We start from the raw sequence: 60630 nt of genomic DNA, 5'->3' as shown, positions 1-60630 counted from the left end.
TTGATACAAATTTTATTTTGTCTACGAATTATTGACTACTATACGAAAGAAAGCAGAGAGAGAAAGAAAGGGAGAAAGAACAATGTACAGAAAGAAAGAAATGGAGAAAGAATAACGTACAGAAACAAAGAAAGAATAACAAAAAGAAAGAAGGAAAGGGATAAAGAGCGAGAAAGAGAGACAAATTTGAAAAGGCTAGAGACAAAAAAAAAAAAAAAGAGGCGAGAAAGAAAAATAAATATAATAAAATACACAGTATTGTTAGATATTGCTATAAATGGTAATAATTGAAGAGTATATTTAAAATAAGTAATTATTTTTTAAAAGGGATCCACTCAAGTAATTAATCCTTGGGAAAATCACTTACGTGTACACTTTTTAAAAAATATTTACAATATTTGTCGACATTATTCTTTTAACCATATATAACAATTTCGCTGAATGGTAGTACTGCTAAAAGTTGCGAATGGCAGCACTTTTTGCTAAGTTTAAAGGAACAAAATTGTTTTAAGTAAGTATCGCTAAAGTTGACAAAAATGGTAATAAATTAAAAGTATACTTAAAAGTGGTAATTATTAAATAAAAGACCTTCACTTAAGACACTTTAACTATATGGGTGTCCTATTACCCCACGAAAATAGTGAATATCTTTGTAAATAGATCACTTTAACCCGTTTTCTCTCTATGTTTGTTTTCACGCAAATAATGCGCGTGAATTATATATTTTTCTTCCAAAGAACGAATTAATAAGTGACACGTGTCAAAAAATTTTAATCTATTATTTAATTACTTCCTCTCCCCAACTTTCCCCAGTTCTTTCAAAGGATCCATTTTTTACGATGGGTGCTTTTACTCGATTTGGTCTCCTTGTTGCCTCTTGTTATGTTTGAAGATTTAAACTAAAGAAAAAAATCTTCTTTTCTCTTTAGTGAAGGTAAGATTCTAACACTTTTTATCCTAAAATAATTCCTAACCTGTGTTTTCCTCCGGAAAATCACAAATCCATGAAGAAAAAATATGATCTTTATCAAATACTAAATAAACATGAAAACCCTAACATGAAAATTTCTTGTTTGCTCAGCTAATCCCCCAAGAAATTGACCAACAAACGTCGAAATTGAAATAGATAATCTTCAACAGAAATTTAATTGAAGTGTATTTGAGAAGAAAAATAAAATTGGAAGAAAGAAAGTGAGAAATTGAGAGAAAAGAAAAGAAAGTGTACCATTTACCTTTATGAAACGATTCGGGTCGGGTTAATTCCGTATTTTATTAATATTTAAATTTAATTAATTAATTAAAAGGAGAGTGTGCCTCACACGTGTGAAGTTGATGAAAAAACTAGTCAAAATGCTCAATTTACAAAGATATTTAATACTTTTGTGGGGTAATATGACATTCGCATAGTTAAGGTGTCTTTTTAAAAATTCGATACAACTTCAAGTGTCACTTTATGTCTTTTCTCTTTAAAAAATGACCTTTTCAAATTTAAAAATTACAATAATTACCAATTTAAAATATTTAAAAGCTATATAATAACATAGGTTGACTCTCAGAATTCTATCAGGCTCACATATATTGGGATAGAAAAAATAACACATATCATTTTAATATTACCAAAAAAGTATTATAAATAATAATAATTAACAACTTAAAATATCTAAAAGACATTTTAAAAGGGTTAATTTTATAATTTTATCCATATCACATAAATTAGGACAAAGTGACCAGTAATGTACATTATTTCAAAATTACATAAAAATATTATAAATCACAAAAATTAATGACTTCATACATTTTTTTTAAAAAAAATCTATCGTAAAAATACTATAAATCATGATAATTGACAACATAAAATATGTTTTGAAAAAAAATACAAAAAATTCCATTGATTCTTGAAGTGAATCTATCGTAAAAATACTATAAATCATGATAATTGACAACATAAAATATGTTTTGAAAAAAAATACAAAAAATTCCATTGATTCTTGAAGTGAATCTATCGTAAAAATACTATAAATCATGATAATTGACAACATAAAATATGTTTTGAAAAAAAATACAAAAAATTCCATTGATTCTTGAAGTGAATCTATCGTAAAAATACTATAAATCATGATAATTGACAACATAAAATATTTCAAAAATGTTGTATGTGGGTAGTCTTATTATGCCTTAAATAGCATCAAAGAAAGTACAAGTTTGTGATCAAAAAACTTATTCATTTATCCACGCAAACAATCGCTTCAAAAACTCGGTTATTAGCCCCAAAATATACCATTTATATTATTGGGCCCGTGCATAGCACGGGCAACATTATCTAGTAGTAACATAAGGCTATGTATGATAACATTTGAAATCATAAGTATTAAAAGTTTTATAACTATACATATAATATGACATGTTTGAAGCATAAATTTTAAAAATTCTATGAATTTTTTTAAAAAGTTGAATTTAAAGTCAATGAACTTGAATCACCTCTAATTTAATTATTTTTTAATCATTAAATTCTATTATTGAAACTATTGTATTTCATATTGATTGATGGTTCTTGCTTATTTGTTCATATGGACCCTTGTTAGCTAAAGTTATTTAAAAATTTTGTCATAATATTTTATACGCATTATTTTTATGAGTAAAAATGTATCACGAGTTTTCAAGAAAATATTTTCAGTTTCAAGTGCATTATTTCTAGTAAGAATTCAAGAAAATATATTTAGCTTCAAGTGTGTTATTTCTAAAAAGAGTTCAAGAAAGTATATTTAGCATCAACAGTCATATTTAAAGAAATCATAGCCAATTTTTTAAGAAAGCATGTTCAGCTTTATAGAAAACATATTTGAGCTATGAGAGAAAGTGTAGTCACATTTTCAGAAAAAGCAAAAAAGCATAATCGATTTGTTCTAAATAAATATTTGGAGTAAGGACTCAAAGAAAGAGATAGTTTTCTCCTAAAGTGGGACATCTTTAAAGTTATTGAGCACAATTGCATGTTTGAGAATGGTATTGAACATCAAGTTGGATAAAGATTAAAATAATGCAAATCTCATAACTACGTCACTAGCAAATGATAGAATCTTATGGTTGATTCGGCCAACTCCTCAGAAAGCCCTTGATAAGAGTTCACATATTGAATTCATTAGTTAAGTTCGTCCTCTATCCAGACAAGATATATTATGGCTTTGGCAACATGAGCAAGATGTTATATCATCATGAGATTAATGTGAGATTTTCAGCTAGAAAAACTTCCTAAGAAAAGTGAAGTTATATTATTTCAATATTTTTTATTGATGCATATTTTAAATTGTAAAGTTTTGCTATTAAAGTACACATGCACGTTTTACTATTCAATTGTCTTTATTTCAAATCATCCTTTAGAATTATTCATTACGTTTAGTATTTTCAATCTTTAGCTAGTTGTTTGATTCAACTATTTTACATATAACACATTTTATGCAGTAACACCATTTACCACTGCATCAAATATTCAAAATTGGCAGCATATGCATCACTGTGAACTAAATCTCATATTGCTTTCGTTAGATTTCTGTACTTTTGGAGGGCTCCAATCTATCTAGAGTATTAATAGTTATTAGATGTTATTAGTAGATTATTTAGGTAGCCCATAACCTCTTGTCCCGATAACTTATCTTCAGTACATTAAAAGGTCTCATAGACAAACCAATTGAATTACAACTTTCAACATTATTTATATATACATTTTTAATAAAGTTATTGTGTTTGCTTTCTAAATTTATTATATGCACATCTTTAAAAAACTTTCCCATAGTTTTTAACTTGTTATAGCCTTCAATATAGTATAAGACATATCAAGTTATCAAGCGTTTATTTGGGACCAACACGGATTTCAAATGTCGGCCACGTTTAAGACGTAAGTTCAAAACGTAATATTAAATCACGTAGCATGAAAAAATTATTATGTTATTTTTATTCATATAAAAAGTATTAAAATAATTAATTTCCTAACTAAACGAATCTTAAATATTTTGAGACAGAAAGAAGTGTAGTATAAGTTTTTGATTCCGGAAAATGGGCATGACTTGTGAGAAAGTGCTAATTTCTATAATCATGAACCCTAGGTCCCTAACACACACCGCGTTGGAGACGTTCACGGTCTCACGTTTGAAAAAAAATAGGGAAAGGGGCCACCAGCTAAGCCATTATGGCCATCATTGATTTATTTCAATCCCAAACCACCCCCCTTAAATTCAATTCTTCCTTATTTCCATAAAACAAATACAGGAAGTAGTACTATTTATTCTTACCTTCTTCTCGGGGCCTCCCGATCTACTGTTTCTTTGCTTCCGGAAGTTGCATAACGCCTCCTCCTTTCATCATTTCACCTCTTTTTTTGAATTCCAATATTACTACAAACCTCTCTCTCATCGCCACTCGATCTGCTTCGGAACATTCAGCAATCGATCGGCTTTAATCCAGGTATAAACTCCTACGTTGAATTTGGTTATTGATCGTTCGACTGATAATTTCTGTTGATTTTCGCTTGGAAATTATATATTTAATCTTTTGACTTGAATTATTGATATGTATTTTGTTTGCCTGATTCATTTATTGTTCATCAAATTTGTTTGATGATTTTGGAATACGGAACTGTTAGTTGATCTTTGGAGTAGTTACATAGTATTGTTGGAACTAAAGTGATAGTCTCCTTATTGCTTCTGAAGTTGTTGAATTGGGTATGGGATAGTGTTGTTTTGGAAATTTAGGCATTATGTTGAGTCTTGAACTGTACGAAGAAGCATAATTTTGACTGTATTCAATGTTGTACTCCCTCTATTCCATATTAACTGAGGTTTTTTTCATTATTCAAAATAATTGAATTGTTCAAGGTTCAAGATGTATGTTTGGATTTTTTTTTCATATTTGCCCTTTCATTTATTGCAGTTTTATATTTTCTAGGAGATAAATTACCCTGTTTACAAAGTTATGTTTATGATTTCATAAAGGGCAATAGTGGAAATTATGATTTAAATTATGTGCTTGTGCATTGCCTCACAAATTCAGTTAATATGAGATAAAGGGAGTACCAAATAATAGAAGTCATTTTATGGCAGCAGAAAAAGTTTCAAATGAAGGAGGAGAGAGCAAAGGTGTTATGGGATGATGCTTAAAAATGCATTCTTTTATATGTAAAGTCAAGTAGAAAGTGTATATTTAAAATAAATGCATAATTTGAATTTTACTGATGGTGTTTAACGTGAATAGTATGGCTGTTAAATGGGCATTGTATTTGTATCATTAACTTCGATGCTTCTACAGGGCTATTGTTTTTTTCTCTCATTTGTTGCCTTTCTCCTTCACTCATTTGAATATATATGCGCTTTAGCTTGTAGGAAATGGCTGCTGAGCCTACAAAAGAACATGTTGATGTTGCTGACACTGAACCTGTGGCATCATCTACTGATAATGAAGAAAAGACAAAAAAGAAGAAGAAGAAGGGAGTTTTTTCAATGATATGGAATAGTTTATTTAGGTCCAAAAAGGATGATTTTGAGAAGAGATTGCAGCATATTTCCAAGGAGGAGGCTGCTGTTATTGCCAGAATCAATAAGCGATCCCAAAAATTGGAAGAAGGATGACAAGGCATCTCATTGTACTTTCTGTACTTTTTGAGGTAATGTACTGATTTCTAGTGTATGTTGTGATGTAGAAAATTAGAGCACAAATCTTTTATCGTTAAAAAGATTTATCTTTTCTAAGCTTTTGAATTGGTTGTTTTTATCTGTATGTTCATGGTCATCTGGCTTTCGACATATTAAGTTTGTTTTGAATGCACTTCACCAAATAGTGAAGTGATTGAGTGGAGAGCCATGACAATTCTAAGTGGCAGTTTGTGTGTGTTGAAAACTACAACATTTTTCTTCTAGTATTATTGCCAGAACATGGTCACACTTCTTTTGTCTACTCCTTCTGCCTTATTACTTACCTTCTCAAATAGAAAAAATGTTTATTCCTACTAGCCTAGTATGTTATTAATCTCTTTATTTTTTTCTGCCTTCCGCCTAATGAAGTTGCTGGATACTTAATGGCAGTCGTGAAGAAATAGAATACATTCTAACTTCTAAATGCGCAAATCTAGTTGATGGTCTTTCCTGAATCTATTTAATTTTTTCCTAATTATATTGAGCATAGGTGAAAAACAATTTAGTTATCTGATGAGCTATTTGATTATCATGTATAACATGATTATACAGTAACTACATCTGATAAAACATGAGAAAGATGCCAATACAGTCCATTTGAATGTTTTTCAACTTTTTTTAACTATTTGATGTGTAACTGAAAGCTGTAAATGGTTACTGGATTTTACTATGCTTTTTTGAGCTAGAAATTTCTTTTATGTAGTTAAAGCACACTGTGAAGATAGGGCAGATCTAGTTGAAAGCACCCTTCTCCTCCAACCTTGAGGGAGATTTCAGTCAAAGGAGAAAAAAGTGGGGAAGGGTCATTTTTTACTTCGGGGGAAGGAAGGGTTGGGGGGATGGTGAAGAACTATAGATCTAGGTTTCTGTATAAATTGAAACGAGTATAAGCCAACATCTTTTTAGTTGAACGGGATAATTTCCTTTTGAATATCATTAGATGAATCTGACATGATATAATCTATAAATACATCTTTTCACTTTGTTAGGCTACTTCCTCTTTGAATTTCAACGGTGAATTGACAACAATGTAACACTGACTATATAATTTATTCCATTTCAATTGTGAACAATGACAATTGCGTTGGGAACTTATAAACTCATATTTTAACTAATTTGAGATGTTAACTTCATATCAATATTGAGAACACCAGATAATGTCATGAAAGATTCAAAAAATATACATATGAAATTGTAATCTAAACGGAACTGTTGCGAATACTATCTACAGATTTCATTTTTTTCGGGCATCCTGGTGGTTTAAATTATATTAAGCCTGCACTTGTTGCAGATGTTACTTATGCAGGTTATTATGTATCTATTTGATAATCAGTGTGTATCCTTTATGTTATATGGGTATCTGACTGCTTGAGGTGCTTATTATATCATCACATGTATATTATATGTTTACTTGTCTTATGGATGTCGTATTGCGGCTATTTCAATTTTCAGGTTATTGCAGTGGGTTATGCTATCATGACAACACGATCCCTTGACCTGAACTGGAAAATGAGGGCATTGAGAGTTTTACCAATGTTTTTGTTGCCTGGCTTATCCTTCATTACATATTCAGCGATTGGAAGTTTTACAAGGATGTGTAAGTAATTAATGGTTGTTAGCTAACCAAAGTTCTCATACTACTCATTTCATAGTCATAATGTCTTACATACTCATTTACCCCTTTTCCTTACTGTCTCTGCTTTTGATGCTGAATGTGAAATAGGACTTTGATTTTTATGGCAAAATGGTAATTGCCTGAGAGATGACCAGGTTATTTGTGGGTGCTTTAACTTGGTTAAATAAATGTGGTATACATGATAGAGCCAGTGTCGTTCAAGCAACAAAGTAAGCATGGATGATTAATTCCCTGTTGCTAACATGTCAATGCCTTGATTAAGTAACATAATTCGGGGGAGGGTGGGGTGTATGTAACATAAGTAGCGTGTGAGAACAAAAAAGTAAGTCCAAGTCAGTATATCTTTTCATTTACAACTACAACAACATACCAGTGTGGTCCAACAAGTGGGGTTTGGGGAGGGTGGGGTGTATGTAAACCTTACCATTACTTTTGTGGGGTTAGAGGTTGTTTCCAATAGACCTTCGGCTCAAGAAAAATCATTTTTCAGAATAGGTTTGAAAAAGATGCAAGACTAAATAAATTATGGTGGAATTATTGAAGAAAGAAAAGTACTACAACAACATACCCAGTATGATCCCACAGGTGGGGGTCTGGGGAAGAAAGAAAAATACTGATAACAAAAATAGTAAAAATTACCAAAGTAATAACAATAGTAATCAAATTGAAGAAATAAGATAATGCTATCATAATAATGAAAATAATACTGGGTAAGAGAGCTGATTGCTTCTTTTGCAATTACTAAATGGGACAAGGAGGTCAGCAGACATCAGTCTCTAGTGATGAACCAGGATATCTTTAAGAGTGGTAGTCACATCTTCCCACATCTGACAGGTAATTCCATTATACCTGTAAAAGTTCAGATTGCTCAACTCAACATAAAGCAAGACTATCACTTGATGAAAAGGGAGGAAGATCATGTATATAAACTGCAAACTAGCCAAGTCCTTTCAAGTTAAAGATTCCCGTACAGAGTTCTTCTGGATGTGTTCCCTCCCATAAGAAAGAAAAGATTACTAAGAATTTCCTTTTCTTACATTTTCTTTCTTTCATTCTCTCTCTTCTTTTTCTTCCTTTCCCATGCTACTACCTTCTCCACCAGCACCACCACCTTCCCTATTAATGCTAACCTTCTGTTAGTGCCACCAATTTCAAACCCTATTTATGATCAAAACTAAACCAATGAAGCAACCATTTTTAGTTTGGGAACGGAGGAGAGGAACTGACTGGCGACCTACATGGAATGGAGGAAAGAAATTGCTGGTTAATTGTCAGATTTCATTCAAGTATGTGGGGTTATTTTTCATTGGGAGTTCATGAAATTATTGTATTTGCTGGCTTGGAAGTTTTCTAGTAAAACAAGTTGGAAAAGTCTGTTGTTCATCCAATTTTATTCAAGTTTTTCATCCTTCTTATTGCTTGCGACTCTCTGTACAACTGAGCTTTGAGGTTATTTTTTCTTTTCTAGGTTAAGTATCAAAGATTTTGTTGGTTCTACTCCCAAGTTTGTTTATTTCGCTTAACCAATTATTTAAATGATTGTTTCTGTTATCTACACATGCTACTGATAGGTATTTCAGTGGTGAAGTGGTGGTTAGGGTGGTAGAGGGTTGGAGGAAGAAAATGTAGGAAAGAAAGAAAGAACTGAAAAAAAGGGAGAAGAAGACAGATAGAAGGGCATAAGGTGAATAACGAGCCACAGAGAGAGGCTGCTAACAACGGAAGAAAGAGAGAGGTTGCTGACAGCAGAAGTAAGAAAGGGAAAAAAAAGAAAAAGAGAGAAAGATATAAACTAATAAAAACATCAATAGAGGAAAAATGGAAATAGAAGGTTATGAAGTTGGCATGTGGAAAGCAAGGATTGGCATGGAAATCACTTGCTTTCTTAATACTGGGATTGACCCAAAAATAGGGTAATATACCAGTTCGAAGCTGTTCCGGGGGCCATAGCTCCCCACAAAGTCGTGTCTTTTTGGACATCAGGGATTAGCTTAGGAAAGCTCTGTGTATTTTTCCCAAAAAAAAAAAGGTGAGAGAGAAGGAGAACGAAGCAAACAATAGACAAGAAGGAAAAGAAAGGAAAAGGGGATGAAAATTGAAAACAACAAGGCAGAAGCTAGAGTACATTTTTCAAAGCTGCTGTCGGGTTTGACTTAATGGCTGATCTTTTTAAAGAAGTATAAAGTGGTCCAAGGTTAGTGCAAACCAAGAAAATACACTGATTGAATCAACTTTGTTAGAGCAAGTGTATTTTCTTATTTGGGCCACAAATCAATTTATTTTTGCAACAAACAAGGTTTATCTTTTAGTTATTAACAAAGCAAAGAAAAATTCAATAAATTGGACTAACCTTGACCACTTAACACAACTTAAAAGAAACAAGTTTATATTGAAAACACTTGGAAGTAATTAAATAGATAGATACTAGCCACATTGTTAACCAGCTAAAAATATTTAACTAATTCTAAGTAGGTATATGTATTTAACATTCATTTGCAGCACACTTTCCTTTTATCCATATTCTTTTTCTCCACAACATATTGATATCTCCAAATCAGAAAATTTAAAAGATACCGAATCCGACCTCTAGAACCATAGCCATATCAAATACTTGCACCTGTGTCCATGGCCCCATGCAATATAGGTTTCATGAATTCATTCGCTGTGATCCTTGTAGAATGCATGCTGTCATTTACTTTTTTGCTTAAGCTTTTGTGGTATTGGATATTGCAGTTGTGTGCTAACCCATCTTTCTAGCCTACAGAAAATTCTCTGATTGGACATTTATTTGGGGGGGGGGGGGTATGGACTACTATAGTTGAAGCAGACATTGTTGTGGGGGAAATTATGACGATGAAAAGGAACCATGAAGATGCTGAATTGATTGGTAACTGGACTGTAGCAGAAAGCTAGTGGCTGTAGAAGCAGAGGACACTGCTTTTTAAAGTTACTTCCAACCTAAAGAAAAGCTTATGTAAAATTCAAATGGAAACCTGATTATTTTGATGAAGCTATAATGACATATCAGAGCTCATAGTTTATCTTATGCTCTTTTGATCTCGAGTACTTTTTGATTTGCACATATTCAAATGGTTGAGAGTATATTTGATTTTGCTTTCTGATTAATGTCAGGCTCTCAAACAACATGAAATTGTCCATGACCTGTATTTTAAGGTCACCTTGTATGATGTTATTGAAAAATACAACAACTTACCCAATCCCACAAGTGGGAAAAGGGCAGCCTGGTGCACAAAGCATCCAGCGTTAGCTGAGATGTTATTGAAAATATTGTACAAAATTTAAATCTTATTTCATTCCATGGAAGTTTCCTTTTGGCTTTTAAAAATCTTCCTATTTGTCTATTCAGCCTTGTGGCTTTCACTGAATTTGGCAGGTTGTCCTTGGTCATGAAGGCCTTAGAAGAATAGTGTTTCTTGTCTCACTTATACCTTACCCTTATGTGTGTTTGTGCAGGTGAACGTAAGGACCAGAAAACTCTAGAAAAACTACGAGCTGAAAGGCAAGCCAAGATTGAGGAACTCAAAGAGAAGACAAATTACTATATAACGCAACAGCTCATTCAGGTGATCGCCCATATGCAAGGTTTTGGGCTTATACAAGTTTCACATGTTATTAACCATGAATACTGTGATCAGAAAAAGGAAAAAAAGAACCATGAAATTGCACTCTGAGAGACTTATTTAGTATTACATTTCTCACTCTTTTGTCCTTGCCTCTATTGTCGTGATTTTCCAAAAAACCTTTTTTTGACAAATTCCAAGCATCATTGTTGAATCTTTTGTGCAGAGATATGACCCCGACCCAGCAGCTAAGGCAGCTGCAGCCACTGTGCTTGCATCCAAGCTTGGTACAGATACTGGCTTGAAAGTGTATGTGGGAGAGGACACTAAGCATAATGTCCCTACTGGGAAGAGCAACGATGTTGAAGTTGTGCAATCTACTGGGCTGAGAAATAGGAAGCAGGCAAGGTCTAGTAGTCCAGAGAGTGCTGTAATAGATCATCCTGGTGCGGAAATGCGTCAACAGGCACAGCTTGAAGGTTCTGATATGATGCAGAATCAGCAAACGGTTGTTGAGCATTACAATCCGACAGGTTCCAGCACACAAGATGGAGGATGGATTGCACGAATTGCAGCGTTGCTTGTAGGAGAGGATCCAACCCAGTCTTATGCACTCATCTGTGGCAATTGCCATATGCACAATGGTAAGAACTAAAGAATTCAATGATAATAAAACCCAATTAGTGGAGCAGATTCACTTAAAGAATGGTGAATAAGTAATGGCATTACTATCATTTGCAGGGTTGGCCAGGAAAGAGGACTTCCCTTACATAACCTACTATTGCCCTCATTGCCATGCCCTGAATAGGCCTAAGCAACTTGATGATCGTGTCTCTGGTACCAGTACCCCTAACCTTGGTTCCACAACTTCTTTGGCTGATGTTGATTCGGTCAAACAAGTCGGTGGATCTACTCCGGATAAGATACCCGCATCAGCAAGTGGCAGTCCTGTAGCAGCTCCAGTGGAAACAGAAGGTGATAACATAGTGTCCAGTGTTTCTAACAGCTAGTAGATGGCGAGTTTTGAATAGAGTCGTGCAGGCGAGTGCTTTTTTTCCCTATATATGTGTAGCGGGTTTTTTTTTCTTTTCTGGGTAATGTGTAACTCTCTGTTGTATACATAGTAGAAACATATTCAACGATTCATACGGTAGCTTCCCTGGAAACTTTTCTACAGGCGCAATATACCTCAATTTCCTCCAATTTGTTTCTTTTGTTTTGAGAAATATTAGGCCATCAGCAGAGCTTTGTGAGATTTTCTGACTGCAGAGTTTGCAGTTCCTCTCACGTGTATTCTCTTCTTGAATCATTTGTCAAGTACATTCTCCTACATGATTGAGTTTGTATATTATCCAAGTGAGCTTTCCTACTTCCATTTTCACTTGCTTGGCTATTTGTTTTTGCCTCTTTTTTCTTATTGTTGTGAATAATCATTGCCCTTCCATCGGCCCGAAGACATCACACGAGCGAAACAAAATTGTCAAGAGCTACATTTCAGGTACGTGTATATGGCGCCATGATTGTTAAGGTGGTTTGACATTTGTGCAATGACACCAACATATCCAGTGTAGTCCCACAAAATCGTCAAAAATTAAAGAGTCAAGTCTTTTTGGAAACGCATCATGAAGTGTGCTGGTTGAAGTGAGATTGTCTCACCGGATTGTTTCGAACATAATGAATGAGTGTGTATTTGAATAAATTCAATTCATCAACACTCTCATCAGATCTCGTTGGCATGCCTCACCAAATGAAAAGAAGTCATAGGAGCAACCCGCTCAGTGGTTTGGGCGTTGGAGGTCTCAAGTTCGAAATCCCTTGCCAGTGAAAGCAAGGGGTTTGCCTTCTGGGTCGAGCTCGTCGCATCAGACTTGCCTAGTGCAGGTTACCTATGTTTTACCCTGTGCGCACCTAAAGGATAGCGGCTGCGGGGTTTCCTTGTCATAAAAAAAAAGTCGTAGGAGCAAGTTAAGAGTTAGTATTCTCTGACTTCATTCTTACGCTATATATTAAAATGACTTAATATTTTCAGCTTTATTTAAAATTTGAGTTCTTTTTTTTTCATGAATATACATGTTCATGGAATTACATCAACTATTTAGAATAGTCCTTTTGCAACTCTATGAATTCAAGTCTTCTTAAGAAGTGATTGAGTTAATTTGCATTATACTAGAGTTTTATTAGATCAAAAGGAGTTAACCTTTCTTAAACAGTGATTTTTATGTGAAAAACAAGTCTTTTTCTATTTTGTTTCGAGTGAAAAATTGGAAACTGTTAAAAAATTTAAAGAAAAAGTGAATAAAATGCTCAGTTGGATTAAAGAAAGAAAGAAAAAAAAACTATTATAGTGCAAAATGGAATATTGTTTCCAATATCATAAAAGTTGTCTATCAAGTTAATTCTTTTTTTATTTCCCATCCGGTGTCTGGTATCCATATTAAAGCTTGATTAGCCCACATTGGAGGATAAAGTGCTCCCTAACAAAGACGACTCCGTACCCATGGGAACTCAAATCCGATACCTTTATTAAGGATGAAGGAGTATTTACCACTCCACTACAACTCTTGTTGGTTTCTATCAAGTTAATTCACCAAACGAGTTTGTTAAATGAAAGAATATTTACCATTCTATCATAACTTTTGTCGGTTATTCTTATAAAATATCAGTCTCATATTATTTGAAATGATACCATATTTAATCGCTTCTTGACTAACCTTTCACGATTTCAAATACACCATCAAATTCATGTTCATATGTATAGACTAGATTCATTAAATCAACGTTTCTAACAAAAACTTTTTCTTAAAATAAAATAAATAATGAAAGGAGTATATTATAACAATAACAAAGATTGAAAATTATAATGAATCATGTAAGATTTTTTTCTCATAACTGCATGATTTTTTTACTCACAATTGCATAATTAATATGGGTCACCAATATTCAATCACCTATTAATTATCCAATCCGCTTATTTGTCACTCATATATATAAAATATTACTTAGTTTTTTTTTATATATATAAAACTCCACATAATTAACACACATAACTTATATAAATATATGCATTGTTTTATACATGATAAATTATGTAGAAGAATTATACATGTATTAACAATACTAAATTAAGCTAATTTTTTATGTAGGTATTATAATTTCCATTTCATTCCCCATATAATCAATGTGACCACATATAAATATAACCTCTCCATAACTTGTCAATAAAATCAAACTATATCTTATTTCCTCTATCAATTTATATAGTAACATTTTATTATTTGAGAAGTAATCATCCTTATTTTGAGCAAGTTCTTCTGAAATATTTTCTAGTTAATCTCATTTTTTAGTTTTTTTTTTTCCGTCATTTTTTAATGGACAAATTATACTTCATGAAAAAGTTAATACCAACATAAAAAAATCATTTGTCCCTTCAATTAATTGAAGTTCTCACCAGAATGTGGTGCGGATGCTGAATGGATCTGCCTTTCCCTTTACTCAAAAATCTCGATGTTGAATTTAAATATAAAAATATTATTTTTTAGATAGAAAATACTTTCATTGAATTAATTCGATTCAAATGAGGATATGATATCTAATGAAATTGGAATTTTTTCAATAGAAAACTTAACTGGGTCAGTTTACGACCAATCTTTCTTTTTTTTCTTCCTCAAAACTCCCCAACGTTCTTTAATTCCCTACAAAGATTAGCTGAGATCTGAAACAATTTTTTCCACTGAATTCACCAGATCAAATCCTCTGCATATTTTTGTATTGTGATTGCTGAAATCATACAAGGATTTTTAAAAAAATGGTACTTGTAGCAGCGGTGAGGGACTATATCAATCGCATGTTGCAAGACATTTCTGGGATGAAAGTCCTCATTCTTGATTCCTCTACGGTTTGTTCTTTTCTTTCCACAATTTAAAGAAACCCTTTTGTCTGCTTCTTTGTTTGTGCATATGTCTTTTGTAAATTATTGATTTTTGTGAAGATAGTTGAGGTTGATGAGGGTTGTTGTCTGATCTGACAATGGGTAAGTGTGGGTGATAATTCAAGTTCAGTGCAATTACTTCTTTAGTGGCGCATTTTTGAGTAGTAAATCCGGTGATCTGATGCTTTTCTTGTTTGAGTTAATATGTAATTACCAAACAACAACAACAACAACAACAACATACCTAGGAAAATTCCACTAAGTGGGTTTGGGGGTAGAGTGTACGTAGACCTTACCACTAGCTTGAGGAGGCAGAAAGACGGTTTTTGAAAGACCCTCGGCTCAAGTGCATCAAACCCAATATGTAGTTACCAAAGAAAGAAAAAAAAGACTCTTGAGCTTCAATCAGTATATCAACCAGTCAACTACTTTTATATTAGTTGGGTTAGCTATGTGAATCATTTGTACCCATTCTGTATCTGTTGAGGTTTATTTCATTTTAATACTAAATATTTTGCTTTAATCCAACTTAGGAGTTCCTTAAAAACCAGAATTCTCTGAATAGTATCCCTACAAAGATATACAGGTCTAACCAAGAATTGTTAGCAGTGCGGTCAATGAAACACTAAAGGAATATGGAAGTGCTCATTGCTGAGGCTACATTAAGAATTTGATCATTGAGGATATGGGGGTAGATTTTGAGATGCAGACATGGTATTAATAATTCCTAACTTATCAGATGTTTGCTTAATACATCTGAAAAAGGAGAAGAAAGCATGAAAGGTGTTATCATTAGTTGTGGTAGTGATGGAGTTGTCATGGAAGTGATTGTAGTAAAGCAAAGATGCGAAACCCTTTCTTGTTGGTGAAGTTATGTGGTTGGATGAGGTGACTAGACTCTAGGCAATGCTTGCACACTTTACTGTGCTAGTTTGTGTTTGATAAGCTGTTATTTATAAATTTGATATTAGAGCAGCCATTATACTTTCAAAGAGATGTAAGCTGCTGTTTATGAATTCTGAAGATAGAGGATCAAAATTTTGTTTCTTGCTGGAGTGGATTCAGGCATGATTTGGAACTTGGAAGATCTGAATGATGCCTAAGGCAGCATGAGACTCTATATAGCTAGAAGACGAATCAGGAGCTTATCAAAACAGTCACAATTTTGCATTTTGGGAAGGGTGGATGGAGAAATGATAGATGTTTTATATGAAGAATGAATGAAGAAGAGAAACCTTTCAGTGTTTGAAGTCCGAATGCTTATCGTTTTTGGTGGTTTTAGGTGTAATCTAGTTGTAAAATGATTTACATATTGTAATGATTTTGTTATTTCTCTACATAGGTTGGGGTGAGTAGATGTTTGTACTTTCTACAGATTTAGCTCCCATTTGGTGCTACTTACTTATGCGTTTGAGTGTGTATTCGATGAGCATTGTTTCAAGTGACATGACCATGATTGAAATATCACTGCACAACTAGTACAATTTAGAAGTTTTATGATTCACTAGTTGTGAATGCTCTCTACAACAACAAGCAAAGTATGAGGCAGCAAGGGACGTGTCACACCCTAGGCAAATCCTGCATCAGGCAAACACATGCTGCGTATGTAAGGAAATAAGCATTAGACCCTACTGACGCGCTTTGAAGCCGTGTGGTTTAGATCCAAAATGGACAATATCACCAGTGGGCTGGGCTGCCTAATAGATGAAAACCCTATAAATTCCTTTCCAATAGGGTTTCTTCTCAGTTCAATAGCTTTGTCTCATATGTGTTGCCTACCATGTTGGCTTCTTGTCTAGCAAAAGCTGCCTGTTCCAGAAGATTTTATGCAACCAACTTATTAATGGCCTTAGTCTGTAAGAAGAGGAATAGAATATGCTTTATTAGATAGGTTATGGAGACTAAACGAAGAAAAAAAGGAGACTTAAAAGGATATGATAAACGCTAAATATGGACAAGTGAACTTCTGGAAGCCTAGCCCTCTGGCAGCCGCTTACAAGAATACAATTTGGAAAAAGTATTTGTCAGCTTTGGGAAGAATTTCAACTGTATATGTAGTTGAAAATTGGAAATGGTAAGAGAACAGAAAAACTGGTCTGATCATCTTCGGAGATGCCAAATCAAAACTCATTTCCTGTTTTTATGTATTGCATGGTGGTGGATTGTTATATTCAGTTTACTCTTCTAGAAGAATTTTTAATGATTGGGAGGTGGATGAAGCTTGTGAATCATTGAATTTATTGAGGCCAATTAAACAGGATGAGAACAGCAGAGATAGGTGATTTTTGGTTGGCGGGTAATTATGGTGTATTTTTACCTTACCTTCTTAGGAAAAGAGTAATAGTAGTGCATTCTCCGTGCAAGTTGCTACAAAAGCAAGCTGAAAATTGGAAAGCTGAGTGGCCATGGGAAGTGATTTGGAAAACAAAAGCTCTTCCAAAGAGGCTTGTTTTTGGTTGGGTGGCTACAAAGAATGCTTGCCTAACGTTGGACACTTTACAAAGGAGTGGAATTTCATCGTGTAGCAAATGCTTTGTTTGTGAAATAGCATGGGAAACCACTGATTCTTCTACTGCATTTTGACTCAACCCGACAAGTTTGGACATTATTTCTGTATATTTTTTGGGTGTAGTACGTGATGCCAAAGGATGTCAAGAATCTAATGTCAAGCTGGCAGGAACAGAGCATCGGGAACAATCTCAAACGAATTTGTTGGACTTACCCATTATGTATCACGTGGAATATTTGGCTGGAAAGAGATAAGAGATGTTTCGAAGAGAAGAAGCTACATTTATCTCTAGTTGAATCTGTATGTATTCATAGTTTGTTCCTCTGGTGCATCGACACAGGATGGAGAACCTGGAGCCAGAGGTGGACCCACATGGAAGGGTGATGGATCATGGGACCCTGTTAACTTCGGAAAAGATCTTGTATATGTGTGTTATACCTTGATAAAGGATCATTTATCTTGTTAGGCACCCTGAGACACAAATGTTGATCAGGTGCACTGGTCCAACTTGTTGCTTAGTCCCTCTGCGCAAGTGTGATCGCCAGTATTCAAATCTTCGTCGTTGCATTCTTCTTGCGAAGAGGACCTTAATATGTAAAGTGGGTTCACATCCATCAAACTGCACAATGAGCCACTGTTTTATTTTTTCTCGTTTAATATTTATCAATCTAAGTACATCAGATTTTGTGTGTGTAAAATAAAATTTTCGACGAAGGGGTGTCGCATGACACTGCTTCGACTAATATGCATCCGCCTCTGGTGGTGCCCCCGCCATGTTCAAATCCTGGGTCTGCCTGATCATCTTTTTGGTTTTTGAACTCCACGATGGCAAAGATATAATGAAGTCATTGTGATTGTCTTTTTTGAACACTTTTGCAATATTTTCTTGGTACTAGCTTAAATAAAATCATCTTTACATTATTAATAAAAAAGAGTATATGTGTTGCATGTGCAACAACTTTGTTGGTGGAAGTTAGAGATCTACTGTAAGGGTGTATTAGGTGTGGATTCTGGATTCTGCAGGATGGTTTGCTTTAAAATTTGAGCTCTTTCCTCTTCTAATTAGATTTTGTCTATTGGATACATCAGTTGGTGTGGGATGGTTTTATGGAGGATAGTCTTCTTTGACATTTAAGCCTTTTTTTTTTTTGAAAACTCATTTCAGCCTTTTCTTTTTCTACCTGTATGTACACTCTTTTTAGATAGGTTAAGTGTTAACCTTATTGAAATACCTGCATAAAGTGAATGCCAGGAGAGATTACAACCACAAGGATGAGCCATTACAAGTTATTTAATGCACTTAGAAGTCAACAATGGCCAAGGTATCATTTACATCTGAAAGGGCCATGTTGCACCAAAGCCTAAGCAAAATATACAATTGCGCTAAGAATATAATCTTCATTTCTTCAAAAAAAATTGTGGTTGTTGAAGAATTGTGCACCAGAAAGGATAGGAGCACCACCTTATACCTAGAATGTTGAAGACCATATCCCAAAACTGAGAATTATACTTGCGGTGAAGAAAGAAGTGGTTAATGTTCTCTTCCCTTTTCTTGCAAAGACAACATCTGTTGCTCAACTGAAAATTGTTAGGAGTAAGATAAGCCTCTTTAATATCATCGAAATGATATTTCACTTTGTATGAAGCTTTACTCCACCAAATGGTTTTCCAGGGCCACAGAGGAGTAGGTGCTGGTTTTTCCAACAGAGTGTAGCAGCTTCTAACGGTGAAGGCATCTTTGGGGGGTTCCTTTCCATTTGAGATTGTCCATGGTTGCATTAAGCTAAGGAGAGATGTCATGTTGTTACAATAGGCCAAGATAGCTATCAAGTTCCCAGTCATTGAGGTTCCTTCTAAAAAGGATATTCCAACCATGACCATCTCGAAAATTTGCAACAGTTGCCATTTGATTTGAGGAGAGACTAAACAGTATTGGCAAGGGTTCCTTGAGTCGAGAATGGCTGAGCCAAGTCCAGCCAAAATCTTATAGTTGCCCATTTCTTTCTTTGTGTTTGCCCCAAAAATTCCCACACATTCCGAATTTATTTCCAGACACCCAGCGTCATGGGGAAAGTGACGCCCAAGGATGCAGCATACCATATTATAGAAACAATAACATTCCTCCAGAGATCATTATGTTCATAATTAAACCTCTAAAGCCATTTACATAACTAACTTCTATTGTGGCTTTTTAAATCTCGAACACCTCACCCCTAGCTTCTTATCCATTGTTGCAGATCCACTTAACCAAGTTGGAAGAACTTTTTTCCTTGTTGCGTTGTCATAAGAAAGCGCTCCGGTTTTCTTCAACCCTTTGGGCACCGCTACCTGCATTAAATAGTGACATAGTGTATGTAGACAATGGGTCTAGTACACTGTTAGAACCAGTCTTCCGTCCAAGAGAAAGATTTTACCTTTTCCAATCCGATGGTTTCTCTTCACGCCCTTTTTTTTTTGTAGTATTTCATCCCAAATAGAAATAAAATTAGCTTTAGCCCCAAGAGGAAGTCCAAAATATATGGTCGTCAAATAATCAATATTACATCCCAAAGTTTCTTCTAGAAGGTTAATATTCTGAATCAATTCTCAGGAAAACAACTACTTTTGGAGTAGTCAATTGCTTATTGGTACATTCTTTTGGTAGTTAAGTTGGTAAAATATGGCCACAAATGATGTAATTCTGGTAACTAGGAGAGCTTGCCTGACCCTGACAGGCTGACACATGATAAACTTAAAAAGAGGGGAAGAATTATTGCCTCAAGATGTTATCTTTGTAAAGAGGCTCTAGAAACCAACAATCATCTATTCCTCCACTGCAAAGTAACAACACAAGTATGGGCTCTATTCACCAATTTAGCTAGCCTAAATTGGATTATGCCAGAACATATAGCAGACCTAACTAAGTTGTTGGGTCAGTAAGGGGAGGTAGTAAGAGCCAGGAGGAGGGTGGTGGAGAACAGTACCTGCTTGTATCTGGTGGATCATTTGGAAGGAGAGAAATCAGAGAATTTTTGTAGGGAAAGAATGCACTATAGAGAAGATTAATTGGAAAGTAATTACACTTTAGGTTTTGGTGTAAGAAATGAACATAGAAGAAGAAAATTCAACTAGTGGATTTCATAGGAGCTTTGTAAGTAGTTCTGTTTTCTTTTTTTTGTTGTTATTTCTATGTAACTAACACTTTTGCAGGTGGCCAGCATAGCCCTTAATGCTGAGGAATTCAAAATTACCAGTTTCAAAAAAAAAAAAAAAAAAAGCTTTACCAGAATAATAATTAATTTTGTTGGATTCTTAAGATGTTAAGTGCTAGTTAAGTTTTAGTTGATTATATCTGCAAAATGTCTTACTGTGTTAATGCTATCCATTCATAAATCGTTGTTGCCAAATCAGGTGTAAAACTTAATAAACCTGAGGTCAATTATGGTATTGTTGAGTCTCACATCTCATAAATTCTGAGAAGTGCAATACAGAGTGATGTTTACTTTTCACTCTTGATGAGCAGGTTAGTTCTGTTAGTGTTGTGTACTCTCAGTCAGAGCTTCTGAAGAAGGAGGTGTTCCTGGTGGAGCTGGTAGATTCTATTGCCATGTCCAAGGAATCCATGTCACATCTTAAAGCAGTTTATTTTTTGAGGCCAACATCAGAGAATATCCAGCATATGCGTCGTCAACTAGCTAAGCCACGATTTGGAGAATATCACCTTTGTAAGTATGTCCTCTTTAATTGGATGACATGAAAAATTTGCTAATATACGTCTGTGAACTGGTACTTTTCAGAAGAACTTAGTTTTGATGCTGTTGTCAGTGTTTCTCAAGAATGACACATTTCATATATCCTTTTTATTGCACAGTTTTCTCCAATATTTTGAAAGATACTCAACTTCATATGCTAGCCGATTCAGATGAGCATGAAGTTGTCCAGCAGTTGCAGGTATGGTTAGGTTGTTAAGGTATTGTGAATTCAAACATAGAAGTTTTAAATTTTTTGAAATAAAATCAAGTATATATTTGGAAACAATGTACTCTAAATCACACTAATTAACCACGAAAGTTATATGGCAATCTTACAAGATATTTTTCCAAATAAAGGTGATTGTTTAACTTTTTGCAAAAAAAATAGTTTTTCATACTCCAAAAAAATACTCCCTCCGTCACATTTTATGTGGCACCATTTTCTTTTTAGTCAGTCCCAAAAAGAATGTCACATTTCCTTATATGGTAAGTTTATAAAGGTACAATTCCTCTTTTATCCTTGTTGGTCCCACTTAATCTTAAAATAATACTCCAATACATTTATGAGGAGAGAGAAAAAAGAGTCTACTTTTTAAAGGGCAATTTGGTAAACATTTCAAAGTCTTCATTTATTTCTTAAACTTCGTGCCCGGTCAAATGTTGCCACATAAAATGGGACGGAGGGAGTATCATTTTCTGCTATTTTACTGGTTTTAGTTTTCTTGTAAGAAGAGCAAGGATTGTAGTTTGTTTTTTGTGTAAACATCTTTTGGTTTCCAGCACAATCTTTGTGCTGAAGATTCAAATAGTATACCAATATGTTACCTTCTAAAAAAGGGGAAATCATTCGCAATCAAAAAGAATATTGTATAGTATTGAAAAATTTAAGAAATTATAGCTCTATCCACTATCCAGAAACTGAAGATGAAGTGCCTTGCCCTTTTCTATTGTTGGCGTATAAACATGAATATATAGAAGACATAGAATCTTCTATTGATGTTCTAAGATCTCTGTAAGATGGTGATAGCTTAGTACATCTTCCTATATTCCCCTGTAAGTATGGACACGTGCAGTTTTTATGCAGTAAATAGTCATACAAAAAATGTTACCCTCTCAAAAAAATAATGATTAAGAAATTGTTGCTGATACATATTTCTATTAGAGCTCTAAAAATTTGTTGTAGCCTGTAACTTGTTTAAATTTGTAGTTGAAACTAGAAATTCGCTATGTTACATGATTATTGACGTGATTTGCAGGAATTTTATGCAGATTTTGTTGCATTGGACGCTTACCATTTCACGTTAAATATTGCCGCAAACCACATGTATATGCTCCCAGCAGTTGTAGATCCATCAGGTTTGCAGCAGTTCTGTGATCGAATTGTTGATGGAATTTCTGCAGTTTTCCTGGCGTTAAAGCGAAGGCCTATTATTCGATATTCAAGGACATCTGATATTGCGAAAAGAATAGCACATGAAGCTTCTGTAAGCATGCCAGCTGTTTCTTTCTTTCCCCTCAACTTTAATTGTTCGTGCTTTGTAGCCTAACAAGTTCTATTATTAGGTTTATTTCATTTACCCTGCTTAGGGTCGAAGGTATAGTTGGTTTTGGATATTTGAGATAGGAAAAGGAAAAAGTTGAACATGTGTTTCATTCATATTGCAGAAGCTGATGTACCAGCAGGAGAGTGGCCTTTTTGATTTCAGAAGAACAGAAGTGTCTCCATTGTTGCTAATAATTGATAGGAGGGATGACCCCGTGACTGCACTGCTTAATCAGTGGACTTATCAGGTATGGGTAGTCAGTAAGTTCTCCAGGTTTGTTATTTCTAACAAATTATGTCTCCCCCTCTTTTTCTTCTTCAAGTCACCTCGGAGTGTCACATAATGCTTCTCGTTTGTTTATGTACTTCTACAGGCAATGGTTCATGAGTTGATAGGTATTCAAGATAATAAGGTCAACCTGAAAAACGTTGGCAAGTTGCCAAAAGATCAACAGGTCAAAAAGCTCTTTCCTCTTGTATCTAAATACTACCTTGTTGTCTTTTCCACAGTGATTCATTTGCTGTTGATTTTTTATGCTTTCAGGAGGTTGTACTGTCATCTGAGCAAGATGCATTTTTCAAAGCAAATATGTATGAGAACTTCGGAGATATTGGAATGAATATTAAGAAAATGGTGGACGACTTCCAACAAGTGGCAAAAAGTAACCAGAATATCCAGACGATAGGTTTGTATTGTAGCTTGGGTTGTACAACAAGTGTTTCTGTTGCAACTCACTCAAACATGGTATTTTTCTACTATAAAAGAAGCTTCTGTTTATAATACTTGCATCTTTGCAGAGGACATGGCTAAATTTGTAGACAACTACCCAGAATACCGAAAAATGCAAGGGAATGTTTCTAAGCATGTGACACTGGTTACGGAAATGAGCAAAATAGTTGAAGAGCGAAAACTCATGTTGGTTTCACAGACAGAACAAGAATTGGCTTGCAATGGTGGACAAGGGGCAGCATTCGAGGTAGTTTGTTCCTCCAGGATTGAAGCATAATATTCTTATTATTTATGGAATATGTGGAGAACTTGAGTAGAGAAATAAGGAAAATTTTGGTTTAGTCTTTTCTCTGTTTTCTACTTGTGGTGGTTATTTGGACCAAGTTTGATATGCTTAATTCCTTTTCTTTCTGATAAACTAGTTCACATTCTAAGTTTCCTTTGATCACATTGAAGATGTAACTAAACCAAGGTAACTCTGCTCTTAAGCAACACTGATTTTCTTTAACTTCTACTTTGGAACTGTATTTGAAATTATTGTTTTAACGAACAATTACTTCTAATGTAAACTGAAAGTAAATGAGTTGTTTATGAGAGGGGAGGAGGGATGAGGGGATGAAAGACTTAGGGCCTGTTTGGATGGGCTTATAGAATGTAACATATGAAATTATTAATATGTCAATGAGTTTACCCCAAGGCCTAGCTCGAGTGGCAAAAGGTGGAGGATTTGTGGTTAGGTCACAGGTTCAAGCCCCACACCATGCAAAGCAAAGCCCGGCATTTAAGTGGAGAAGGGTAGAGAGGGGGGGGGGGCATTATCCACTGAGTTTAGAAGGCTGTGATTGGTCCATAGGGCGGGTCGCAGACGGATTTCTTGGTTATCAAAATAAAATAAAATATGTCAATGAGTTCGCAGGCTCTGAGCAATATTGTTGATTCTATAAATAATACAAGTGTTTGCATCTCCTAAAACAAAAGAAGAGCTGACAAATTTAGTTCAATCAAATACTAAGTTTTTTTTGATAAAAAAAATATTCTGCCTTTCTGTACTAAAATAATTCACCTTACATCATTGATATGTTTGATGCTATTGTTTTCTGATAATTTCATTGCAGTGGTAAATTAACTCTTTTTTTCCGGTGAGTTCTTAGCTTAAATCATGACTGGAGATTTATTGCAAAGTAGTCTGTTGCCATTACTATATATATGTTATTGATACCCTGGTTGTAGAAACTCTTTAAACGCAAATTTCAAATCTTTGAAACATGTTACTCGTGTTCAGAATTCAGATATCTGCCAAGTGAACCTATACAGTGGAATGGCGACTCTGAAACTGAACCAATTCTCAAGTCAGATGCTCACAATGTTAAACTGAACCAACATGTATTGAGCGAATTTTTTTAATTAATATGCCATTGTTCCATTTGAGTTGTCTTTTACTTAAAACTAGTGACTTTAATTAATATGCTATTGTGCAGATCTTTTTGGGTATAATTTCTTTTCTATTCTGCTATGTCTACAGGCTGTGACAAATCTATTGAATAATGATAATATCTCTGATGTTGACCGCCTGCGCCTTGTCATGCTGTACGCCTTGCGCTATGAGAAGGAGAGTCCTGTTCAACTCATGCAGCTATTCAACAAATTAGCATCTCGGTCGCCCAAGTATAAGCCTGGGGTAAGGAGGAGTACTATGATTGTTGCCCCTTTTCAGTTTTTTTTTTGTGTTAGTCCTGCTATCTTGGTTCTGTTTGCTTTTATTACCTGTATCTTACAAGTTATTCTGCCTCTGCCCAATGTCTCTCCTTGTGAAAGAGTAAAAGAAGATAATTAGGACCTCACTCAGTGCCTTCTGTAAAGGCCATTTTTCTTTTAGCTAACAGTTAATGTGCTTTATTCGTTTTGTTGATTGATCTGATCTGTTTGTGGGTGATAAAAAGTGATTGCTTCTGATGGTCTTCAAAGATATTTTGATGGCCTGGCCTTAAAGATTCTACTTTTCTGTTTATGCTATGAAGTTTGTACAAAAAGGGATAAAAAGAGGAATAAATATTCCATTCTCTGAAAGCTTGGTTATTATGTTTAATTTAAGTAGGTACAAAGTCAGTGGTCTTAAAAAAAAAAAAAAAAAAAGAGTGGTCTTGTTTAGTCCATGCTGGTTGTTGGTTATAGTTTATATGTAGGTATTGGTATCAAAGTAGGTTTTCTTCTATTGTTAATCTGCACTTGATGTTACATTGGCAATTTTATCTGACAAATGAAATCATTTTTATTGGTTATGGTTTGAAGCTAGTGCAATTCCTTCTAAAGCAAGCAGGAGTTGATAAGAGAACTGGGGATCTGTACGGGAACAGAGATCTTCTGAACATTGCACGTAACATGGCTCGTGGGCTCAAGGTGTGTCTAGAACTAGAATACTTTCTTTCTGTCTCTGTAATATTAACAGAAACCAGAAGTTTAATGTAATATAGGATGGTAGAAACATCTCCTCAAGCACTTGTACTTGAGAAAAGAAAATGTCACATTATAGACAATTTATTGATCCCTTCGGCCATGGCTGTATTTTTTAGTTTAGTGCATGTACGATGCTTGCAGAGAACTTAAAAAGGTCAGTGATAGACCTATTTTTGTGTAACCAGAAGTATTTTTTAAGGTTACACCACGTAGGTTTTGGTACATTACATCCATATGTATTACAAGCACACGTTAAGCGTTCGAGCAATATACACAATCTTTTATACAAACAGGAATTTCCTGGTTATACAACGATATAACATAGACATAAGGCTTTTTTTTTATAAAGGTGACAAAATGCTGCTAATTTCCATAATATGCTTCTGTTTGTTTCTAATTCTTGTTTTGTCCACCAGCTTATTGACATGTCTGCCACACTTTTTGGGATAACCCATTGTATTTTCAAAACAGAAAACAACAATTTAACTCTTAAGGCAAGCGACAATGTAACAGCAGGTGATCAGTAACCTCTTCCCATTGTTTGCTGATACAGCAACTACTAATGATAATAAATCTTCTATTCCTTAAACCATTTCCCGTCAGAACAGCATCACACACTGCACACCATGTAATAGAATCCAGCTTTCTCGAAATGCTAGAACTCCAAATGGTTTGAGCAGAAGCATCTCACAGATGACTCTATTAAGTTAAAATATCCTCCTCCCTGCTGTGCAACTTCTGGAAGATTATCGTCGTCCCTGAAATGATTCTTACTTTACTTTCCAACACCTTCTAGATGTAGATATTAGTAGTTTACAGTTGTCTTTTGTCACAGGGGGTTGAAAATGTGTATACCCAGCATCAACCGCTTCTATTCCAAACTATGGAGAACATCACCAGGGGTCGATTGAGAGATGTGGACTACCCTTATGTAGGAAATCACTTTCAGCAAGCAAGGTCAGTCAGTTGAGCTGCAATGATATTTCAAATTTTACTATTTCCATACAGTTTTCAGCCTTTTCTCTAGTTTTAGTGCTCCAAGAGAATGAGTAAGTAGAACTCTAGCCAGTTGACTTGTTTTTATTTACAAGACTTTAGCAGTTTGACGCAGAAGTGCAACTACTTTCATAAATAATTCTGGCATTCATGAAATCTTTCTCATAGTATGTATCTCTGATACTAAAGCCACAATCTTTGTTGTGATTGAAATTTATAACCTAGCTATTGGAGCAATCAACAGCTTCTCAGGTTCTACTATCTTGATTTTATATGTCTTAAATAGGGGTCAATAGATTTCTTTTGTGGTTATGCTAATGCGTTGAATAATGTTAACTTTGTAAACCAACATCTAGTACCATTCTCTTTCTTATCACAAGTCAATCAATAGATTTCTTTTGTGGTTATGCTAATGCATTGAATAATGTTAATTTTGTAAACCAACATCTAGTACCATTCTCTTTCTTATCACAAGTCAATTTCCCTTGTTAACACGGGTTGGGTAGAAGCTGTGAAAAGAAAACAGAGGCATCATTTGTTAACAGGGACTTCCTTTAGGATTTCTATGAAGCCAAACACAAAACACATGGCTCTTGATCTCTCTCTGATAGAGTTCCAGTGTATCATGTTAGGCTTGCCTTCTATTATCTGGCAACTATTTATGCATTCTTGGTTGATTTAAAGTCAAGCAATCATCAAGTTAAGCAGATGTATGATTATCCTATTATATAAGTGTATTAAGGAAAGGCAGTCCACGAATGGTGCCATTTATTATGGAAATTGGACAGAGATAGAGGATATTTTATAGTTATTCTTTTTCTTTTTCCTTTTGATAAGCAAGATTTTATCAATTAATGTTACGACCCAACCCACTGGGCCATGTGGGCACCTACTCTAACACTTGGATAGGAGAATCCTTCCACCCAGTTTAAATTAGGCCATGCAGAAATAATCAAAATTAAACTAAACAACCTATTTATATATTGAAATACTCACAATTTGTCAAATCAAAATACCTTTGTAAAGAAAATACACCGATCCCTCCCCTCAAGGAACTAGTCTAAACAGGTACAAGAGCTTCTAAAGAGTACAATTTATAAAAGAAATAAGACACAACTCCCACCATAAGGAAAGAAGAGAAGAATCTGTCGGAGATCACTTCGTCTTCGCTTATGAAACGTCACTGAATTCTACAACCAGACTATGCCAAGTGGCATAGCAGGAGTAGTATTAGTAGAAACAACATGTACCTGTAGACATCATCGGCCGACCCAAATTCACCACATAACATCATGTAATTTATCAGAAGAGACATGCAACTGGAAGCCAAATTAGGACCCCAACCCTTCAATCACCACTCTGACCACAAGCAGTATTCCTTGGAACCCATACGCTCTATCTCAAGTCACTCCAACTCCATCTGCTGCCAACTCCACCATCTAGGTCATTCCACACTTATATAAGATCATAACCTAACCCTTCTATTACATACAGGTCCCTCAAAAACCAGACTATTACTACTCTGTAACCAACCTACTAATCTCCCTGAAGTTCTCATGCCAACACCTTGGCCTTTGACCCCTTTTAGTAAACCATATGCAAGACTCTTACTAAACCACCTTGACTCAAATCCCCCTTATCAAATATGTTCTAAACACAACCATAACCAGTCCCAACATTTAAACTATGCAACAAACCCCTGATCATCAATCTGACCTAGTAACCACAACTTAGCAAAACAGATAACATACAAGTATAATCACAAGTATGACATAGCCCGAATTCTTAGTCCTCACCCTAAGTTGATATGCACAATAAACATGAACAACCTCAACATAACAAGCCATACCTGATTCATTGCAACTTTCAATTAACTCGAACCATCAAAGATCCCTAAACATCATCCACAGTGCTTAACATGCAAACCTGCACTACCCAAGAACCATTTCAACATTTAAACACAAGCCCGACCACTCATGGACCAACATGTAACCATCCAATTACAAGGAAGTAAACCCGTTCTCTCATGGAACCCACATACAAACTGTTAGTGTACCGGTGTGGTACCCGAGCCAACCATTGTTAGTGTACTGACATGGTACCCGAGCCAACCATATAATATCCCGTATCAGGCGTGGTACTCAAGCCAACCGTTAGTAATCCTGTACCGGCATGATACCTGAGCCAACTAGCAACCACAAACAACATGCACAGTCAGAATCACAATGAACAACCACACGTGAAACCACATGTAAATTAAACAAGTTCATTGCATGAGATTATAAAATTGAAGTCATTTCACATTCACCTTTTATATCCTGAACATGCATTACACAAGCATTTCACATGGAAACGTCAACATGAACACACACACACACACATATATATATCTATAGCCCAATACTGAACCCCTTTTTGAGTACACGTTCGTTCTCGGGAATTACCTCCATAATCCCATGAATTAATACTCGTCCCGCTCATTATGTTCCCCTTGATAACCATAAGTCCCAGAACTGGCTATAATTCAACTGTTTAAGTGTGATCGTCTCATCTAAAAGCTTAAGCTATTAGAGAGAACACACTTTTATTATTTAATTATATTCTCAACATACCCCTCACGTACGGGCATGATTTTTTTTCATGAGCCAAGCACGTGAAAATTCTTTTTGATTTGCGTGGCAGTGAGATTTGATCTCAGAACCTTTGTCTTCTCTGATACCATGTGCGAAATATTGGAGAAGAATATTATTGAATTGTGTTGTGTCTACATTATTACACAAAGACCCTATTTATAGACACTATAATACAATCCTTTACCAAGTAGGATACTAATCATATTCCTATTGCTATTCCTAAAATTATTCCTATCTTGAGTAGGATTAAATATACCTATTCCTATTCTAACAACCATATGAGAACTATTGAAGAAGAATATTATTGAATTGTGTTGTGTCTACATTATTACACAAAGACCCTATTTATATACACTATAATACAATTCTTTACCAAGTAAGATATTATTCCTATTCCTATTCCTATTCGAAGTAGGATTGTATATATCTATTTCTATTCTAACACTCCCCTCAAGCTAGTGCATACAAATCATATGTACCTAGCTTGTTACAATGTAATTAATACGAAGACCGATGAGGGGCTTGGTGAGATATCTGTAAGTTGATCACTCTACTTCACAAAATTGACAGTCAATCTCAATGTGCTTAGTCTTCTCACGAAGTATTGGATTTGAGGCATAATGTCAGTCAATCTCAATGTACTTGATCTTCTCATGAAATACTAAATTTGATGCATAATGCCGATAAAACAGAGAGTGATAAAATTACAGTGTTGAATTTCCCAAACCAAGCTTGAAAAGACTGTTTCATACCATAAAATGACATATGTAATCAACATACAAGGCTACTAAACTCCCCTTGAGCAACAAAATTAGGTGGTTGCTCCATATAGACTTCTTCACAATGTGGTGATAGGCGGAAATTGCTCAAAATCTAGTATAAAGTATATGGATCATCTTTGGAATCAATAGATAAGTTGATATTAAACAAGAAAGTCACTGAAAAACTGGACGGAACATGCTTATGCGTTAGACTATTAGATTTGATGGTTGAAAATGGTCATAATCTAAGAAAGGTAGGGTAAGAATGACGGCATGACCCTATTGTAAAAGAGAAATTATATAAGTAGGGTCGGAATGATGGCATGACCCTACACAAATAAGAAAGTAGTCACCAAAAAGAAAGGGGCTATGTAAATTAGATATGAAGAAGTAGTCACCAGAAAGCTGGCACGGTGCTACACAAATTGGATATGAGAAAGTAGTCATAGGAATGATGCACGTGCTACATAAATTAAATATGAAAAAAGTAGTCACCGAAAAGATGACACAGTGCTACACAAATTAAATATGAAAAAGTAATCAAAAAGATGACACGGTGCTACACAAATTAGATATGCAAAAGTAGTCATCGGAAAGATGACACCATGCTACACAAATTAGATATAAGAAAGTAGTTACCGTAATGATGACACGGTGCTGCACAAATCTAATTAAATATGAGAAAGTAGTCATTGGAAAGATGTCATGGTACTACATAAATTAAATATAAGAAAGTAGTCACCAAAATAATGGCACGATGCTACACAAACACTGAGGGATAAAAGGTTGACACAAAACAGCCCTAGAAAGTTGCCAGAAATTGATGCACGATGACCTCTTTGACCAAGTTTTCTTCCCTTAAATATGGGGTTCATGCATATATCATTGGTCCTACTTTTGTTAATATAACCGATGGCCAGACGGGCGACATATATAGGTCATAGCCGCCTGCCGGCAGTGCCAACTTTTTTTTTTCTACTAAGATCGTAGAAGCTATGATACCATGTTCAAGTCTGTGACCATCTCATCTAAAAGCTTAAGTTATTAGAGGGACCACCCTTTTATTATTCAATTATATTTTGAACACCATTAATTTCATAACACTTAACCTTACAATTACTATCAAACCACTCCAACAAGAAAACTCTAGGTTAACAATCAAGAACTAAAAAATCCAACCCTTGGTCATTATCTTTTGTTGCCTTAACAACAATAAACAACAACGCACTCTAACAAGAAAACTCTAGGTTAACAATCAAGAACTAAAAAATCCAACCCTTAGTCATTATCTTTTCCTGCCTTAACAACAATAAACAACAACCATTAGCCAACCAGACTTTGTGCCCAAAGGCCTATGCATGAAATCTTTTGTCCATCTACAAGGATATTATAAAATAAAATATAGGTCTAACTATTCAGTTAAGAAAACGTAGCCTACCTGGGTGCTAAACAACTATTGCAAAAGTCTAATCATCAATGTTGACTCATTTTGTGAAACTTTAGCTTATTCTTGGTCTAAAATAACTACACAAGTACAAAATACATCACAATAGGCCTAAATATTCTCGGATTATATCCAAATCCCAAACCCTAAGCCACCCTCATATGATTATTCCACCCAAACTAGGGTTTTTCCACCATTAATTCACCTAAAACTACCAATTTCATGGTTACAGTAGTGAATTACGATAAATAAATCAAGAATAACCTTTCTTAAGAATAGCTCAAAGTTTTATGATTCTTCCCACATTAGGATGAATTCAAATTCTTCCTTGAGGCAACAATTATCTTCTCTAAGGCCTAGGAATCAAACTACAAAAGTAGGAGATCAGATCACCTTTACGAAGAGATTCCTGTTGAAGAATTGCTGAAATTTACTCTAGGTCACCCTTTCTCTTCTCCAGTCTTGGGATTTTTCCCACCTTAGATGAATCCAAACCCTCCCCTAGGGCCACAATCACCTTCTCTAAGGCCTAGGAATCAAACTACAAAAGTAGGAGATCAGATTACTCACATTTTCGAAGATTCCTAATAAAGAACCGTTGAAATTTGTCCTAGGTCGACCATGAATACAAACCTTCTCCTAGGCCACAACTACCTTCTCTAAGGCCTAGGAATCGAACTACAAAAGTAGGAGATAGGATTGCTCACTTTTACGAAGATTCGTGATAAAGAACTTTCTCTAAGGCCTAGGAATCGAACGGATTGCTCACCTTGATAAAAAACTTAGCGGATTGCTCACCTTTATAGGTGCTGGGGAATCAAGAATAGGTTTGACTTTGACACCATATTAAGAAAATTGACCATGGGCCTAACTCAACCCGAAAGAGTTGACTCGTGAGGTAAGGATTGCCCAAAACCATATAAGAAGACCACAACACATTCCTTCAATCAATGTGGGACACTCTAAGAAGATCCGTGTAGCAACCTCGGATCCTATTTTGATCTCCTCTAAGTCTTGCACAATGTTTCCTTTTGGCAACCATCCTTTCTATGTGATTACATTTTCAATGCACACTGGCAATGTGGAAAACCTTATTGTCATGACTCAAATATGGCACTTAGGCCGCGACAGGGCATTTGGAGAGCTTACTACCCATTAGGTGAACTCTAAGCTAAACATGTAGAAAAATAAAGGAAAAAAAAAGAATATACTAATAGTCTCAACATATGAAGATAAGTGCGAAAACGGAATCCAACTACTGAGTATGGCCAAAAATCCCATAAATGGCTGAGTCATGAAGATACTACTTTGAATACAAAATATGAGAAGTACCAAGTCTGCTTAAGAAGAAGAGGGCACCATGATCTAATGGTGCACACCTCGACTGAACTTGACTGCAGAAAGCTGGAATAATTTAGGTACCTGCTATGTGGTTGCCATCTGTAGCTCATGCACACGCCCAAACATCAAAAGCATGAGTCTAAAGACCCTACAAGATTATCGGCACACCCTCTTAGCTTACCTGTGGGGCAAGTCTTAGATATCTCTTCTAATACAGAAAAGCACATAAAGCAGTACAAGTATAAGAATAATAATACGGATACTGAGCTAAGTCTGAAATCATGTTTACATACACGTAATGCACCCCTTCAAGCAGTGGTGTACACAGAATCTTTTGTAAGTGGTGTCAACATTTGAAGTAGTGAAACAAATTACTATATCGACATGAGAGATGCTAAAATAACTTCCTGGTAGTTGAATTATATTTTTATCACTCTGATTTTAAAGAAAAAGCGTTTTGGCACCTTGGTTAAATCCAATAAAATTTGCAAAAAAAAAATGCGCATGGAGCTAATTTCAAACACCCAGCGTGCTTCTGCAATTTCAAGCGTAAGACCATCAGACCACGCGGCATTGTCTGTCAAGCGGTGTCATTCAATATTTATATATCCGTATTTTCACATTGTTTATAGGTATATTCAGTTTAAAATATTCGATGAAGCGGTTTAGAATGACACTGCTTCGACTAACGTGCGTCTGCTCCTGCCTTCAAGATCTGTTTGATACAGATGAATGTTGTGTTCCTCCTCCATCCAAGGCAAAAGAAAAGCTTCTTTCCAGCGGCAGGTTATTCAACTTCGGAATGGTCGGAACCTTTAAAATATATACCAACTCCAGCTCCTGCTTCATCAGACCTTTAAAACTTTTTTCTCTTCTCTTTGTATTTATCCAAACTTTGTATTTGAAATGAGTTCAACTAAACTTCTTCACGTTTTTAGGGTTCAAGATGAGATGGAACATGGACAAAAATATTATGGTGCTTAAACTATTCATGTGGCTAAAACAAAATTGTTCATCACATACAGGCCACAGGAAGTGGTGATTTTCGTTGTCGGTGGGACAACATATGAAGAGTCACGTTCGGTTGCTCTGCAGAATTCTACGAACTCTGGGATTCGTTTTATACTTGGTGGTTCTTCCCTTCTAAATTCTAAAAGGTATGCTCTCCCTTGTACGCCAACCATCATTTTAATCTGGTAGTTCTGACTAACGTACAATAAAGACAGTGCATTTCATGTACTGCTTCCTTGATTTAGCTCGAAAAAAATCTATATTCGACATTATTGGCTTAACTTTCACATATTGGGGTCCTGAAGCTTATTTCCATCAACTTCAGAACATGTTTTTTGATTGTTATCGTATCCCAGTTAACATTGAACTCTTCAGAAGGTTTATTTAGTTCTTAGCATTCAGTTAACTGAAATCTTTTTGTGTAATGTATCTGGTGGACCTGTAGATTCTTGAAGGACCTTGAAGAAGCTCAGAGAATCGCTCGTATAAGCACCAATATGCTTTGAATTTTGGACTCTACAGTACCTTGTGAAAATCTGAAAATATAGAATCACAGGTAAAATCTACATTCAGCTTGCTATCACTGTAATCATTGTACAACCCTTTCAGCAGCAGTGATATGATGACAATATCTTTCATTTTTAGTCTAAAGGGGGATACTTGGATTCTGCAGAAGTACATAAAGAGCTGAGTTTGCTGATGAAATTCCCATAAATACATTGTGTATCCACTGTATCATCTTCTTTCATAGCTTCCGCGTCCTGCCCAAGTGAGACGGTTTTGAGACCTCCTCATCTGTGTGCCACTTTTCATGTCTAGATTTGTTATGTACATGTAGTGTTCTCATATTCCTGATAGACTTCTCTGGACTTTTAGTCTTGTAGCATATCTGGGATCATGCCCTGACTGTTATTTGAAATCACAGAAAGCTTACATATGGTACAGTACATCTTACAGTAGTTTCTGTGAAGATAGTTATTAACTTTATGTTTTGTTTATTTTCCCCCTTTGATATATTCTAAGTAGGCGATTAACATGCTATTTCATCTTGTGATTTGAAATCAAGAGATGAAATCTATGTTTGGACGTGTGTAATTTCATCTTATGAATAATTTCAAATTCTCTAAAAAGCTTGATTTGGGAATTTTATATCACGATTTCACATTTTTCAAATACAAAAAATTGATTCACAAGTTCATATTTTGTAAAAAAAAAACCCATCATTTATATCTACATAATTTTTTGCGAGAATATTAAAGGAGTGAGGAAATATTCATGGAGTAAAAACATAATCATGTAGTTACTAATGATGTTGGCGAAACAAATTACTCAATAAATATGGTACACTATAACTTAGGTTCATGTTTACTTTTTTATTGGACCACAGTTTAATCAATGAATGTTGTATTTTTCTTCTTAGAATAGCTTTTTTGATAGTATATTATACTTCTGTTATGAATTTTTATTTATTTGGTAATATAAAGAAGAGTAAATTTTAGGTTTAGCAAAACATAAAAAATTATATTTGTATGTTTTAGCTATAGTTTGTATAATTGCGCTTCATAACAAACTTTATGTTTGCTATGGAGCATTAGATTTGTATAAATCATTAGCAGCCTCTCATTTGTATAAATTGTTGGCAGCCTCTCGTTTGTATAAATCGCTGGCAGCCTCTCAATTCAATTGTATATATGTAATTACTATGTATATGTATCAATGATTGTGTATGTATATCTGCATAAAATTTGAATTTGTATACAATTGAATTGAAATAAAACATTTGTATATCAAATCTCTCTCTCGCGTGCGCTTTTTACAACACAAATTATACATTGTAATTTGTATAATTTGTGTTTGTATAAAGCGAGAAAGAGAGAAAATGTAAAAGAGAACTGGTAGGGGAAGATCTGTATAATTATAAGTGTATATGATGAAAATATATGTATTTAAAAAAAAACTGACTTGGGGAGAGATTTTAGGAGAAATTGAAAGAAACTGGAGAGAAAAGATAGCGAAGGGATTAGTATAAAAATAAATCTTCTGTTTTTTGAAATGTGTGGGTCCCAATTGATTAAAATAAAACTTATTTGGGGAGAGATTTTAGGAAATTGAAAGAAAATGGGAGAGAAAAATAGTGAAGGAATTAGTATAAAATAGATCTTCTGTTTTTTTTTAATTCGTGGGTCCCAACTGAATGGCAAAAATGATGTAACATTAGCTGCACATTTGCTGTGAAATGCAAATATATGAAACAGTAGCTATAGGATTTATTTTGATTTAAATGTTTGCTATTATGTATCATTTTCCCTATAAAGAATTGGGGTAATTTTGATAGTTTTCCTGATCAAATAATTTTTTAGTTAATCTGAGGTTTACTTTTTACCTTCCAACATATTTTGATAACACTTTTTTTCTCTCCTGAACGTATCTACTACTTATATATAAGTGTGGATAACCACACAGGTGGAGGTCAACATGCCTGCTTCACCTGTGTGGTTCCACACTTGCATATATATTTGCTTACTTTTTTCTCCATTTTAATTTGTTTGTCTTATTTTTAAAATTTTTAATATATTTAAATATCACATAAAAAATACTATAAATTATGATAATTGACAACTAAAATTAATATATCCGTGTCACATAATCTACTACTTATACATAAGTGTGGATAACCACACAGATGGAGGTCAACATGCCTGCTTCACCTGTGTGGTTCCACACTTGCATATATATTTGCTTACTTTTTTCTCCATTTTAATTTGTTTGTCTTATTTTAAAATTTTTAATATATTTAAATATCACATAAAAAATACTATAAATTATGATAATTGACAACTAAAATTAATATATCTGTGTCACATAATCTATTACTTATATATAAGTGTGGATAACCACACAGATGGAGGTCAACATGCCTGCTTCACCTGTGTGGTTCCACACTTACATATATATTTGCCAATTTTTTTCTCCGTTTTAATTTGTTTGTTTTATTTTTGAAAATTTTAATATATTTAAAAATCGCATAAAAATACTATAAATTATGATAATTGACAACTAAAATCAATATATCTGTGTCACATAAAATGGGGCAAAAGAAGTAACATGTATTATTTAGTTTGAAAACTACGTAAAAAGAATTGTAAATCTCAATAATTAACGACATATTCACTCTTGAAATTCTATTTGTGCTACATATATTAGGACAAGAAAAGTAACAAATCTTATTTAAAAATTACGTAAAAATTACAATAATTAACAACTTAAAATATTTATAAATCATATCAAAATTTAATTGACTCTCTAAATTTTATCTATGTCACATAAAGCGAGACAAAAAAATCTACTGTTTATATATAAGTGTGGATAACCACACATGTGGCAGTCTGCCTGCTTCACCTGTGTGGTTCCACACTTACATATATATATTTGCCTACTTTTTTCTCCATTTTAATTTGTTTGTCTTATTTTTTAATTTTTTTATATATATAAAAATTGCATAAAAAATACTATAAATCATGATAATTGACAACTAAAATTAATATATTCGTGTCACATAAAATGGAACAAAAGAAGTAACATGTATTATTTAATTTGAAAACTACGTAAAATATATTATAAATCTCAACAATTAACAACATATTGACTCTTGAAATTCTATTTGTGCTACATATATTGGGACAATGAAAGTAATATATATTATTTAAAAATTACAATAATTAACAACTTAAAATATTTAAAAATCATATCAAAATTTAATTGACTCTTTAAATTTTATTTATGTCACATAAAATGAGATAAAAAAATAACATATTGAACCCGTATTAGCACGTACACTTATATCTAGTATATGTATAAATGTCCTATTGAGTATGTGTAGGTTTGTTTCACTTGTACTAATTCTTAAAATTTGATGATGATATTTATAATAGTAGTATATATAAAATTCAATGGGACATAATTGATAGTTTTATGGCTGAAATATGTATCATAACTCTAGCGTGATATAACCCCTAGATAACATTATGAAAATAGTTCATGTATATTCCTCTAAAATAAACTATTTTCATAATGTTGACGAGGGATTATATCACGCCTTTTCCTCTAAAACAATATCGATTAAGGGTGTATTTCGATTGATTCGGTTCAATTTCATCTATTATCGATTTAATTTATCAATTTTTAAATATGCTAAATTAATAATCAACTAATAAAATATTTTTTCCAATTTTCAATTTATCAATTATTGGACATTATTTGATTTTCGATTTTAATCAAAAAAAAAATCTCATAAAATAAATATATAACTTCTCCAACAATTAGGCGCAACATGACAATAATGTAACCTTATATAATGCTCATAAAATAGACGTAGTAGTGACTAACCGGAAAAGAACTATACAAGTACAACACAATAAAAGAACTTTAACAATAATGTGAATTAAAGGCTAAATGACAAAGATAATACTCTTTATGTCTCTAATTATTTGTTCACTTTTTCTTTTTTACTTGTCTATTTTGACAAATCGAGAAAGGATAATTTTTTTATCTATTATACCCTCAATTAATTACTTTGAAAAATGTAGAACTTTTTGAAAATTTTAAAATTTTAATTCATTCACTTCATAGTTAATAGAAGTAAAATAGTTTTCTTAATAGTGTGTCACTTCAAAAGTGAACAAGTAATTAGAGATAAAGAGAGTATCTAGTAAGATACCAATATTAAAATTTTGATATTTATATAAATGTATTACTCCAATCTTAATGAGTTATCAATTTAACTACTAAGACCACCAATATAAAAATTTAATAATATTTATATAAATGTACTATAATCTTAATGGGTTATCAATTTAATCAGTAATCTAATATACATGTTAACCCAAATACCAATAACTTAACAATAATAAATCAATTTAAAAAATCTCGATTTGATTTATTAGTCAATTCGATTTTTTTCACACCCCTAATTCCGACGGAGCCCTTGCTATATTACGACTTTCCCCTCAAATAAATTCCGACGGAACTTGGCAAAATCTCTAATATAAAAGAAACAAACAAACTGTTTTGAGTATAGCAATACTCCGACGAATTTAGCAATGCAATCTTCTTCGCCGGAACTTCCGATTAGCAGACGTTTCTTCAAGGTCATGGTGCCTGGTTTTCACTCTAAACTTGTAAGATACTACTGCCATTTCTTTCTATTTTTTTCCTATTTTTTTTTTTTTGGGGTAGTATCAATTTTCTATATGAACGGAAGAGGAACTTCCAGAATTAATGGTGTTTTTGGTGGTATAAATTTTATGTTATTTTTCCAATTTTTGTTTAATTCACCTGGTATTGCAGACAATTCCACCAGCTTTTTTTCCGAAGCTAAAAGGGGATAAATCAGAAAAGGGGACAATAATAAAGGGCAAGGATACATGGAATGTTGAAATTAATCGATCCGAGAAGGGCATTATCTCGTTTGATAAGGGTTGGGAGGAATTTGTGCAAAATCATGACCTAAGAGTTGGAGATTTTGCTGTGTTTGAGCACTTGGGTAACATGAGTTTCAGTGTTACCCTTCTTGATTCAACTGGCTGTGATAAGAAGTTGTTGGAAAAGAGCGAAGTAGTACCTTCCCAGGAGAAAAAGAAAAAGGTGAAATCTGGTCAGTCCGGAATAGGTAATTTCCCTAAAATTGTTATTTTTCCTCTATTGGGTGTATAAAGCTTACTAGTCATATTGATTCATTTATAGTAAGAAATTATATTCCTGCCTAAGATCAAGTTGACACCAACCAAACACCTTACCTTTAAAAGAAACACTCTAGATTCTTTTGTTTCACTTCCCTACAGTTGAATCTAATATTCCTAAGCTGAATTTAGATATAGACAAAGATTAAATTGTCGATTTTAATTTTAAAATGTGTATTATGAACAGATACGTTGTCTGATTTAGGGACATATCTGTTAAGGAAAACATGCTTGTAGTTGTACTATTGCTTATACTTTAACTTGGTATAATTGTTTTAGTACTATTATGGAAATCAATCTTGTCAAAAAAAGAAAGGTACTGTTATGGCAATCAATAAATTGATATGGAATAAGAAAAGCTTCATCTTTTGTAACATTGTTAAAGCCATGTCTATGATGAGTATTTCAGTGAAGTGGAAAGGAGGGTAATCTAGAGGAGTGGTCCAATGTACATTTCATTTGGGTTTGATGCTCTATTTCTTACTTCTGTAGAGAAAAGGAAACTTGAGGGAGATCAACCTCACTACCAGTGCATGAAAGGAAGTTCTGAGTTTACGGCAAGAATAAAAGAATATAACGTGAGAAAACGTTCTCCTTATATGGTGAGCTTTTAACTCTTATTTTCTTTTATCCAAACCTTTGACAACACAAACAATGAATTTTTTATTGTAGTGCCTAAACATATCCAATATGATCTTTTCCTAAATTTCTTTAATGTGCTCTTATGACAGCATATACCCACAGAATTTTGTCAGTCGAATGCACTCTTTCAGAATACAACCATGACGTTAACAGGCCCGTCAGGTAAATCATGTCCTGTGAGTCTGAGAATTTGCAATGGTGGGAAGACTCTATATGCTTGTATTACAAGAGGCTGGCATGATTTCTTTTCAAGCAACAAGCTGAAAGTAGGAGATGTTTGCATCTTCCAACTTGATCGCTCAAAAAGCGACTCAAATTCCATTGCCATCGATGTTCGTGTTTTGTAGGCTGCAAACTGTTCTTTTATCTTTATTCTTTTGATTTTTTACTAGTTAGTGTTACCTTGTAAACTTATTTCACTAGGTATAGGTTCTTTTTATATACTTGATTGGCTGATCAACAAGAAGTTGTACTCTAGCTGCTGCAGAGTAATTAGGCAGTGTGTTATTTGTTGAGCAGCAAAAATGCTGATGAATAAGTTGCATCAAGAAAATAATCTTAGAGGCAATCCAAGCCAGAAGGAGAGATCGAAGCTCATTCCAACCTCTATTTAGTGGACAATATGGGAATAAAGGAACAAAAGATGCTTTGACGATAAATCAAGTCATATCCAGAAGATGAAGTTGAAGTGTTTGGTACTTTTGTATTTTTGGTGTAAAGGAACATGTGTAGAAGATCTTGATTCAATTTTTGATGTTTTAAACTCCTTCTAGATGATAGTGGAGCTGTAGGTTTGGTCTCTTTACAGTCCTGTAATTATGGATGATTATACAGGCTTTGTATAATCTTACTATTTGTACAAGATATGTTAGCTGTTTTAAAATAAATAAATTATGAGTACCATATTCTAACAACATGTTCGTTTGCTAGCAGTTATTTAGTAAATGATGATGGTAGTTCAAAGCTATCCATAGTGTCTAGCTATCATCAATTTTCCTGCCCAACATTATCTTTTTGTCAATAGCTTTTTTCAAATTTGGAAAGATGACATTCAGTTGATCTTCATGCCTGAAGCAGTTCTTGTTGGAGTTCAAACTCTTACAGTGGTTGTTGACTCGTTATGCCTGTAAGTTCCAGACAGATTTAACACATTGCACCCTATCCTAACTGTTTGCTGTTTTATGAAGTCCGATTTAGAGCTTGCTCTGATTCAATATGCTAATCTCTGAAGCGCATGTTGAGGTCAGTATTGTTTTACTTTTTCATGGAAACTTTCATTTAGTCTTCTTAATTTTGTTAAAAATATCCTGCATATTTTCCTAATTAAATCTTGTACTTCTCTTATTGGGTACCTGCAACTTACTGTAAAATATTTTGTCAAGGCAGCCCGCAAGGCTTTGGTTTAGTAGAGCTGCTAGGGGAGTGGCTCTGGGTATAGATAGGGTTAAATTTGCAGGGTCATGCAAATACATAGGCCCCTTCTCTTTGGGATAAATGGGGTAGTTTAGAAGGCGCTTTCTGATCTACCTTTTTCTTATGTCGCTGTCATGTCTTGCCCCCCAATATAGTGACTGCTTCCATGTTTTCCCTGAATTTCATCAGTTCCAGGTTCAAGGGCCTGTTCATCCATCTTCATTCCAAACAAAGGTGAGCATCTCCAGTGAATGTAACTGCTATGCTGCGAGCTGGTTAGATGCGTGGAACAGAGGGCTTGTAGTACCTGCTAACGCGGCTATGCAGTGGAAGGGAACGAGCCTAAATTGACCCCCTTCTTTTTTTCAAGTGTAGTGCGTGATATGTTGATTAGGTGCATATCATGAGTATGGACATTGTTGTGGACGAAATCCTTGTATTTAAGTGGAGAAAGGTAGAATGGCAGGCCCATTATCCACCACGTTTTGAACTATGTGGTAGCTAGCCTTCGGGGATTTCTCAGTTATAAAAAGAAATTGTCAAGACATTTGGAAATCGAGACATCTTTTTTCACATAAAAACTTGCAACATTTTTGCCCAAGGTTTTTATTTCTTATATATTCTTGATGATTCTGAGAGTCGAATGTTGATATATATCAACTTGCAAGTCAGCACGCCATGACAGTTTTTTGACTTATGTTCTTTTTGTGATTTGTCTTTTCAGCAGGATTGTTGATCCTCTTGTATTTCTATACCTCCTTTTCTTGTTTAACTTGTCTTTATGTCAACCCCACCAAATAACAAATTCAAACACAACATTGGTGTTTAGGGGTAAATAATCAGAAACATCTTCTAATCCTTTAAGGAATGTGCAAATCTTTGCTTCTATCACCTTACCGTTTGAGATAAATGTTTGTATTCACCCCGAAAAAAGAGAGTAAATGTTTGTATTCGATGGGTGTTTTCTTGTTGTATTCTTTGAGTTGTTGAATCAGTAGGCTCTTTAATAAGAGAGTGATGCTTCAATTGGTTGAGACAAGGTTGACCTTGGTTGGTGGCAGTTAAACGTTTTACGTGTTTGAATATCGATCAAATATGAAACCAATTTCTTTCCCCTATAAATGGAAGAACTATACTATGTAATGCTGGGAAAGCACTTGAAAGGTTTAGTGATATATTTGCTTTAGCAAGGTTTTCCACACTCCCGTGTATAGTTAATCTGGCTGTTGTAGATGCAGCTTATTCCTAGTGTATCACTTACTCTTTCCATCATTTTCTAGGGATTATCCATGGCATAATTTCTTTAGTATCTTTCTTATTGTGTTTCTTAGCTATGGGTGTCGTAGTATATTATCTGCTCTCCACCTATTCTCTTGTCTTTTTACTACCAGTTGCATTCTTTTGTGTAGGTTATGAGGAAAACAACGATAGGGAGGAAAGAATATCAGTTAGAAAGCATGTTTCTTACCTGTATTTACATGTATGGCGGCAGTAGGCATTGTTCATACACATGTATATGTGCAACTGGCGATAATAGGTAAGTATGCTTTTCCTTGCATCTTCCATTTGAAGCAACGATGCACTAAGAATTTAAAAATTGTGAAGTGTTGAGCGGATTTTAGATTTTGACTAATTTATGGGCATTAAATCATCTAGCTGACAATGGCATGTTAACTGCTATGTAACCTAAGGATAGCAGAATGAGAGTCTTGGGTCTCTATGTAATCTATATATGTGTATGATCTATTGAACCTAGAGACATGCCCGCTGCAGTGTTGTCTTGGAGAGCTGGAAGTACGTTCTCTAAGTGTCAGGACATAAGCTGAGTGGGTTCTTTCAGAAATACCTCCTTCCAGGTGACTAATGAGACTGACGCTCTAGTTCAAATTTCAGCTGATTTTAGTTCCCTAGTTGAAATACCTTCTGATAACCATGTTACATTGACTTCATAACGAGCGCGTAATTAATTGTGTACTATGGGCTGCTACCCTCAGAAACCTGGTAGTCCGTTGCTTATGGTGCTGGGCTATGGGTTAAACTTACCTACTGGTGGGGTGTATTAGGTGCCAGCATGACCTGAGAAATCGGATCATGACAGTTTATATATCTTTATGTGGATATTCTTTACCATCACTCTACTAACCATCATCAGTTGTAACCACCTATTGTCATAACCATCACTACCACAATTGTCAACCACCATTATTGTTGTCAATCGTTAACCACCACTTGAAACCACTATCACGGTCAGTCACTACTATCAATCGCTACCATACTTACTATCTCCATAGTTACAATTAGCAACATCACCATTTGTCACTAACATATCGTTAATCTATCACCACACAACCATCACCATTAACACAACCAATTATTAACATATAACCAATTTTATCATCCCAACCACTTAACTATTACCGATTGTGATTTGTGACTTTCACATCAATCACTACAATAAAAATTATCTCTACTGTCATAACTATCGTCATCATCATTATTAGCCATTAACACTAATATAACTTTAAACATTTAAATATTCATTCAGATTCAAAATCTTCACAACTATCGTCATCATCATTATTAGCCATTAACACTAATATAACTTTAAATATTTAAATATTTATTCAGATTCAGAATCTTAATCTTAACAAAGATAAAATGAGGCCTAAATGTCCATGCATAGGGTAAAGATAGCATATGCATTGTGAAGCAAACCATTAATGGAAATATGCTTATGAATGAGCAAGTGAAAATGTTCAAACGTGTTTGACGGATTTTTACTGTTAGTACGAAAAACACATTTTAATCGTTTTAATTCATGTACTAGATATATTTAAAATAAAAGATAATGTTAATAATTTTTATGAACCGATAGATTAACGGAGAATATATATAAGACAAATTTGGTCATCCAGGTGATTAAGTGCATGTATTTTAGTTTATCACAAGTTTAGTCATGTTCATTGTTGTCTTTTAGTTGTTCTAGATGGTTGATTAATTAAGTATAGTTCATACATCTAAGTCTAATAATCACTTGTGAACCTATAAATACCGCTCTTATATATAATGATTTATTAAGTAAAATTAGAATAGTTCATTATGTTATAATGTGTGAACGTGATGTAATCTATCTTTTTCATCCTTTTTGTGCATTATGATGTGATAAAACCTATGTATATTTGAAATCGATATATATTATTTTTTGGTATATATCTTCTTTGATGTTTATTTGAATTCGAAGTATTCTGTTTGATTTCTTATATTAATAGTGCATTCAACTTACTATTTTATAATTTTAAGTTGTTTTTTCCGCCACAATTTAAGTACAACAAATTCTTCACATTAGCATTCTTGAATTTGTTTGAGGCTAGTGGATCATCTAGTTTTGAATGTTAAATTGATTTGGAATCATCTATAAATTAAAGTGCAATACAAATCATAGCTCAAAGTTGAATTAGATGGAAACATCTATATAATTGCATTGGAAGAAAGCTTTTTCTATGGTTTTTAATTAGTGGCAATTTTTTAATTAAAAAGATAAACGCGTACACTTTTGAAAAAAAAAAAAATTGTATCAGTGGTAGTAAAGTTGTGTGACAAATTAAAGGTGGAAACTGACTTGAGTCAAAAACAATAATGCATTATTTATCTCACTGTATGTATATAAAGATTGACTACAAGCTCCTAGCTAAATAATATATGAAGTACCAACAATTGCTTATTGCTTTCTGCTTCTATTCATTTGTTATATTTTTTGTCCAGCAATCTCAGCTCACATATGCTGGGCAACATCTCTGTGCCCGCGATGACGCTTTTTATTTGCTTCAATTTAAGAAAGGCCTCACAGTTGTTGATCAAAATATACATGACTGTGACAATGAGACCCGAGCCAAGACTTTGTCCTGGAATATTACAAGAGATTGTTGTCAATGGGATGGTGTAACTTGCAATGGATTTACGGGTCATGTCATAGGCCTCGATCTTTCTTGCAGCATTCTTAACCAGACCATCAATGCTAACAGCAGCCTCACTAAACTTGGTCATCTCCAAAGACTCAACCTTGCCTTCAGCCAGTTTGATGACGACATTCCAGTTGGAATAAGTGAACTCAGTAGTTTGACACATCTCAATCTTTCGAATACTGGATTTAATGAAGGGGAGATACAGATTCCACCAGGATTATCCAAGTTGTCTAAGTTGGTTTCACTTGACCTCTCCTCGAATGACTTCCAAGTTGGCCGAACAACCTTCAGAAGTTTGCTTCAGAACTTAACCAATTTGGAGGTACTGTTGCTTGACAGCGTGGACGCACCATTTGAGTTACCTAAGAATTTTCCTTCTTCCCTTAGGTACTTAATTCTTCAAGACACCAACATGTGTGGGAACATAAGTGATTCTCAGCTTTTTCATCTACCAAACTTGCAAGTGCTGAGAATGGGATGGAATCCTTTATTAACAGGCACTTTGCCTAATTTCAATTGGAGTTTCAGTACAAGGATTTTAGAGTTGGACTTTTTCTATACTGATATTTTTGGTAAGGTACCTGATTCAATCGGCAACCTCCGTTCTCTTTGGTATTTAGATCTCTCTTTAAACCGTTTATCCGGCTTGATTCCAGTATCCATTGGCAACCTCAGTGGAATTAGAGTGTTGAGACTTTCAAGTAACAGCTTCACTGGTAATGTTCCCTCAACTATCTAAAAATTAAACAAACTCGTTGATTCCAGTATCCATTGGCAACTCCTCATTTTGTCTCGGAACAATTTCAGTGGTTCAATCCCAGGATGTTTGGGTAACTCCATTCTTGTTTTAGACTTGCGAATGAACAATTTTTATGGAGAAATACCAAAATTCTTACCTATAGGGTTACAATATCTTGGTGTGTATGACAATCAGTTGGGGGAACAAGTCCCACGATCCTTGGTTAACTGTACAAGCTTGGAAGCTCTTGATTTGGGGAACAACAATATAAATGACACGTTCCCGTATGGCTGGACAAACTTCCAAACCTACAAGTTCTGATTCTGAAATCAAATCTCTTTCACGGTTCAGTTGGTGATTTGGATTCCGAGTTTCCATTTCCTGAGTTACGGATCTTTGACCTTTCCGTTAATGGGTTCACTGGAACTTTTCCAACTAGAACAATTTCAGTGGTTCAATCCCAGGATGTTTGGGCAACTCCAGGTTTCCATTTCCTGAGTTACGGATCTTTGACCTTTCCGTTAATGGGTTCACTGGAACTTTTCCAACTAATATTTTCAAAAGTTTCAGAGGTATGATGGATGTGGATGAAGGAAAAACAGGAATTACTCTAGCTATTAATAGGACTCACAGAGATTACCTTTACCATGTTAGTTTGGTGATAAAAGTCAATGAGTTTGATATGAGAATCACGTCAATTATGACGAGTGTTGATTTATCAAGCAACAGGTTCGAAGGAGATATTCCAAATTCCATTGGAAGTCTGAGCTCACTTGTGTTACTCAACCTGTCTCGCAACAACTTCCGTGGTCATATTCCTGCAGAAATTGCAAAGTTGCTGCAGCTCGAAGCATTAGATCTCTCGTGGAACAGACTCATTGGAGAAGTTCCTGGTCAATTGTCGAGTTTGACATTTCTTGAGGTCTTAAACCTTTCATACAATCATCTGGCTGGGCGCATTCCTATTGGGAAACAGTTCAATACATTTCCAGATGATTCATATTGTGGAAATCTTGATTTATGTGGATTTCCACTATCAAAGAAATGTGGAAACAATAATAGGCCAGATGAGTCAACACTTGAACAAGATGATGAAGATTCATTTTTTGCGAGCGGGTTCACATGGGAAGCTGTGGTAATAGGTTATGGTATGATATTTGGATTGTTGATGGGAGGCCTCATGTTCCTACTGGAAAAACCAAAATGGTTTGTCAACTTTGCTGAAGATATTTCTCAACAAATTGCTGCTAAGAAGCGAAGAAATCAAAAGAAGAGACGTCAAGGGCGTGGTCTAAGAATGAATTAGCAATATACCAGGTATGCATCAAAACTTTTTGTTTTGTATCAGGAACAACACTATTTTTGTAGCTGTTCATTGTATAACTATATGTCAATTGTTTATTTTTTCCTAAATATTCAAAAACTCAGAAAAGTCATTAAGTCCTTTAATTTTCAATTTGTCTCTGCAGAAAGGTTGCTGGAGAGTTGGACACGTTTATTAGCAAGTTAGTGTTGATGTTCTGGCAAAATATCAATGGATGCATCTGTTTTTCACTTTATGTACATGGTTGTCAAATACATATGTTACAGTTGATTTCTGTAGTTTCGTGGCTTCAGAGATAGCAACCTCTATACTCTTGTATGATGGTTGTGTCCTAATGTATCGTATTATTTTATATTGATGATTTTCCTTTAAATTGGGTGAATGTGATGTGCATCTCATTGGTGCACAAGCTGTACTTGTGAGCTAATAAGATTGTCTTTACTATTAACAAAAAAATGCATTACTAAGGTTTAATGATCAAAGTACAGACTTCAGTCTCTAGAGATCCCTTCACCTGACTGAAACCAAGTGTTAGGAAGCACGCTTCTGAACTTATGCAGCTAACTATACTCATGATGCTGTCATTTCTGCAGAGGCGGAGCTTGGTGGGGTTCGTGGGTTCGGACGAACTCACTAGCTTTTCTGTAGACTCTATATTTGTATTAAAAAATTAAATAAACACATATGTATATTAGAAAAGGGTCAAAATTACCCTTGAACTATGTGAAATAGACCATTTATACCCTCCATTATATTTTGGGTTCAAAAATACCCTGTCGTTATCCCAAGAGACCACAAATACACTCAATATTTAACTACCCAAATTTTTAGTGACATGGCAAGCCACATGGGACTAAACCCTCCGCCTAAGTGTTGCCAACTAGGATTTACTTCAACAAAATTACACCTTTAGCTGCGACGATTGTCGCCACAAAATTCCAAAAATATTGCCACTAAAGATTTTGAGTGATTTCAAGTGGCGACTAAGACTGCAATATCCATTCGCTAGTAAAACCTGTTATTTCAACAAGAAAATATGATAATTAATTTTCGGTTGAAGCCTAATTTTCTAAAATAAATAACATGTACTATCAATATTAAAAACATCCAATATTATTACGAAAATCATCAAAATTACTTCTCGACTCAAATCTCCTATTACATAATGCATTATTGTACATTTTATGCATCTACATATGACATTAATATAAAACATATGGTGTCTTCAAACTCCTCCTGGATCAATATCTTTTGAGATTTTTTAAAAATAATGAAGAAAAAAACACAAAATCATAATTTAATGCTAAAAATCAATGAAAATCTCTAGTGACGATATGTTGGGCTTTTGGCAACTATTGTCGCTGCTAAAGGTCTAATTTTTTTTTAGTAAATCCTAGTTGGCAACACTTATGTGGAAGGATTAGTCCCACGTGGCTTGCCACACCACTAAAATTTTGGATTGTTAACTCTTGAGGGTATTTGTGGTCTCTTAGGATAACGATGCGGGCATTTTTTATCCCAAAATATAAAAAAGGATATAAGTGATCTATTTCATATAATGCAGGAGTAATTTTCACCTATTCCGTTTTCTTTAATTAGGGAAGTAGATTATTCTTATTCTTTAATTTTTGGAAAAAATTAGACCAATTGAACAAAGTAATATTATACTAGCGAATAAAATTTCATGTAATAACTCATTTGTAAGAGTATACTTCTTTTGTTCATTTTTATTTCATAATGAGTTTGCATGTCTTTAAAAATAAAAAATAAATGAAGTGCATATTTTACTATAACTCTAATATTAATGAAATATAATCTTAAATTATGAGGAGTGATTTAGATAATTAATAATTACTATTAAATGTAAAATATATATTTGTTTTTTGTATATGCTTAAGTGAACTATTTTTAATATAATGAATAAATAAAAATGAATGAAGAAACATATAACATTTAATTGTCATAATTTGTATGGAAATAATATATTAAAACAAACACATTTGCAATATAGTTGATTAAATTAATCAATTCGTGCGGTGTAGAGGCATATTTAGAAGAAAAACGCTTTGTATCAAAGATTTTTTCATATTCAAGAGTCAAGACTCAAATTTGAGATTCCTAATTAATGAAGATGTTACTCATCAATCATCAACCACACCATATCCTTTGTTGATATGATATATTTAATTGGTTGTTCCAAAATTGAAGTGTCCTAATTTTCTTTTTTGTTTCTCACCCGGTATTTGATACACACATTGAAGTCTAATTAAATTCGGATTCATACCGAAAAGTCCTTAAGATCATAATCCTTAATAATTAAGCAATCAAACAAACAAGTCACCTCACAATATAATCATGACGTGTAACCTTAAAAACTATCCTACGGCCATGCAATCACGCTTACGTGGACAGCTTAGAGCACGTATCCCTATAAAAATTAAGCATTTGCAACGTGACTCTAAAGATACTGACCATAGTTCACTATAAACCGTTCGATGAATCGTCCCCACAAATTGAACGGTTAGATACTCATCTGTAATACGGAAAAGTATACACCCGGCTGTCACTTTAATGGCATTGGTTTCTTAAGTGTACTCTCGAATTTCAATTTTCGCCCAACCCAACTGCCGAAGCAAAGCTAAAAACGAGAAATAATATGCAAATGCAATACGCAACTCTTGAAGAGCACCTGCCATTCAATTCAAAATTTCTGGAGAAAAATTGTTAGATCAATCTGTCTTTCTCCTTACGATTTTTGTTTTACAGCATTGTTTGTTGTTGTTGTTTTTCAATCTTCATTCAGGAAGAAGTATGAAGAATTGTAAAGTATCGATTGTAACTTCCCTTTCGCGACACTCTTGCTACACTTTCTAGGGTTCGTTCTAACTTTTCCCTCTTTTTTTTTTTTGTATTTTTGCTTCTTTTCTGGTTACAGTTTGCAGATGAACTTTTTTTTTTATGGAAAGTTTTATGTGAGAAAGTCGAAGAAGGTTGTGGGATTAGCGATTACTTTGTATGGTAGTTTTGTGATTGATGAAAGCTGTTTGGTAGATAATTAATTGGTGTTTTCTGGTGCTTTACTTGGCTATGTACTTGGAAACTCCCTTTTTGCCAATTGAAATGTTGGAATGGTCGTGTTTTGGCAATTCCACCTTTTCCTTTTAAAACTTAGTTTATATGTGATATAAATCGAAAGAGGTGGAATTTACTTGTCTGCTGGTTTGTTAATTGTTGGAGTGGTTTCTTTTCTAGGTTTAATTTGAAGAAGGTGGTGGGATTAGTTATTACTTTGTATGGTAATTTTGTGATTGATGAAAACTGTTAGGTAGAAAAATTAATTGGTGTTTGTGGTGCTTTACTTGTCTATGTACTTGGAAACTCCATTTTTGCCAATAGAAATGTTGGAATGCCCATGCTGTGGCAATTCCACCCTTTCCTTTTAAAACTTAGTTTATGTGAGAGAAATCGAAAGAGATGGAATTTACTTCTCTGCTGGTTTGTTAATTATTGGAGTGGTTTCTTTTTTAGATTTAATTTATGTAAGACACTTCAAAAGAGGTGGTGGGTTTTATATGTATGCTTATTGGCTTTTTAATCCGTTGCTATTCTGGAGAAAGCCATGTTCCTTGTTTATTTTGTTTGGGTTATCTGGCTCATATGGTCATTTGGGATAGTTTGGACTATGTTATACATTCTTTTTGATTATTTTGTTTGGGTTATCTGGCTCGTCTGGTCATTTGGGTTAGTTTGGACTATGTTTTACATTCTTTTTGATTATTTTGTTTGGGTTATCTGGCTCGTATGGTCATTTGGGATAGTTTGGACTATGTTATACATTCTTTTTGATCAGTAAGGACTATGTTTTAAACATAGTGAAGTGCATAATGAGTTCTTGAACCCATTTACTGGGAACTAAATGCATAGCTATTTAAAGGGTTCGTCGTGACGTCTGTTATGGCTCGATATGTTCTATTTTGGTATTAGGTGGAGTAGCTCGCTTGGTTTCCCTAAAAATAAATAAATGGAACGCTGTTTTCTTTTAAATTCATCATCAGACCTGTCTTGGAACATAAGGGTCTTATCAATTTCCTTTTTATCTGTTTGGGTCAGAAAGCATTTAGGTACTCAAGCCTGCTTGATTCTGGGTATTTTGTTTTTATGAAGTCCATAATATGAAAATTCTTGAAGTTTAAATCATTGAAGATCATTGTGGTGTAGTGGTGGAGTTGTACATCTAGCTGGATTTTGATTTTCATAGATCATGGATGACTCAAATAGTAGATTGTACTGTCAAGGAGAACTTCTAGAGGAGAGGAATAAGAATAATGATGTGTGTGCAGCTTAAGGAGCTTGGAATTTAAATAGAGAAAATTGGACATGATGCTCTCTGAAGCATAATAAAATCTAGTATAACCTTGAGTATCATATACACCGTTTATATCTTTTTTTCCTCTCCTGTGAACTTAAGGAGACTTCTACATATGGACAAATAATCTTATTTGTGAAAGATAGGTGAAACATTCGAATATTGATAGTTCTTGAGTGTTCATTTCACCTGGCCGATTGATGTGTGAATATTTGGTTTAACAGTGCTAGTTGGTACATTAAGTGATATCAATCGGGTTACTTGAAGTAAAAACAAGAAAATAACAACAACATATCTAATGTAATCCCACAAGTGAGTGTGGGGTCTAGGAAGGGAAGGGTAGGGTAGAGAGGTTGTTTCCAATTAGACAATAAGGAAATAATAAGGAAGCGAAAAATAAGAAAGATTAAAGACTAGAGGTTGTTTCCAATTAGACAATAAGGAAATAATAAGGAAGCGAAAAATAAGAAAGATTAAAGACTATAAAAATAAGATAGACGAGATTCGAGAAATAAATTTCAGAATCTCCAAAGTAATGACTAAGAACACTAACTAATTGTGGTAAACCTAATTAGCAGATTAAGGATAATAATAAATATAAGGCTAAATGAAGAACACTAATTGATTGTAGTAAACCTAACTAGTAGATTCAATTCAAGAACTTAGATGAAGTGATCTAGATCCCTAATTGAATATTAAGGACAATAATTAATATAAGACTAGTTACCTTTTTTTGATAACCGAGAATCCATCTATGACCCGTCCTTTGGACCAATCACAGCCTTCTAAACTCGGTGGATAATGGGCCCGCCCCTCTACCCTTCTCCACTTAAATACCGGGCTTCGCTTTGCATGGTGTGGGGGCTTGAACCTGCGACCTAAGCCACAAATCCTCCACCTTTTGCCACTCGAGCTAGGCCTTGGAGGCTAAGACTAGTTACCTTCTTCAATTAATCAAGTAAGAACCACAAATATCAAGCAAAAAAGTATCTTATCTCTTAAAAGAATCATTGTCGTATGGTTGTAAGATAAACCTCAAGTAACCAATACTGAAAGGTTTAAAGAAAAGAAAACTCAATAATATTACGAATGTTGTTCCTTACTTTTGATGTAATCACTTCAGGAGCACACTATTGGTGTACTTCTCTTGTTTATAATACCAGTTAACCTACTCAAAAGAATATTATGAATGTTGTTGTCTAAGAGAACAAAATCCACCACCATATATAGGGGGAAATCGTCCAATGCTAGCGCAAATAGCATGAGACTGGAATCCTACTTTTTATGGAAACAATAAGTATTAAAACCTAACAAGAAAATTTTGAACTTGGAAACTTATAAATTAGGAAAGCATGTAAAATTAGTATCATGCTTTTTTCCAAAACTACCTAACAAAAAGTAAGGAAAGAAGTGCAAATTTTGCACCAAAAACTCACGCCCAGGCACTCGAATTTGGGTATGAATTCCATCTTTTGGGCGTGATTCTCAATCTATTGTGGACTTCATTTTCAGCTCCCTTGGGGTTTATGTGGGCCCCGATCTTCCTCCTCTTGGGCTTGGACCATGAAATACGTGTAACACGTAGACCACTCTTCCCCATAGTTTTCTTGCACTCTTCTTCCACGATAAGCATCGTCTTGATCCTCCATTGAGGTTCAACAATGTTGTTTTGCATCTCCTTAGCTTCCAACACTTCATGTAAGTCCTTTAATGGAGGTATGCGGTATGCCAGCATGGAAGCTATAGTATGGTTGAACTCTGCATGTATTTCTCGTATCTGCTTAAATAGTAACCTCAAACAAGGGATTTAGGGTTAGTCCTTTTTGTTTGTCATGTCTTTATGAAGTAAAAGATTTTCCATAATCCAAAAGCCTGGTCACGATCCTAGCAAGTAGAAACATGGAGCACAAGTACTGGCTTTTCTTGAACATGTCATGCTGAAAAGATATGCATTTAACTTTGCTTATTGATGTGCCAATATATGGCTAATAATGGTTGCTGTTACATTACGGAAAGTGAACTGATGCATCTGTATTATCTGGTAAAATGTTGACTTTAAACAGTGGATCTTGGGTTACACCTTTCTATTGGCCATGGTTCTATGAGATAAAGGGATTTTTTGGAATCTGAAAGCTGATAAAAATATCTAGCAAGCAGAGAAATTTAAAAATGAAGATCCTGTCTCTATAGTACATGTCATACTCAAAATATTTACATTGCAATTGAGGATGTTATTCTTTCTTCTTTTCTTTTATTTCTCCCATATCATCTTATTGGTAATATCGTAGTAGTCATGCATAAGTTTTTCCGTCTTACATTCAAATGTTTGTGGCAGGGTTCCCGAAGGCAGGATATTGAGAATTTGATCCTCCTCATTCGCCATCAGTTTTTTATGGATATGAAGTATTATGCGGGATCCTTCTGATGCCCACATGTCTGGTTCATGGTTCTGTTGGAGAGAACTAATTGAAACTGAGGCAACCTGCCTTATATAAGTTCGTTTGGGAAGGAAGCTAAAGTGATTAATTTCTATCTTCGGTGGCATGGAAGCTTGTGCTTGAGTTTTGAATCATCCTGATTGTGGGCCATATTTCTAGAGATTCTGAGAAGCAGCATCTTAAAATGGGATGGAGGGGAATTTTAGTCTCGTTACTATTTTCCATCACTTTGGGTGAATCATCAAGCAATTCTAGAAAAATGTGGTCGCTGAAGATAGTTTCAGAATCATCTCCACTTTATAGTTGGGCTGTATACAGTGCTGGATTTTTTGTACTGGTGGCTGTTGTCCTGTCTATGTATCTAATTGTTGAGCATCTAGCTGCATACAAGCAGCCTGAGGTTTTTGCTTACACCTGTTCAATCTTCTTGAAGTTATTTTTTACTAGCATACATCATTTGATCCTATGGGCTGCTGATCTTTTCTTTTTGGATCAGTTTGTGGGGCTTGATTGAATACATGCTTGTATTGTTATTTTTGTACAGACAGTCGTTGTGGCATTTCTTAGCTTAATTGTCTTAGAGAAACTGATAAGACTGAATTATTTCTTACCACAGGAGCAGAAGTTTTTGATTGGACTGATCTTGATGGTTCCTGTTTATGCAGTGGAATCGGTAAGAGAACCTTTAGCTTGTATGCTAGCATTTTCTCCAGTTTATTTGGAAGTGATCTTTAAAGTTTGTTATAAACATATTGAGACATTGGCGGTTATTATTATTATTATTTGAAATAAATCTCTCTATGGACAAGCAGAGAAAATACGACCTACCAAAAGTACCAGTTATGCTTACAAAGACAGTAAAAGAAGGGCTAAGATAAGAAATGCAAGTCACTTTAGGTTTTTGTCAGTTCTGCATTTAGGTATTTTTTATTAAAGAAAAGATCAGTTGGTAACTTACTGTGACTTTGATAATGTAAAGCTCCTACGGCGAACACTTGATATGTTTGTGGGCGAGGATTGGATTTTGTGATGCCTCTGGAACAGAATTCATGGCTCACTGTTTATTCCAGTGTTGGTTAATATTGTTTCTTGGTCCACAATAATTTCTGAGCAATCGCCACATGATTCATTTCTCATGAAAAAGAACTGATGAACAAAACATGTATTCTTTATTCAGCTAAATACAAATGAAAGCCTTAACAAATGGTTAAACTACCAATTAAACAGGGGAAAACTTAGATAAAAGGAACCAGATAAAGTATATGAGGTGGTGCAGATGCTCTAGCATAGCATAAGTTCCAAAAAAGGAAAATTTCATAAAAGAATGGATGAAAAGGGTTATCTGTATTTTCCTTGTCATAAAAAGTTGAAGGAATGGATGTAAAGGGTAAAAATGTGGTACTTGAAGTTAAAATTGACTTGGGTGCATCTTCAACAACCTATATGTCTAATTTTACAGTATTGTCATCACCCTAAATTTAACAATATCATGTTGTCTTTCTTTATGTTTATGATTCAGTAAGGGTTCTTGTTGAATGTTTGACCAGTTCTTTGCATTTACCTGACAGTTCTTATCTTTAATGGACTCAAATGCCGCATTCAACTGTGAGATCATACGTGATTGTTATGAGGCTTTTGCACTATATTGCTTCGAGAGGTATCTAATAGCCTGCTTAGGTATGTCTTCAGCCATAGGTTGTTGCCCTCTTCTCCTATTTTAAGTTGTCCCTTGGAAAAATCCCACCTTGAAAATTTTAAATGCTTCAGTTACCAGCTTAGAGTCTGCTAGTGTAACTATAATTGTGTTCATTATTCGCACAACCTTTTCCAAATGTTGCTCCATCCATGTTGCTTTTGCATCTTATGTCACAATGGAGTTGTATGGTTTTCTCAATTCTCCGTACTCCTCTACTGGTATAAAATTATGCTAGCTTCTTTTCTTTTAGAAGTTCCTTTCTTTAAAGATGATTCTCATTTGAGCTACATGACATAGGTGGAGAGAAAAACACCATCGAATTTATGGAAAGTCAAAGTGTTGTAAGTTCCAGCTTGCCTCTGCTGGATGATGCCTATGCATATGGAGTTGTTGAACATCCTTTCCCATTGAATTGCTTTATCAGGGAGTGGTATCTTGGTTCTGACTTCTATCAAGCAGTAAAAATTGGGATAGTGCAATATGTATGTGCCCCTCTAGTAATTTGCTATGGATTTTGACAGTTCCGTCAAGTTTCTATGTACTGAATAATTAAGGATTTCCTTCCAGATGATACTTAAGATGATATGTGCTTTACTGGCTGTGATTTTTCATCTTTTTGGCATCTACGGTGAAGGCATATTTGAGTGGAGATATGCGTAAGTCAACCCAGGTTTTCCTTGATACTTCAAAGATATCAGTATTTGTTCTACCTGTTTTGTGACTCTTCTACTGCAGATCTCTAGCCGAGCCTCTGGATTAATTGAATTTATGTCATATATTGGATATGTCATGAAAGCAGAAGCTTTTCACAATGTTAATCTGAGTGTTAATTCTTGCAGCTATCCGTACTTGGCAGTTGTTCTTAATTTTAGCCAGACGTGGGCCTTATATTGCCTTGTGCAGTTTTATTCAGTCACCAAGAATAAATTAGCACCGATTAAGCCGTTGGCGAAGTTTCTGGTATTCAAGTCAATTGTATTCTTGACGTGGTGGCAAGGTATAGCTGTTGCCTTTCTTTTGTCGTTTGGAACATTCAAAGGTTCTTTGGCGCAGCTGTTGAAGACACGGATCCAGGACTATATCATCTGTATTGAGGTCAGTTGTGTTTATTGAATCAGTTTCGTACACTTGTCATTGCTTGATCACTATTTCTTGTGCCAACAGAGGCTCATGAATAGAAATGATTTATTTTGGCATGGGATATGTGCTAACTTTTGGTTTTGCATTGACGACCTGCTGGAGTATTCTGGCTATGAACTTCAGTGTATTTAAGTGAAGGCATAGTGTTCTTGAATATTCTAGCTCTTTATGCCTCTGCCGTTCTCGAAATTGAGTTGTTCTAGAATTAGTGAAGGGTGGGGGGAGGGGAGTGGCAACTTAAAATTAATGACATTGAGAGCTGGATCACAAAACGTACCTAAGTATTGGACTTGTACATTTAAGTTGTTTCATGGAACAGCTGTCCACATGATATATTTTGAGCTGCACTCATAGGTGGTACTTGGCTGCTGAAGTTGACATTTAAAAGTATAACTTGTTTGTGATGCAGTACCAAAAAATCTAGTGGAGCAAAGATAGGAAGAAGAATAGTTATAAAGTGAGAAAGTATCATTCAAGCCTTCTAAATTGTTAAGAATGACACTTGGGCCTAACTCAACCCCAAAAACTAGCATGAGGGAGGTTTGCCCAAGTCCATATAAACAGACCACCAGTCCATTCCCCAACCAATGTGGAACTCCCACTCACTTTAACATCCCTTCACGCCCAGACCCAAACTAGAGTGTGGACCAGGAGCTCAAACAGGGGTGGACCTGACTATGATACCACGTTAAGATATGACACTTGGGCCAAACTCAACTCCAAAAGTTAGTACATGACGGGAGGTTTTCCCCGGTCTATATAAATAGACCACCAGTCCACTCCCCAACCAAGGTAATACTCTAATCCACTTTAACATAAACAAAGTACATGATGGGGATCCTATTTGTAGAATATTGAATTCTAAACAATTAGCACTCTTAGAACTTCATGAGAGTCCTTCTTGATGCCTCTCAATGATATCTCTCTTTATTAAAAAAACTCTTAAAAGTTAAAACTAATAAAATTTCATCTCCAGCTACAAGATAAAACAAAGTTAAAACTGTTATTTCTGACAAAAAGATAATATTATGTTTAATAAGTAAACCCTATATCTAACTGAAAGAAACGGGATTTATACTTGATTTTTTAACTCAGGGATAAGATAAATAAAAATTAGGGATAATTGCACTTTTGATCCCTCAGGTATTAGTAAATTCTGATTTTTGTCCTCATGTTGTGCTATTTCACTAAGCATATATGGCCTTGAATTAATTTAACTGTGAGCTTTTGTTCCCTTAACATTGGAAATATGTATATTTAAATCATCTTTAAAACTCTATCAGCCTGAATGTAAAATAATGTTACAAAATTCAATATATAACACACGTGCAATAATATGGTTTAACTGTCAATAAATTTATTAAATTTGTGAAGACACATGCTGAAGGATAAAAGATGCATATTTCAATTAGTGAAGGTTAAATGTGCTCAAACAGAGTTGCTAGGACCATAATGTGATTTGTTTTAATATTTCAGGGACTAAAATATACTAATATCCCTAAAGATTAAGATATTGATATAGCAACCCCTTGTGGAAACATGGGATAGAGGTACAAGAAAAGCAAATCAAATAGCTAATTCTTGTGACTGGGATCATGTAAGGAACTTGTTGTTTTGTTGGGAAGGAAATCCTTGACAACTGATCAGAAAAATTGTCTTGATATACATGGGTAGAAATAAGAAGAAACTTCAACGGTTGTACCAGTACTGGCTGCAACATTTTGCTATGGATCACAAGCATCATGTGTCTGGTCTCAGAAGGAAGGGGAAGAATCTGCATATGGATGATACAAGAGCAACTTTTATGATTATTATGTTGCAACAATCTTTGTATTTTCAGTAAGAGAAAGAGCCAGACAATTTTCCTGGAGATTTACTCAACTGAGGTTGGCTGTAGTTAGCCGGGAAGATATAATTCCAGAATTAAGATAGAGATTAATCAGTTGACTAAGTAGGCAACAAGTTAAAAGTATAGGTAGGTGGCAGCTGCGAATCCTTGCCAGGAACCAACATCAAATTTAAAGATTCCATTGATGTCAAATGAGAACAAACCTAGGGAAGACTACTGCAAATATGTTTGCTGGCTTGGGTAGACATCAAAGAAGAGAGGTTGACTTGCACAGAAGTAAGAAGATGGGTGCAGAGAATGTGGAGGAATCGCTTCTGGAAAAAAGAGATAATCACTAGCTATTACTTCAAAGTCGAAGCTTAAAGAATTTATCATGGCTGATATGTATCAGAATAATCATCAAGTGTCTCTATGCTGGTGGTTGCGGACTTGCACAATTCACCAGTAAGATGAACACCCAAAACATGTTGCAACACCCAAGCATGTTTAGATAAGGTTTGTTAGACTTCACAATTCACCTTTGACCATAAAACATGTTTTAGAGTAATTGGTGATAGATGCTGGGGATTTCTGGAGATTGGTGCCATTACAAGACTTGGAGTGCACCCTTTTTTTCTCAATACTTAATAGTGCACCTTTAGTGGGATTGTATTTGTGTGTGGTGGTCTCTAAGTCTATCCATCAGATTGAAGCTGAGAGAGTAAGATTTACTATTCCAACCATAGTGGTGGAGATACCTTTTTAAAAAAAGAAGCTTTTGTAATCCTAGTTGAGGCTAGTGGAAAAGGTGGATCTGAATCATGTAGTAGAGACTTTTTATTGAATTAATTAATCCCTTCAAGATTGAGGATCAATTGTAGCAAAGAGTTGGTATAAAGAATTTCAAAGGTCAAAGTCCCTGCCCAAGATGTCACGACTTATGTCTAAAAATGCCATATTTCAAAATTTAAATTGCAGAATAGTGTCACGACCCGATTTCTCAAGTCATGATGGCACCTACTATAACCCACCAACAGGTAAGCCAACCCGTAACCCGGAACAAGTAATGGGTCTGAGGGTAGAAACTAAACAAGAGTAGGCAAATAATAATATAAACAGGCAAAAGCAAACCAAAACATATATACAAATAAAGATCCCTCCCAGAACCTGGAAGTCACTAGTACAGAGCTACTAACAAAATGAGTACAAGTCCCAAAAGTGGACAACAGAGACTGGACTGTCTCGAAAGGTAAAAGACAAGTCTATATATACAGATGGAGACTGAAATAGTACAAAACGTCGTGTGCTCACTCCCGTCTCCGGATCAGTCTGCTCCAAGCTCGATCAACGCTGGCTACTAGTGCC

The 60630-nt window shown here is 34.6% G+C and overlaps 4 protein-coding genes and 1 pseudogene across 5 annotated transcripts in view; all 5 read left to right on the top strand.

Moving 5' to 3' along the window:
* The first annotated feature begins 4192 nt into the window (after positions 1 to 4192).
* Positions 4193 to 12271, top strand: LOC102593503 (uncharacterized protein At2g24330-like). Its single transcript, XM_015312770.1, is given in 7 exon segments — positions 4193 to 4458; positions 5366 to 5600; positions 5603 to 5653; positions 7134 to 7278; positions 10792 to 10901; positions 11125 to 11542; positions 11640 to 12271. Coding segments are annotated over 6 exon segments (1218 nt in total). The 5' UTR covers positions 4193 to 4458; positions 5366 to 5375; the 3' UTR covers positions 11909 to 12271.
* Positions 12272 to 14356: 2085 nt separating this feature from the next.
* Positions 14357 to 34975, top strand: LOC102593164 (vacuolar protein sorting-associated protein 45 homolog). 2 transcript variants are annotated; one of them, XM_015312769.1, is made up of 14 exons: positions 14357 to 14793; positions 20838 to 21039; positions 21186 to 21265; positions 22323 to 22550; positions 22732 to 22857; positions 22984 to 23064; positions 23154 to 23295; positions 23408 to 23586; positions 24862 to 25017; positions 25629 to 25736; positions 26629 to 26750; positions 33994 to 34125; positions 34425 to 34535; positions 34653 to 34975. In XM_015312769.1, exons 1-13 carry the CDS (start codon positions 14704 to 14706, stop codon positions 34483 to 34485), a joined length of 1707 nt encoding a protein of 568 aa, XP_015168255.1. In that variant the 5' UTR covers positions 14357 to 14703; the 3' UTR covers positions 34486 to 34535; positions 34653 to 34975. The 2 variants fall into 2 exon arrangements, with proteins under 2 accessions (XP_015168255.1, XP_006356281.1); XM_006356219.2 differs by having other exon boundaries at positions 34625 to 34975.
* Positions 34976 to 38951: 3976 nt separating this feature from the next.
* On the top strand, positions 38952 to 41273 carry LOC102592826 (B3 domain-containing protein REM9-like). Its single transcript, XM_006356218.2, has 4 exons — positions 38952 to 39156; positions 39326 to 39647; positions 40210 to 40319; positions 40449 to 41273. The coding sequence occupies exons 1-4, from the start codon at positions 39079 to 39081 to the stop codon at positions 40704 to 40706; spliced, it is 768 nt and encodes a 255-aa protein (XP_006356280.1). The 5' UTR covers positions 38952 to 39078; the 3' UTR covers positions 40707 to 41273.
* Positions 41274 to 45095: 3822 nt separating this feature from the next.
* On the top strand, positions 45096 to 48238 carry LOC102592488 (receptor-like protein 12; annotated as a pseudogene).
* A 2168-nt stretch (positions 48239 to 50406) lies between these two features.
* Positions 50407 to 60630, top strand: part of LOC102591935 (protein LAZ1 homolog 1) — a 16014-nt gene continuing 5790 nt past the window's right edge. The window contains exons 1-7 of the mRNA XM_006356215.2: positions 50407 to 50672; positions 54499 to 55001; positions 55218 to 55274; positions 56170 to 56278; positions 56595 to 56779; positions 56865 to 56953; positions 57137 to 57392. Of these exons, the coding sequence (XP_006356277.1) occupies positions 54786 to 55001; positions 55218 to 55274; positions 56170 to 56278; positions 56595 to 56779; positions 56865 to 56953; positions 57137 to 57392 (912 nt within the window). The 5' untranslated portion in view covers positions 50407 to 50672; positions 54499 to 54785. The remainder of the gene's footprint in view (positions 50673 to 54498; positions 55002 to 55217; positions 55275 to 56169; positions 56279 to 56594; positions 56780 to 56864; positions 56954 to 57136; positions 57393 to 60630) is intronic.

The sequence above is a fragment of the Solanum tuberosum genome, unplaced genomic scaffold (genome assembly GCF_000226075.1).
Source record: "Solanum tuberosum cultivar DM 1-3 516 R44 unplaced genomic scaffold, SolTub_3.0 scf00213, whole genome shotgun sequence".
NCBI lineage: Eukaryota > Viridiplantae > Streptophyta > Magnoliopsida > Solanales > Solanaceae > Solanum > Solanum tuberosum.
Note: the sequence above shows the minus strand (reverse complement) of the source record. Positions and strands in the feature narration are given on the sequence as shown.

What these genes read in the sequence shown, in the direction of transcription:
- LOC102593164 (XM_015312769.1), top strand. Translation starts at nt 14,704, where the DNA reads ATGGTACTTGTAGCAGCGGTGAGGGACTATATCAATCGCATGTTGCAA. An exon ending in AAGTTGTCCAGCAGTTGCAG is followed by an intron (nt 21,266 to 22,322) that starts GTATGGTTAGGT and finishes CGTGATTTGCAG; the next exon opens with GAATTTTATGCAGATTTTGT. An exon ending in CCAGAATATCCAGACGATAG is followed by an intron (nt 23,296 to 23,407) that starts GTTTGTATTGTA and finishes GCATCTTTGCAG; the next exon opens with AGGACATGGCTAAATTTGTA.
- LOC102592826 (XM_006356218.2), top strand. Translation starts at nt 39,079, where the DNA reads ATGCAATCTTCTTCGCCGGAACTTCCGATTAGCAGACGTTTCTTCAAG. An exon ending in ATCTGGTCAGTCCGGAATAG is followed by an intron (nt 39,648 to 40,209) that starts GTAATTTCCCTA and finishes TTACTTCTGTAG; the next exon opens with AGAAAAGGAAACTTGAGGGA. An exon ending in GAAAACGTTCTCCTTATATG is followed by an intron (nt 40,320 to 40,448) that starts GTGAGCTTTTAA and finishes CTCTTATGACAG; the next exon opens with CATATACCCACAGAATTTTG.